This window comes from Scyliorhinus canicula, chromosome 30 (assembly GCF_902713615.1).
Source record: "Scyliorhinus canicula chromosome 30, sScyCan1.1, whole genome shotgun sequence".
In the NCBI taxonomy this organism is placed as follows: domain Eukaryota; kingdom Metazoa; phylum Chordata; class Chondrichthyes; order Carcharhiniformes; family Scyliorhinidae; genus Scyliorhinus; species Scyliorhinus canicula.
The window spans coordinates 15,186,181-15,258,269 of NC_052175.1; the positions used below are offsets into that span (position 1 = coordinate 15,186,181).

General features: G+C 50.8%; 1 protein-coding gene across 1 annotated transcript; it reads right to left on the reverse strand.

The window, feature by feature from the left end:
• Positions 1 to 4,421: 4,421 nt before the first annotated feature.
• LOC119958688 (uncharacterized threonine-rich GPI-anchored glycoprotein PJ4664.02-like) lies at positions 4,422 to 46,281 on the reverse strand. The gene is made up of 7 exons (XM_038787265.1): positions 46,137 to 46,281; positions 30,088 to 32,555; positions 28,549 to 28,622; positions 27,187 to 27,323; positions 24,748 to 24,887; positions 22,886 to 23,041; positions 4,422 to 5,250 (listed from the first exon to the last, which is right to left on the reverse strand). Exons 1-7 carry the CDS (start codon positions 46,186 to 46,188, stop codon positions 5,185 to 5,187), a joined length of 3,093 nt encoding a protein of 1,030 aa, XP_038643193.1. The 5' UTR covers positions 46,189 to 46,281; the 3' UTR covers positions 4,422 to 5,184.
• Positions 46,282 to 72,089: the final 25,808 nt, after the last annotated feature.

The following is a 72,089-nucleotide window of genomic DNA, read 5'->3' on the forward strand; positions in this document are numbered from 1 at the left end:
ACACACCCTCACACACACCCTCACACACACACAGACACTAACACACACACCCTCACACACACACACAGACACTAACACACACACCCTCACACACACACAGACACTAACACACACACCCTCACACACACACACAGACACTAACACACACACAGACACTAACACACACACCCTCACACACAGACACACACTCACACGCACAGACACTAACACACACACCCTCACACACACACTCACACACAGACACTAACACACACACCCTCACACACTCACACACACAGACACTAACACACACACCCTCACACACACACTCACACACAGACACTAACACACACACCCTCACACACACCCTCACACACACACACACAGACACTAACACACACACCCTCACACACAGACACACACTCACACACACAGACACTAACACACACACCCTCACACACAGACACACACTCACACACACAGACACTAACACACACACCCTCACACACAGACACACACACACAGACACACACACGCACACAGACACTAACACACACACCCTCACACACAGACACACACACACAGACACACATACACACAGACACTAACACACACACCCTCACACACACACAGACACACACACACACAGACACTAACACACACACCCTCACACACACACAGACACTAACACACACACCCTCACACACACACACACACAGACACTAACACACACACCCTCACGCACACCCTCACACACAGACACTAACACACACACCCTCACACACTCACACACACAGACACTAACACACACACCCTCACACACTCACACACACAGACACTAACACACCCACCCTCACACACAGACACAGACACACACACACACACACACAGACACTAACACACACACAGACACACACACACACACAGTGGAAGTACAATAAATACGTTTCATATTACAGCACTATGGTTTATTGATTACAATAAAGCAAGGATTTCAAACAAAGATCTTAATTGCAGTTTATATTCCAGGCCTGCAGTCACATTGTTAACACTGCGCCTTTGTGAAAGGGATCGTGACAACATCTCAATTCTCACCGATTCAGCTTTGTTCTTAACCAGCACCTTCATGGCCTGTTTGAGATAAATCTGCCTTGGATTGCTGCAGTGAAATACATCGCACAGCTCCCGAAGCTTTAACATAGAGGCTTGAGGAGTTTAAGAATCAGCCTCTCTTCTGATTCATGCAGGTTTTGTAAATGCGGCTGAGAATTGCGTGAGATAATGGAGAGACTGGTTGAGGGATAAATATTGAGCAAGACATTCACTGGCGATTTATGCGACCCCTGGGTCAACCAGCGAGCAGATGATGGGAAAAGTAATTTGTCCTTTGGCGTAGCTGGGGAGCCTTTCAGCTTGCAGAAGGACTATTTCATCCTCAACTAGCCCTGGAACTGAATCAGACGTTGGTCAATACAGTGGAAAACCAAATCCAAAGATGTGCAGATTAGGTGGGTTGGCCAGGCTAGATCAACCCTTAGCGTGCCCAGGGATGTGTAGGGCCGGTTATGGGGGTTATCGAGCGGCGGAGTGGGGTTTGGGTGGGGTGCTCTTTCAGAGGTGCGGTGCAGACTCGATGGGCCACCTTCCACACTGTAGAGATTCTATAAAATCTCCGAAGCTGATTAACCTAATAGAAACCATGGCACTATTTGAATAAGAGGAATGTTCTCTAATAACCTGCGCAATATAGATCATAGAATTTACAGTGCAGAAGGAGGCCATTCGGCCCATCGAGTCTGCACCGGCTCTTGGAAAGAGCATCCTACCCAAGGTCAGCACCTCCACCCTATCCCCATAACCCAGTAACCCCACCCAACACTAAGGGCAATTTTGGACACTGAGGGCAATTTATCACGGCCAATCCACCCTAACCTGCACATCTTTGGACTGCGGGAGGAAACCGGAGCACCCGGAGGAAACCCACGCGCACACAGGGAGGATGTGCAGACTCCGCACAGACAGTGACCCAAGCCAGGAATCGAACCTGGGACCCTGGAGCTGTGAAGCAGCAGTGCTAACCACTGTGCTACCCTGCCAAGCAGACCAGCCCTAAGCAATTGTAGCTGTACAGAAGCGAGGCTGTGCGATTAATAAACAGGCAGGCCAAAACAAAACCTCATTTAAAAATAATTATTATTCCCTTTATTTGGAGTTGCAGATCACAGTGACATTTCACAACTTCCTGTCTTATCAATTTGGCAATTTCTAAAACCTCTTCCAAAGCAACGTGTGGTAGGGCTGAAATTACCATCAGAAGAATTTTAATACAAAAAAAAACATGCATTTGCTCGATGTATATTCTCCGATCCTCAAACAGGAGTGGAGTTTTATTCTGGTTATAAATATAGTTAGTAGTTAATCAAGTTATTTAAGGTGAGAGCAATGGTGATATTTACACACACATACACGCGCAGCACGCACAGGCACGAACACACACACCCTCACACACACACACACAGACACTAACACACACACCCTCACACACACACACACACAGACACTAACACACACACCCTCACACACACACACACACACACACAGGCACTAACACACACACCCTCACACACAGACACACACACACACACTCTCACACACACACACACACACACACACACACATACACGCAGGCACTAACACACACACCCTCACAGACAGACACACACACACGCAGACACTAACACACACACCCTCACACACAGACACACACACAGGCACTAACACCCTCACACACACACACACACACCCTCACACACACACAGACACAGGCACTAACACACACACCCTCACACACATACACACACCCTCACACACATACACACACTCACACAGACACACACAGGCACTAACACATACACACACCCTCACACACATACACACACTCACACAGACACACACAGGCACTAACACATACACACACCCTCACACACATACACACGCTCACACAGACACACACAGGCACTAACACACACACAGACACACACAGGCACTAACACATACACACACCCTCACACACAGACACACACTCACACATTGCTGGCAGAGAGAGTAGTCGCAGCTCAACCCAGAAATCATCTGATTCCTCAGGACATGATGGCTGCCCTGTCAGAAGGCATAGACTTCAGGTAGAACGAAGCCTAACTTGGCATAATATATATACACAGCTCAGACTGAAAATAACGACAGAAGGTTTAAAAGTTGTGTATAAAAATTGAAGAACAGCCATCCTCTCTCTCACACACACACATAAAACTACAATTCCCTATCAGACAGCGAATGTTCCATCATAAGGCTGGCTTTACAATCCTCGGAAAGGTTGTGGAGAAAAGTCCAGTCGGTCCGGAGCTCAGCAATCCATTCTTGAGGCAGCAACTGAAGTGAAAACATTTTCACATGCACTCAAAGTTTGGCACACGGCAACCAATGTTGGAATTCAAGGACACAATGGACTTGAGGCAGTGAGCGAGTGTGAGGTGGTAGGGTGGCAGTGGAGGGGGGGGGGGGGGCTGATAGACTCTCTCAGATAATAAAGAGGCAGATTCAATGGGATAAAGAGATTCTGTTCCGTGTAAAAGAAATTGTCGCCAATATGCAACTTGACTATAAATATTTGTTTGCCTATTGACAAATGGTGCAAGTTATACGTTAGCCGATATCGGAGATAGAATCAGCAGAACGTGGATTTGTAAAGAATCGTTACTGCACGTTTGGGTAACAGGAGGAATAATCTGCTCAGGGAGATCTGCGTTTGGAGTTGATGCTAATTCGGCAATTAACTCCAAATCAGAATTCAAGAGACTTGAAGGGACTTCCGAGTGCTGGACCGTTTATTCTCACAGCGCAAGGAGCGCATAGATGGAATTTTAGGTTATTCTAACCTTGAGAGGGCACCCAATCGGCTGGGTGATTGTGCACCTTGATCATAATCTATGCCAATGTTTACGTCTGAAAGTAACTCTGTGCATCAGAACTGGTTAAACTGACATTAATGAACAGCCATATCAGCACTAATCTATTTCAATCATAGCATTTACAGTGCAAAAGGAGGCCATTCGGCCCATCGAGTCTGCATTGGCCCTTGGAAAGAGCGCCCTACTTAAGCCCACACCTCCACCCTATCCCCGTAACCTAACCCCTTAGACACGAAGGGGCAATTTAGCGTGACCAATCGACCTAACCTGCATGTCTTTGGACTGTGGGAGGAAACCGGAGCACCCGGAGGAAACCCGCGCAGACACGGGGAGAACGTGCAGACTCCGCACAGTCACCCGAGGCCGGAATTGAATCCGGGACCCTGGAGCTGTGAGGCAGCAGTGCTAACCTCTGTGCGGCCTGGGTCCCTGGCGCTGTGAGGCTGCAGTGCTAACCACTGTGCGGCCTGGGTCCCTGGAGCTGTGAGGCAGCAGTGCTAACCACTGTGCGGCCCTGAGTACCAAGCAGGCAACGTCAGGCTCAGTGGGAAAGGCATTAAACTACTGCGGCCTCTGCTCCCCTCTCCAAACCCATCCCAACCTTCGGCAACGGCCTCATCCCAAAAACACTACCTGTTTTGCAAACTGAAACTTCAGTAAAAACTCAGTGAGGAATTTCGACAATGCTCATGCGATCGGAGGATTAGTGAGGTCGGAAGGGAAGACCACAACGCAGCCCACACTAATCTGCCAATCACGCTGAATCCCAAACGGATCCCAGCAATTCCTGTTCTGTGCAGCAGCCCACGTGGACCCTGGTGATTCCCGTGGGATCCCCCAACCCCTCTCCTCCCCACCCCACCCCCGAAAATTCCTGCACCGCGCTGTGTTCAAGGCTTTGAATATTCTTCCCGCTCAAAGTAAGTCGCCCTCCCGTTTCTCATGTGACCTTGTTATTATCTTAACATCCTAAACATTGGACGTTTAAGTTTGGCTTGTGCGGTAAGGGTCACCGTACGTCCCCGTCACTTTCTTTCATGGCACTTGGCGTCGGTATTGGCAGTGAGGAGATCGAACGTTTATCCTGGGGAGAGAGGGGAGGGAGGGGGGGGGAGAACACATTCCTTTGATAATATTTAAAAACGAAAGAATAGACTTAAAATTAAGTTTCATAGCTGCCCCGCTGCGTGCTTGAATTGGAGGCCGCGTTCCACCTGAAATCTCCCGTCCACCTTGTTCATAAGTTGTCCGACTCCACAGCATGGTTTGTATATGAGTACATGTTTGTGCTGTTCCCGGGCATCTGCAAAAGTAGCCCAACAAATCGCAAATTATTAAGTGCGCAACACATTTCATTTCCACCCATTAGCCTTTATACACAGGCAATCGAAATAGAACAGCAAATTATGTCACACCCCCCCCCCCCAATCTAATTTACTCCATTCTTACACCTATGATGGGGAGGCGTGGTGGCGCAGTGGGCTAGCAAGCCAGGGACCCAGGGGTAATGCTCCAGGGACCTGGGTTCAAATCCCCGGATGGTGAAATTTGAATTCAATAAAAATCTGGATTTGTGATGATGAAATCATTGTCGTTTGTCGTAAAAACCCACCTGGTTCACGAATGTCCTTTCGGGAAGGAAATCTGCCGTCCTTACCTGGTCTGGCCTACGTGTGACTCCAGATCGACGTGGTTGACACTTAACTACCCCCCAAGGGCAATTAGGGATGGGCAGTAATTGCTGGTGTAGCCAGCGACTCACACGTTCCCATGAACTAATAAAAAAAACCCTACTCTCGATGTGTCTCAACCAATAGTTTCTTTTTTCTCTTTTCTATTCATTTAGAGTTCCCAATACTTTTTTTTCCCAATTAAGGGGCAGCTTCACAGCTCCAGGGTCCCGGGTTCGATTCCCGGCTTGGGGTCACTGTCTGTGCGGAGTCTGCACGTTCTCCCCGTGTCTGCGTGGGTTTCCTCCGGGTGCTCCGGTTTCCTCCCACAAGTCCCAAAAGACGTGCTTAGATGAATTGGACATTCTGAATTCTCCCTCTGTGTACCCGAACAGGCGGCGGAGTGTGGCGACTAGGGGCTTTTCACAGTAACTTCATTGTACAGTAGTGTTTTTTTAAAATAAATTTAGAGTACCCAATTCATTTTTACAATTAAGGGGCAATTTAGCGTGGCCAATCCACCTACCCTGCACATCTTTGGGTTGTGGGGGCGAAACCCACGCAGACGCGAGGAGAATGTGCAAACTCCACACTGACAGTGACCCAGAGCCGGGATTGAACCTGGGACCTCAGCACCGTGAGGCAGCAGGGCTAACCACTGCCCTCATTGCAATGTTAAGGTAAGCCTACTTGTGCCAAGAAAGATTATTTTAAAAAATAATAATTTATCGTGGCCAATCCACCTCCCCTGCACATCTTAGTGTTTGAACAAAGAACAAAGAGTATTGCAGAGGAACAGGCCCTTCGGCCCTCCAAGCCTGTGCTGACCATGCTGCCCGTCTAAACTAAAATCTTCCACACTTCCGGGGTCCGTATCCCTCTATTCCCATCCTATTCATGTATTTGTCAAGATGCCCCTTAAACGTCACTATCATCCCTGCTTCCACCACCTCCTCCGGCAGCGAGTTCCAGGCACCCACTACCCTCTGTATAAAAAAACTTGCCTCGTACATCTCCTCTAAACCTTGCCCCTCGCACCTTAAACCTATGCTCCCTAGGAATTGACCCCTCTACCCTGGGGAAAAATCTCTGACTATCCACTCTGTCTATGCCCCTCATAATTCTGTAGACGTGGCTGTGGGGGGTCAAACCCACGCAGACACGGGGAGAATGTGCAAACTTCACACGGACAGTGACCCAGGGCCGGGATCAAACCTGGGACCTCGGCGCTGTGAGGCAGCGGTGCTAACCACTGCGCCACCATGCCGTTCCCCCACCCCCCCCCCACTCTATAAATAGTTTTGATAGAATATTCAGAGACATCAGCTGAAATGAAATGAAAATGAAAATGAAAATCGCTTATTGTCACGAGTAGGCTTCAATGAAGTTACTGTGAAAAGCCCCTAGTCGCCACATTCCGGCGCCTGTCCGGGGAGGCTGGTACGGGAATCGAACCGTGCTGCTTGCCCGCCTTGGTCTGCTTTAAAAGCCAGCGATTTAGCCCAGTGTGCTAAACCAGCCCCATATGAACATAGTCTTGTCCCCAGCCTCTGGACAAACCACCATTTTCAGGAGTCAGGGATAGCAGGAGTGGCTCATTCTTTCCCACCTTTCCAATGTGAAACGCGTTGCAAATTCCCAGTCGTTTCCCCGGACGCGGGATGAAATCACTAACCTCAGCAAAATTCATTTCCCGAAGCCTAACTCTCCCTCTCCCTTTGCTCCAGTGGACTGCAGGGAGAACGCGAATTGTAATAAAGTTGTGAAACAGCCGTGGATGGGGGTAGCGGAGCAGTGAGCCCCCCCAGGGGAGGGGGAGGGAGTGGGGGGGGGGGGGGGGGGGGGGGGGTTCCAGTAATATTCTCCGCTCGTAGCAAAAGCGCCCAGTTTCACTTCCGCCCACGAAAAGTGTTCGATCCAGTCAACCCTGGTGCTGCTCAGAATAATTGGTGGCCCAATCTGGAAGCAAATGCATTTAAACAACACGGGATCGGAGTAGAGCGAGGGACAGATTGCAGTTCGAGAGGAATTAGAATTGGAGATGAGTGTGACGTACGACGTGGGAATTAAGCTTCACTCATTTATAACGTAAACCTCGGCTGGATCCTCCTCGCTAGCTGGGGATGAGCATGTTAGAAGGATGGTTGTGTAAACGACCATCTGATCTTCCGTACGGGCAACGGGACCTTAAATCTTTGGGTTGTGGGGGGCAGCACGGTGGCACAGTGGGTAGCATTGCTGCCTCACGGCGCCGAGGTCCCAGACCCGCGCAGTCACGGGGAGAATGTGCGAACTCTACACGGGACAGTGACCCTGGGCCGGGATCGAACCCGGGTCCTCGGCGTCGTGAGGCTGCAGTGCTAACCACTGCGCCACGAGCCGCCTCAGAATTTTGTACGCTTACATGCGAGACTGCTTTACCATCTTAGGGGCCAGAGATCATCCATCTCCAACTCTCCCGTGTCCAACGCCTCATTCGTATCCCGTGTGTGCGTGGGTTTCCTCCGGGTGCTCCGGTTTCCTCCCACAGTCCAAAGATGTGCGGGTTAGGTGGATTGGCCATGCTAAATTGCCCGTAGTGTAAGGTTAATGGGGGGATTGTTGGGTTATGGGTATACGGGTTACGTGGGTTTAAGTAGGGTGATCATTGTTCGGCACAACATCGAGGGCCGAGGGGCCTGTTCTGTGCTGTACTGTTCTATGTTCTAATCCCCAGAACCTCATCATAATCACCATCATCACCTTTACTAGTGTCACAAGTAGGCTGACATTAGCACTGCAATGAAGTTACTGTGAAAAGCCCCTAGTCGCCACATTCCGGCGCCTGTTCGGGTACACAGAGGGAGAATTCAGAATGTCCAATTCGCCCAACAAACACGTCTTTCGGGACTTGTGGGAGGAAACCGGAGCACCCGGAGGAAACCCACGCAGGCACGGGGAGGACGTGCAGACTCCGCACAGACAGTGACCCAGCCGGGAATCGAACCCGGGACCCTGGCGCGGTGAAGCAACAGTGCTAACCACTGTTAACCCTGCCGCTCCATGCTTTCCCCATTGTCCTCCCACCCTCCAGCCCGCCACTTCTCTCCCACAGCGGCCAGCCCTTCTGTGTGACCGGGACTCCTGATGTGTAATCACACAAAATGTTCTTGAAATGATTATTCACAACGAGCCAAGAATTATTTAACCTCGACATACTGGAGTAAAGCGGCTTGTGTTAATCAGCTGATTTTGAGATAGTACATTCCAGGAAGATCGCTATCGGAGAAGGCGGGAGGGGCTGGATAGAGTTTCAGTCACAGGTGCATGAGGCTGCTCACAGTTTACTGTCCAAATCGGCTGAAATGGGTCAGGCTGAATCTATTCTCATGGCATGGGATACACAGCTGTACGGAAAATCCGGAACATTGAAAATCCTCAAGAATCAGGATTCTTGCATCATAACAGAGTTCAACTGAGAGAAAAACAAAATCATATAAACAATTTGATACTGAAGCATCATGGTGGTGTAGTGGTTAGCTCTGGAGAACGGCGCAGTGGTTAGCATTGCTGCCTCATGGCGCTGAGGTCCCAGGTTCGATCCCCGGCTCTGGGTCACTGTCCGTGTGGAGTTTGCACATTCTCCCCGTGTCTGCGTGGGTTTCACCCCCCACAACCCAAAGATGTGCAGGGTAGGTGGATTGGCCACGCTAAATTGCCCCTTAGTTGGGACAAAAACAGGGCGGCGCAGTGGTTAGCTCCGATGCCTCACGGCGTCGTGGTCCCGGGTTCGATTCTGTGTCACTGTCCGTGTGGAGTTTGCACATTCTCCCCGTGTCTGCGTGGGTCTCACCCCCACAACCCAAAGATGTGCGGGGTAGGTGGATTGGCCACGCTAAATTGCCCCTTCATTGGGAAAAATGAATTGGGCACTCTAAATTTATTAAAACAAAAGATGGGGTTTGGCCAAAAGCTTGATCTGAATTTTAAGTTGGGACATTTTAAGGGGGCAGGGTGTTTGATGGAGAGGCTAACGACCTCCGAAGGGGTACTATCTGATCTGAACAATTGGAAGTGTAGATGTCATTGCCAGGGTTAAGAGAACGGGAGGTGGCATGGACGCTGGGAGGAGGTGGGTCGTGTTACGAATGTTAGATGTGTTCCAGAGGTTATATTGTTAGAAACTAACATTCAAATCCAATAGGATGCCAAGTTGGCCAACAGTCTGGTCCAACTCCAAACTGTGGCCAGAGGAGAGAAAGGAGAAATCTATGGGAAGGTAGCAGAATCTAGCTTTGATCTTTCCAAAACTTAACTGGATCAAACATCAGCTTAGGCCATAGAATTTATAGTGCAGAAGGAGGCCACTCGGCCCTTCGTGTCTACACCAGCCTGTGAAAGTGCACCCCACCCAAGCTCACACCTCTACCTTATCCCCACCACTCAACCTAACGTTTGGACACCGTGGGGCAATTCAGCATGGCCAATCCACCTAACCCGCACATCTTTCGACTGTGGGAGGAAACCGGAGCACCCGGAGGAAACCCACGCACACACGGGGAGAATGTGCAAACTCCACACGGACAGTGACCCAGAGCCGGGATCGAACCCGGATCCTCAGCGCCGCAGTCCCAGTGCTAACCCACTGCGCCACGTGCCGCCCTTTTCTCTTCTTTCACCAGCGCAGACACGATGGCCTCTTTCGCTGCTGGTCTCGCCATCTTCAATCCAAACCTCAGTCGGAGACTTCAGTTTGTAGATGCTGCTGGAATGTGCACACTCAGAAATCCAGGTCACCGCTTCCTCTGAAGCGAATGGGAAAATGGGCCTTTCCACTAAACACTGGGACATATAAAACTAAGGTCCTCTTCCCAGCAACCCCCACAGAAAAATGCCCCTGTCCCTTCAATTCAGATCAACGTCCCAGAAAATGTAGAACGCTTTCCATGTCTTGAAAGCCTTAAGCTCGCTGAATGCAGACTCAAACAAAATTCATCAATGCCGCTAATGTCCACCTCACCTCATCTACTGAGAGACATCGCTGCATGTTCTCCCCGTGTCTGTGTGCGCCTCACCCCCCACAACCCGAAGATGCGGCAGGTAGTTGGATCGGCCACACTAAATTGCCCCATTGATCGGAAAAATTAAATAAAAATAAATGTTAAACTTCTGCAGATGATACAAAGATCTGCAGAGGGACAGGTAGTATTGAGGGAGCCAGGGGGCCGCAGAAGGACTTGGACAAGCTAGGAGAGCGGGCAATGAAGTGGCAGGTCAAATACAATGTGGAAATGTGTGAGGTTATGCACTTTGGAAGGAGAATGGAGGCAGAGGCTATTTTCTAAATGGGGAAATGCTTCAGAAAGCAGAAGCACAAAGGGACTTGGGAGTCCTTGTCACGATTCTTTTAAGGTTAATGTGCAGGTTCAGTCGGCAGTTAGGAAGGCAAATGCAATGTTAGCATTCATGTCGAGAGGGCTAGAATACAAGACCAGGGATTTACTTCTGAGGCTGTATAAGGCTCTGGTCAGACCCCATTTGGAGTATTGTGGGCAGTTTTGGGCCCCGTATCTAAGGAAGGATGTGCTGGGCCTTGGAAAGGGTCCAGAGGAGGTTCACAAGAATGATCCCTGGAATGAAGAACTTGTCGTATGAGGAACGGTTGAGGACTCTGGGTCTGTACTCGTTGGAGTTTAGAAGGATGTGGGGGGATCTTATTGAAACTTTCAGGATACTGCGAGGCCTGGATAGAGAGGACGTGGAGAGGATGCTTCCACTTGTAGGAAAAACTAGAAGCAGAGGACACAATCTCGGACTAAAGGGACGATCCTTTAAAACAGAGATGAGGAGGAATTTCTTCAGCCAGAGGGTGGTGAATCTGTGGAACTCTTTGCCGCAGAAGGCTGTGGAGGCCAAATCACTGAGTGTCTTTAAGACAGAGATAGCGAGGTTCTTGATTAATAAGGGGTTCAGGGGTTATGGGGAGAAGGCAGGAGAATGGGGGATGAGAAAATATCAGCCGTGATTGAATGGCGGAGCAGACTCGATGGGCCGAGTGGCCTAATTCTGCTCCTGTGTCTTATGGTCATATGACAGGCGAACACCCTAAAACTCAACTGAGTCTGAAGCAATAGCCAAGAGTCAGACTGAAGTTTTGGCTGCGATCCAGTGGTGGAAACGGAGAGATAAATGCAGCTACCTCCTGATTGAACAGGGGCAGCAAAACAAATGGAACAATCTCAAAATGCAGGTGCTAAAATGCCCTGGTGACCTCATCAGGAGCTTGTGACTGTAAACAGAAGAGAAGAGCAGCACAAACAACACAGAGTCAGTCCCGCTGGAGGAACCTGTTGTACAAACAGCCCGAGGACCCAAAGCAGCAGCGACTGGCTCTCCGTGAGCACACGGAGCTTTCTCTCTCGTGTCACGTTGGCAAGTGGTCTCGATCGGCTGCCCTGCTGTTCTCCACAGGGGTGATGACACACCGAGAGATGGTGCAAAGTCATTTCGTGGGGAGTGGGAAGAATGAAAAACGCCACAGACCAAGGTGTTCCTTCTCCCTGTCACTTGGGGCATTGCTGTTCATCCATCGATCACAAATTCACCCCCTGACCTGTGTTAAATGAACCAAACTCAGCCCGGGCTCCATCATAAAACACTGCAATTGTCCTCAGTGCCCAGATGGGGAGTTCAGCCAATAGAATTATAGAATTCCTAGAGTGCAAGAGGAGCCCATTCGGCCCATCGTCTCTGCATCAACTCTCTCTGAATGAACACCCTCTACTTAGGCTCGCTCCCCCGCCCTAACCCCACCTAACCATCCTTGGACACTGAGCGGCCATTTTATCATGGCCAATCCGTCTAATCTTGGTGAAGCCTCGCCTGAAGTATTGTGTACAGGCTGGGACTCCTTACCTGAGGAATGGCTGTACTGGCCTTAGAGGGAGTGTAGCATGTGCCTGTGGCCTACTCCTGGGCCTGTGGCCTACTCCTGGGCCTGTGGCCTACTCCTAGACCTGTGGCCTACTCCTGGGTCTGTGGCCTACTCCTGGGCCTGTGGCCTACTCCTGGGTCTGTGGCCTACTCCTGGGTCTGTGGCCTACTCCTGGGTCTGTGGCCTACTCCTGGGCCTGTGGCCTACTCCTGTGCCTCTGGCCTACTCCTGGGCCTGTGGCCTACTGCTGGGTCTGTGGCCTACTCCTGGGCCTGTGGCCTACTTCTGTGCCTGTGGCCTACTCCTGGGCCTGTGGCCTACTCCTGGGTCTGTGGCCTACTCCTGGGTCTGTGGCCTACTCCTGGGCCTGCGGCCTACTCCTGGCCTGTGGCCTACTCCTGTGCCTGTGGCCTACTCCTGGGCCTGTGGCGCACTCCTGTGCCTGTGGCCTACTCCTGGGCCTGTGGCCTACTCCTGGGTCTGTGGCCTACTCCTGGGCCTGTGGCCTACTCCTGGGCCTGTGGCCTACTCCTGGGTCTGTGGCCTACTCCTGGGTCTGTGGCCTATTCCTGGGACTGTGGCCTACTCCTGGGCCTGTGGCCTACTCCTGGGCCTGTGGCCTACTGCTGGGTCTGTGGCCTACTCCTGGGTCTGTGGCCTACTCGTGGGTCTGTGGTCTACTCCTGGGCCTGTGGCCTACTCCTGGGCCTGTGGCCTACTCCTGGGCCTGTGGCCTACTTCTGTGTCTGTGGCCTACTCCTGGGCCTGCGGCCTACTCCTGGCCTGTGGCCTACTCCTGTGCCTGTGGCCTACTCCTGGGCCTGTGGCGCACTCCTGTGCCTGTGGCCTACTCCTGGGCCTGTGGCCTACTCCTGGGTCTGTGGCCTACTCCTGGGCCTGTGGCCTACTCCTGGGCCTGTGGCCTACTCCTGGGTCTGTGGCCTACTCCTGGGCCTGTGGCCTACTCCTGGGCCTGTGGCCTACTGCTGGGTCTGTGGCCTACTCCTGGGTCTGTGGCCTACTCCTGGGTCTGTGGCCTACTCCTGGGTCTGTGGCCTACTCCTGGGCCTGTGGCCTACTCCTGGGCCTGTGGCCTACTCCTGGGCCTGTGGCCTACTTCTGTGTCTGTGGCCTACTCCTGGGTCTGTGGCCTACTCCTGGGCCTGCGGCCTACTCCTGTGCCTGTGGCCTACTCCTGTGCCTGTGGCCTACTCCTGGGCCTGTGTCCTACTTCTGTGCCTATGGCCTACTCCTGGGCCTGTGGCCTACTCCTGGGTCTGTGGCCTACTCCTGGGTCTGTGGCCTACTCCTGGGTCTGTGGCCTACTCCTGTGCCTGTGGCCTACACCTGGGCTATGGCCTCCTCCTGGGCCTATGGCCTACCCCTGGGCTATGGCCTACTCCTGCACCTATGGCCTACTCCTGGGCCTGTGGCCTACTCCTGGGCCTGTGGCCTACTCCTGGGCCTGTGGCCTACTGCTGGGTCTGTGGCCTACTCCTGGGTCTGTGGCCTACTCCTGGGTCTGTGGCCTACTCCTGGGCCTGTGGCCTACTCCTGGGCCTGTGGCCTACTCCTGGGCCTGTGGCCTACTTCTGTGTCTGTGGCCTACTCCTGGGCCTGCGGCCTACTCCTGGCCTGTGGCCTACTCCTGTGCCTGTGGCCTACTCCTGGGCCTGTGGCGCACTCCTGTGCCTGTGGCCTACTCCTGGGCCTGTGGCCTACTCCTGGGTCTGTGGCCTACTCCTGGGCCTGTGGCCTACTCCTGGGCCTGTGGCCTACTCCTGGGTCTGTGGCCTACTCCTGGGTCTGTGGCCTACTCCTGGGCCTGTGGCCTACTCCTGGGCCTGTGGCCTACTGCTGGGTCTGTGGCCTACTCCTGGGTCTGTGGCCTACTCCTGGGTCTGTGGCCTACTCCTGGGCCTGTGGCCTACTCCTGGGCCTGTGGCCTACTCCTGGGCCTGTGGCCTACTTCTGTATCTGTGGCCTACTCCTGGGTCTGTGGCCTACTCCTGGGCCTGCGGCCTACTCCTGTGCCTGTGGCCTACTCCTGTGCCTGTGTCCTACTTCTGTGCCTATGGCCTACTCCTGGGCCTGTGGCCTACTCCTGGGTCTGTGGCCTACTCCTGGGTCTGTGGCCTACTCCTGGGTCTGTGGCCTACTCCTGTGCCTGTGGCCTACACCTGGGCTATGGCCTACTCCTGGGTCTGTGGCCTACTCCTGGGCCTATGGCCTACTCCTGGGCCTGTGGCCTACTCCTGGGTCTGTGGCCTACTCCTGGGTCTGTGGCCTACTCCTGGGTCTGTGGCCTACTCCTGTGCCTGTGGCCTACACCTGGGCTATGGCCTCCTCCTGGGCCTATGGCCTACCCCTGGGCTATGGCCTACTCCTGCACCTATGGCCTACTCCTGGGCCTATGGCCTACTCCTACGCCTATGGCCTACTCCTGGGCCTGTGGCGTACTCCTGCAGCTATGGCCTACCCCTGGGCTATGGCCTACCCCTGCACCTATGGCCTACCCCTGGGCTATGGCCTACTCCTGCAACTATGGCCTACTCCTGGGCCTATGGCCTACCCCTGGGCTATGGCCTACTCCGGGGCCTATGGCCTACTCCTGGGCCTAGGGCCTACTCCTGGGCCTAGGGCCTACTCCTGTGCCTATGGCCTACTCCTGGACCTATGGCCTACTCCTATGCCTATGGCCTACTCCTGGGCCTGTGGCCTACTCCTGGGCCTGTGACCTACTCCTGGGCTGTGGCCTACTCCTGGGCCTGCGGCTTACCCCTGGGCCTATAGCCTACCCCTGGGTCTGTGGCCTACTCCTGAGCCTATGGCCTACTCCTATGCCTATGTCCTACTCCCATGCCTATGGCCTACTGGGCCTGCAGCCTACCCCTGGGCCTATGGCCTACCCCTGGGCCTATGGCCTACCCCTGGGCCTATGGCCTACTCCTGGGCCTGTGGCCTACCCCTGGGCCTATGGCCTACCCCTGGGCCTATGGCCTACCCCTGGGCCTATGGCCTACTCCTGGGCCTATGGCCTATTCCTGGGCCTGTGGCCTACTCCTGGGCCTATGGCCTACTCCTGGGCCTATGGGTTCCTGGGCTTGTGGCCTACTCCTGGGTCTGTGGCCTACTCCTGGGCCTGCGGCCTACTCCTGGCCTGTGGCCTACTCCTGTGCCTGTGGCCTACTCCTGGGCCTGTGGCGCACTCCTGTGCCTGTGGCCTACTCCTGGGCCTGTGGCCTACTCCTGGGTCTGTGGCCTACTCCTGGGCCTGTGGCCTACTCCTGGGCCTGTGGCCTACTCCTGGGTCTGTGGCCTACTCCTGGGTCTGTGGCCTACTCCTGGGTCTGTGGCCTATTCCTGGGACTGTGGCCTACTCCTGGGCCTGTGGCCTACTCCTGGGCCTGTGGCCTACTGCTGGGTCTGTGGCCTACTCCTGGGTCTGTGGCCTACTCGTGGGTCTGTGGTCTACTCCTGGGCCTGTGGCCTACTCCTGGGCCTGTGGCCTACTCCTGGGCCTGTGGCCTACTTCTGTGTCTGTGGCCTACTCCTGGGCCTGCAGCCTACTCCTGGCCTGTGGCCTACTCCTGTGCCTGTGGCCTACTCCTGGGCCTGTGGCGCACTCCTGTGCCTGTGGCCTACTCCTGGGCCTGTGGCCTACTCCTGGGTCTGTGGCCTACTCCTGGGCCTGTGGCCTACTCCTGGGCCTGTGGCCTACTCCTGGGTCTGTGGCCTACTCCTGGGTCTGTGGCCTACTCCTGGGCCTGTGGCCTACTCCTGGGCCTGTGGCCTACTGCTGGGTCTGTGGCCTACTCCTGGGTCTGTGGCCTACTCCTGGGTCTGTGGCCTACTCCTGGGTCTGTGGCCTACTCCTGGGCCTGTGGCCTACTCCTGGGCCTGTGGCCTACTCCTGGGCCTGTGGCCTACTTCTGTGTCTGTGGCCTACTCCTGGGTCTGTGGCCTACTCCTGGGCCTGCGGCCTACTCCTGTGCCTGTGGCCTACTCCTGTGCCTGTGGCCTACTCCTGGGCCTGTGTCCTACTTCTGTGCCTATGGCCTACTCCTGGGCCTGTGGCCTACTCCTGGGTCTGTGGCCTACTCCTGGGTCTGTGGCCTACTCCTGGGTCTGTGGCCTACTCCTGTGCCTGTGGCCTACACCTGGGCTATGGCCTCCTCCTGGGCCTATGGCCTACCCCTGGGCTATGGCCTACTCCTGCACCTATGGCCTACTCCTGGGCCTGTGGCCTACTCCTGGGCCTGTGGCCTACTCCTGGGCCTGTGGCCTACTGCTGGGTCTGTGGCCTACTCCTGGGTCTGTGGCCTACTCCTGGGTCTGTGGCCTACTCCTGGGCCTGTGGCCTACTCCTGGGCCTGTGGCCTACTCCTGGGCCTGTGGCCTACTTCTGTGTCTGTGGCCTACTCCTGGGCCTGCGGCCTACTCCTGGCCTGTGGCCTACTCCTGTGCCTGTGGCCTACTCCTGGGCCTGTGGCGCACTCCTGTGCCTGTGGCCTACTCCTGGGCCTGTGGCCTACTCCTGGGTCTGTGGCCTACTCCTGGGCCTGTGGCCTACTCCTGGGCCTGTGGCCTACTCCTGGGTCTGTGGCCTACTCCTGGGTCTGTGGCCTACTCCTGGGCCTGTGGCCTACTCCTGGGCCTGTGGCCTACTGCTGGGTCTGTGGCCTACTCCTGGGTCTGTGGCCTACTCCTGGGTCTGTGGCCTACTCCTGGGCCTGTGGCCTACTCCTGGGCCTGTGGCCTACTCCTGGGCCTGTGGCCTACTTCTGTATCTGTGGCCTACTCCTGGGTCTGTGGCCTACTCCTGGGCCTGCGGCCTACTCCTGTGCCTGTGGCCTACTCCTGTGCCTGTGGCCTACTCCTGGGCCTGTGTCCTACTTCTGTGCCTATGGCCTACTCCTGGGTCTGTGGCCTACTCCTGGGTCTGTGGCCTACTCCTGGGTCTGTGGCCTACTCCTGTGCCTGTGGCCTACACCTGGGCTATGGCCTACTCCTGGGTCTGTGGCCTACTCCTGGGCCTATGGCCTACTCCTGGGCCTGTGGCCTACTCCTGGGTCTGTGGCCTACTCCTGGGTCTGTGGCCTACTCCTGGGTCTGTGGCCTACTCCTGTGCCTGTGGCCTACACCTGGGCTATGGCCTCCTCCTGGGCCTATGGCCTACCCCTGGGCTATGGCCTACTCCTGCACCTATGGCCTACTCCTGGGCCTATGGCCTACTCCTACGCCTATGGCCTACTCCTGGGCCTGTGGCGTACTCCTGCAGCTATGGCCTACCCCTGGGCTATGGCCTACCCCTGCACCTATGGCCTACCCCTGGGCTATGGCCTACTCCTGCAACTATGGCCTACTCCTGGGCCTATGGCCTACCCCTGGGCTATGGCCTACTCCGGGGCCTATGGCCTACTCCTGGCCTAGGGCCTACTCCTGGGCCTAGGGCCTACTCCTGTGCCTATGGCCTACTCCTGGACCTATGGCCTACTCCTATGCCTATGGCCTACTCCTGGGCCTGTGGCCTACTCCTGGGCCTGTGACCTACTCCTGGGACTGTGGCCTACTCCTGGGCCTGCGGCTTACCCCTGGGCCTATAGCCTACCCCTGGGTCTGTGGCCTACTCCTGAGCCTATGGCCTACTCCTATGCCTATGTCCTACTCCCATGCCTATGGCCTACTGGGCCTGCAGCCTACCCCTGGGCCTATGGCCTACCCCTGGGCCTATGGCCTACCCCTGGGCCTATGGCCTACTCCTGGGCCTGTGGCCTACCCCTGGGCCTATGGCCTACCCCTGGGCCTATGGCCTACCCCTGGGCCTATGGCCTACCCCTGGGCCTATGGCCTACTCCTGGGCCTATGGCCTATTCCTGGGCCTGTGGCCTACTCCTGGGCCTATGGCCTACTCCTGGGCCTATGGGTTCCTGGGCTTGTGGCCTACTCCTGCGCTTATGGCCTACCCCTGGGCCTATGGCCTACCCCTGGGCCTATGGCCTACTCCTGGGCCTATGGCCTATTCCTGGGCCTGTGGCCTACCCCTGGGCCTGTGGCCTACTCCTGGGCCTGTGGCCTACTCCTACGCCTACATGCCTATGTTTTCTTTTGCATGCTGACCCAACAGTTGTGCATTTCCATCACCGCCTTTTTTTAATGTCGCGATTTTTACCATTGCGCCTCCAGGCCACCATATGGACATCTCGGGATGGGCATTCAAGGCCGGCTCTACCAGCACCATCCATATCCCCAGAATTATTCTTTTAAATTCTGCCATTTTGTTTTATCCCGCTCACCTGATTTGTGCTTTTCCCACACTTTACCCTTTCCATATCCTCAGACTTGATCCACACAAGTTAATTACACACTGGCATCCTCCCGTAGCACAGTTACCCACTGACAGGGTCAGTGTATAGGTTTCAGGGTCTAGGCATTTCTAAAAATAAATTTAGAGTACCCAATTCATTTTTTTCCAATTAAGGGGCAATTTAGCGTGGCCAATCCACCTACCCTGCACATCTTTGGGATGTGGGGGCGAAACCCACGCAGACACGGGGAGAATGTGCAAACTCCACACGGACAGTGACCCAGAGCCGGGATCGAACCCGGGTCCTCTGCGCCGTGAGGCAGCAGTGCTAACCACTTGTGCCCCCGTGCTGCCCCTGGGGTCTCGGTATTTAATCCTGTTTCACCTTCAGTTCTCTTGTCGATAGTGTGGGTAGCCACTCCCCACCTAATTTATTAAACTGAGTTCAGCATACTGGCATGTGGCGGGCACATACCTTCACAGTGACTCAGAGCACAACCCCCTCCATCACAGAGCTACACCCTACTGTCTCCTCCTCGTGAAACATTCCACACGCTCGCTCCCACGATGGCTGGGAGCTTTACGGACGGAACAACTGAGTCCTTTGGATCACGAAGTTCACAGGTTGGGATGGCAATGGCGGACCTTTGACAAGGCCTTTTGATAAGAAATTTTGATAAATTGTGGGTTCAGAAAGAGGGGGGGCCGGAACCGGCTTCACCAACACCCAGGGCGTGAAAGGGCAAAATCGCAATTGTAATTGTAAAGGATTTTTCAAATCAACTTTCAATGAAGGTGTTTGTTGAGGAATACATTTCAGCCGCTGTCTGGAACCTGAATCAGGTCACCTCTACTCTGTGGCCAATCACATTCTTTGCTTCTAGGCTAGTTTCCCAGCTTCCAACTGAATCTGAATCAAAATGAAGAGCGATCCTGTCAATGCTTTCCCACTTCAAGGTCGGAATATTTTCTCCCCAGTCGGGAGCAGAGAGCCGGGAAAATTCCTGGCTCCTCTACCAAGCTGACTGTGGAGATAACGCCCTGGTCAGTTAAGAATTTCCTGGGGAGGGGGGGGGGGGGGGGGCTGGGGCAGGAGTTCATAAGAGTCAGGCCTGTTGCACCTGGAATGAGTTTACAGGCAGTCATAGTGGGCCTGCCAGGTATGGAGGTTGATTGTGGGCAGCACGGTAGCATAGTGGTTAGCACTGCTGCCTCACAGCGCCAGGGTCCCGGGTTCGATTCCCGGCTTGGGACACTGTGTGTGCGGAGTCTGCACGTTCTCCCCGTGTCTGCGTGGGTTTCCTCCGGGTGCTCCGGTTTCCTCCCACAGTCTAAAGATGTGCAGGTTAGGTGGATTGGCCGTGATAAATTGTCCCTTAGCGTCCAAAAAAGGTTAGGTGGGGTTACGGGGAGAGGGTGGAGGTGTAGGGATAGGGTGGAGGTATGGGCTTAGGTAGGGTGCTCTTTCCAAGGGCCGGTGTAGACCCGATAGGCTGAATGGCCTCCTTCTGCACTGTAGATTCTATGATTATTCGATAGGTCTCCCTCGGTACTCTGGGACTTTATACCAGCTGCGAGAAAAAAACAATAAAGCAGCACTCACCCCTCCCCCCACTGCACACTCCCCAAGTCCCATCTATACCAACCTGTGCCACATCACGCCTCACCATCTCTCCATGCTAACCCATTCTCCTGTACCCACTCCCATGGCCTTCACAATCCCAATGCCAGCCCATGCGCCTCCACCCTTTGCCCTTATACCCTCAATGCCAGCCTCCACCATGGGCAGACCTCAGGATCCATAGTGCGATGAAATAAAATAAATATCTAAGCGTCTATTGATAACTTTGTCATTTTAAAAACCCATCCGTAAAAACCCATTCAATGAACTTACACACTTTTTCCCCACATTCATATCTTCGAACAATACCGGAGGGCACTTGATTTTTTCCCAAGGAGCACCTGAACCATCCCAAGGGCGCCTAACCTTCATGGCAGGCTGGTGCAAAAAGATTAAATCACATGGATTCAGGGGTGAATAGCTGGATGGATCCAGAACTGGCCTGGCCATAGAAGGCAGAGGGTAGCAGTGGAAGGGTGTTTTTCCGAATGGAGGTCTGTAACTAGTGGTGTTCCGCAGGGATCAGTTCTGAGACCTCTGCTCTTTGCAATGTATATAAATGACTTGGAAAAAAATGTAGCGGATCTGCTTAGCAAGTTTGCGGATGATACTAAGATTGCAGGAGTTGTGGATAGTGATGAAGATTGTCAGAGAATACAGCAGGATATAGATAGGCTACAAAATTGGGCAGAGAAATGGCAGATGGAGTTTAACCCGGACAGATGCGAGGTGATGCATTTTGGGAGATCCAATTCAGGTGGGAGCAAGAAAATAAATGGCAGAACCATCAGGAGCATAGAGACACAGAGAGATCTGGGCGTGCAGGTCCACAGATCCTTAAAAGTGGCATCACAGGTGGAAATGGTGGTAAAGAAAGCATTTGGCATGTTTGCCTTCATAAGACGGGGTATTGAGTATAAAAGCTCGACAATTATGTTACAGTTATATACAACGTTGGTTAGGCCACATTTGGAATACTGTGTCCAATTCTGGTCACCACACTACCAGAAGGACGTGGAGGCTTTGGAGAGAGGACAGAAAAGGTTTACCAGGATGTTGCCTGGTATGGAAGGTATTAGGAGAGATTGAATAAACTGGGATTGTTCTCCCGAGAGAGACGGAGGCTGAGGGGCGACCTGATAGAAGTTTATAATATTATTAGGGGTATAGACAGGGTGAACAGTTGGAGGCTTTTTCCCAGGGTGGAAATGACAATTACAAGGGGTCACAGGTTCAAGGTGAGGGGGGGAATGGTTCAGTGGAGATGTGCGGGAGAGGTTTTTTACACAGAGGGTGGTGGTGGCCTGGACTGTTCTGCCAAGTGAGGTGGGTTGAGGCAGATACGTTAGCGACCGTTAAGACTTATCTGGATAGGCACATGAACAGATCGTGTAGAGAGGGATAAGGCCTAGATAGGACACGTGATTGGTGCAAGCTTGGAGGGCTATATTGTTCTTTCTTCTAAATGTGTCCATGCATCTCTCCAAATACGTCCAACACCTCTCCTGAAACCCACAAATGGCAATTTGGACATCGCTCTGGCAAAGATAGGCGCAATTCTCCGCAACTGCGATGGGTGGGAGAATAGCGGGAGGTCCGCTCCTACCCCCCCCCCCCAAAATGGCGGGTCCGGTTTTGCGACACGCCGCTCGGAGAAACGCGGGCCGCCGATTCTCCGGCCTGGTGGGCCCGAGCGGCCTGCCGTCCCCGACCTGTTCACGATGGAGGAAACCACGCCTGGTCGCTGCATCGTGAACATGGCGCGCCAGGTAAGTGCGGGGCCTGTGGGGGGCGGATCGCGGATCGAGCACCACGACCGTGCTCGGGAGGGGACTGGCCCGCGATCAGTGCCCACCGATCGTCGGGCCGGTGCCTCGAGGGGACGCACTCTTTCCCCTCCGCCGCCCCGCAAGATCAAGCCGCCACGTCTTGCGGGGCGGCTGAGGGGAAAGACGGCAACCGCGCATGCGCGGGTTTGAGCTGTCCAACCTGCGCATGACGTCATTAGGTGCCGCCGCCGCGTCATTCTTGGCCACCGGGCCTTGAAGCCAGGGACATGGCCCGGCGGCCGAGTTTCCCGGTACGGCACGCCTATCCCCCCCGGGGAGGGAGAATAGGGGGCCGGGAGAGGCTTTCGATGGGCCTTGCGGAGAATTCAGCCCTGGATGTATATAACGCTGCTGCAATCTAACATGTGCAGCTGCCTAAGTGGACCACGGATGCGCAAAGTGCTCCCATCACCCCATTCCCTCCGGGCACAAAATGGTGGGTGACGGGTTCGGGGGGGGGGGGGGGGGGGGGGGGGGGAAGCAGGAATCGGTGGCTTGCCGCTTTTAAAAAAATATCCCTCTCCATCTTTACAATGAATTCAGACCCAACTCTCCCCGAGCTCAAGGATTCAATCAGGTTTTCCGCGGATTGCCCTACCTGGTTGTAGGAATTCTGCTTCCCGTTGGGAGATGTGAATCTGCTATGAGTTGTGTACTGCGGGTAATCGTTCCGATCCGCCATTGGATAGTACGATCCTCGGGAACCAAACAATTCCAGCTGCCCCTTGCTCCTGCGACAGCACACGTAGATTATCTAGAGGGGGGGAGGGAGGGAGGGAGGGGGGTGCGGTTGCAAAATGAAAAAAGCGTTAGTTCTACCAAACAAAACAAGGGTGATAATAACCAGGAATAAAGTTGACAAATTCGTATTTATAATTTGCAAAAAAGCACAAAACAAATGTTGAAATGGATAAACATGCGGCTGGATTCCACAAGGTTCTCCCCAGGGATATAGAACACATAAAACCATCTGTTAGCGTCGACTTAACAACCCTACAAAGGCTTCTCTTAAATAAAGCCTGGGGAAGATCTTGCAGGCAAATCGTAGATCGAACGTTTGGATTTCAATTCCTGACCATTCAGCCACACGCCAGTCTTTTTTCAAAATAAATTTAGGAGTACCCAATTCATTATTTCCCAATGAAATAGGGGCAGCACGGTAGCATGGTGGTTAGCATAAATGCTTCACAGCTCCAGGGTCCCAGGTTCGATTCCCGGCTGGGTCACTGTCTGTGTGGAGTCTGCATGTCCTCCCTCTGTGTGCGTGGGTTTCCTCCGGGTGCTCCGGTTTCCTCCCACAGGCCAAAGATGTGCGGGTTAGGTGGATTGGCTATGCTAAATTGCCCGTAGTGTCCTAATAAAAGTAAGGTTAAGGGGGGGTTGTTGGGTTATGGGTATAGGGTGGATACGTGGGTTTGAGTAGGGTGATCATGGCTCGGCACAACATTGAGGGCCGAAGGGCCTGTTCTGTGCTGTACTGTTCTATGTTCTATGTTCTATGAAAGGGCAATTTAGCGTGGCCAATCCACCCACCCTGCACATCTTTGGGTTGTGGGGGGCGAAACCCACGCAGACACGGGGAGAATGAGCAAACTCCACACGGACAGTGACCCAGAGCCGGGATCGAACCTTATAGAGATAGATAGGTTCTTGATCAATAAGGGGGTCAGGGGGTATGGGGAGAAGGCAGGAGAATGGGGGATGAGAAAATATCAGCCATGATTGAATGGCGGGGCAGATTCGATGGGCCGACTGGCCTAATTCTGCTCCTATGTCTTATGGAAGCTGGGACCTCGGGGTCGTGAGGCAGCAGTGCTAAACCACTGTGCCATCTTGCTGCCCTCAATCACCAGTCTTGGGGAGGCATCAAGTTCTCTGTCTAGGGGCCTGACCAACACAGAACATATGTGCATATTCTTGAAATTCAACTTGAGTTGGACTGCCGTATTCACATCCCTTTATAATAATGATCTTTACTAGTGTCCAATTCACCCAACAAGCACTTCTTTCGGGATTTGTGGGAGGAAACCGGAGCACCCGGAGGAAACCCACGCAGACACGGGGAGAACGTGCAGACTCCGCACGGACAGTGGCCCAAGCCGGGGAATCGAACCCGGGTCTCTGGCGCTGTGAGGCAGCAGTGCTAACCACTGTGCTTACCGTGCCGCGTTGCACTGGATTTGTTCGGAGTCCAATTTCCCTCTTACCCCAGAGAGCAAGCTCAAGCGAGAAGAGGGAGAGAGTAAAGTTTGGCTTTTCGGGAGGCCAAGCCATTTCTCCCAATTCCCTCAAAACTGATGATGACGCTGGCTGAACCGAATTTCAAGCTTGTTCAGTGTCCCCATGGAGGAGGTATGTAGGAGGCAGTGGGAGGTCCACCTCGTTAACCAGGACTGTACAATCTGGAAATGGGAGGATTATCAATGGGTACAGTACAGACGCAAACCATTGAGGACTTACAATGAGGAGCACAATGATGATGACGATCAGGAGGATGACGCAGACAAGAACGAGAAGAGCAATGCCCCAGCCGGGGACCAGAGGAGGCCAAGAGGTTGTGGTTGCTGTGGTTGTAGTGGAGTCGGATGATATCTCATTCACTAAACAAACAAGATGGGATAAATAAAGAACTTTCCTCTGAAATTTGACTTTCATTCTATAATGAGAGGAATACACGGATGAGAAATGGTCGCTCAGCCACACCCTGGGCGGGATTGTCTCAGCCCCGGACCGGGCCGGAGAATCGCGGGGCCACGGCGCCCTGAGATTCTCCGCTTGCCGCCGGCCGAGGACCCCTCTACGCATGTCCACGTTGGCACCCGCACCATAGCGCATGTGCGGATCCCGCGTTGCCCAATTCACGCCGGCATCGGTAGCTGGAGAGTCGTGAACCACTCCAGCGCCGTGCTGGCCCCCTGTAGGGGCCAGAGTTACTCCTGGGAGCGGCCCTTTCACACCGTCGTAAAACGCGACGCCATTTACGACGGAATGGACACTCTGCCGCGGGGTGGGAGAATCCCGCCCCCTATTTCAGAGGCCCAAACGGGATTTTCACCATCTTCCTGCCATACACCCAGATTTCCTGCTCAATCAGGACCCTGTTGAATACTTCACATGGATCAATAAAACAGTGAATATATTCAAGAGGCGGCTGGATATCGCACTGGGGGAGAATGGGATCAAAGGCTATGGGGAGAAAGCAGGATTAGGCTATTGAGTTGGATGATCAGCCATGATGGTGATGAATGGCGGAGCGGCTCGAAGGGCCAAAAGGCCTCCTCCTGCTCCTATTTTTTATGTACCTATGTATCTAAGGAGAAGTAGTGGAGTGGGTCAGGATGGAGGAGGAATCTTGTAAGGGGGTATAGTTTGTGGGCTATGGTGACGGCAGCATTGCCAGTGTCTCCGAGCAGGGAGCCCGGTGGTGCAGTCCACAGTGAAGATATGGAATCAGCTGAGGAGGCATTTTAGGGTGGAAGGGATGTCGGTGCTAACGCCGCTGTGCGAGAATCATGGGTTTGAGCCGGGGGGGATGGATAGTGTATACAGGAGGTGGAGGGAAGTGGGGCTGGTCACGGTGAGGGATCTGTATTTGGAGGAAGGGGTCGCCAGTCTGGAGGAGCTAAGGGAGAGGGTAGAGCTGCCGAGGGGTAGTGAGTTCAGGTATCTGGGTTAGTGTCTTTGCGCAAAAGGTCTGGAAGGGGTTCCCTAGATTGCCGGGATACACCCTGCTGGAGCGACTGCTGCTTCCGGATGTGGAAGGGGAGGGAAGAATTGGGGATATATATAAGTGGCTGGGGGAGCAGGGAGGCGAGCGGGTGGTGAAGATCAAGGAGAAATGGGAAGCGGAGTTGGGAATGGAGATTAATTGGGGAGAATGGAGTGAGGCACTGCGAAGGGTAAACGGGACCTCCTCTTGTGCGAGGATAAGCCTGATACAGGTTAAGGTGGTGCACAGGCTGCATATGACTCGGGCGAGAATGAGTGGGTTCTTTCAGGGGGTAGCAGATGAGTGTGAGAGGTGTGGGCGACGGGGCCAGCGAATCACGCGCACATGGTTTGGGGTTGTGAAAAATTGGGAAGATTCTGGGCGGGAGTGTTCATGGTCTTAGCCAGGATAGTGGAGGAGGACCCGGACCCTTTGGTGGCGATATTTGGGGTTTCAGAGAAGGTGGAGCTCAGGGAGAGGAGGAAGGCCGATGTCGTGGCCTTCACCTCTCTGATTGCACGGCGGTGAATTTTGCTGGAGTGGCGTTCTGCATCGCCACCCGGGGGTAGCGGCTCGGCTGGGTGACCTGTACGACTTCCTGCGGTTAGAGAAGATAAAGTAGGAGTTAATGGGCTCAGCAGGGGAGTTCGAGAAAAGGTGGGGGATGATTGTGACCGTGTTTGAGGGGCTGTTCGTCACGAGGGAGGGGGGGGGGGGGGTGATAAAGGGGGAAAATCTGTCCAGACTGTACAGCTGATTGTTGGGGAGTATGTTTCCCGGGGTGTTTGATCGTTGTCACCAGTTTTGATACATGTTTGTAATAAAATACATTTTTAAAAATGTATCTCGTCTCTAGTTGAATCAATTAAAAGCCTGGCTTCCCAAATTTAAATTTTGTCTATCCCCTTTATAAATCCTCCATCCTGCAAACATTATTCCTTATCCAGTGCTTCCCTCCTGAACTAGCCACAGTGCTGTTCTATAAAGGCCGACTGCTCGAGTGCCTTGCCCAACTGATTGGTGTTCATGTGGGAGCCTGAACCATGAAGTTTTGTCACTGGCTGGGGAAGAGTCACAGAACCGCTCATTTCTGCAACTTCACTCCTCAGCCCAGCAGCAATGACCAGCCGGCACCGGTATTGGTCCCACCTCTCGTGCTAGCCTTCGAAAACATCGGCAAATAGCGCTACCTTTTAAATCTTTGACCTTCAGCCTGTTGATTGTATCGTCCTTCAGAGCTTTATTAAACTGGTCCTTAACTTGCTCGGGGCTTGCCTGACTGGCTGCCTTGAAGGTAGATTTCGTTTCAGCGACGACTGACCCTTCACTTAACGAAACAAACAAAAAAAACTCATCACAAACCATCGATTATGAAACTGCTTCAAAGACATTGGACGCATGGGACTAGAAAAGCCCTCCTGTGAACTCTGAACTATGCTGAGTTAGTTGATTTCTGTCAGAGGACATCAACAAACCAATCAGCATCTTTGGAATGACGGTGATCACGAAGCACGGGCCAATGACATCAGCGCGAATCCTCTTTGTAAATAAATGTAGAATGCCCCATTCTTTTTTTTTTCAATGAAACGAAAAATGAAAATCGCTGATTGTCACGAGTAGGCTTCAAATGAAGTTACTGTGAAAAGCCCCTAGTCGCCACATTCCGGCGCCTGTTCGGGGAGGCTGGTGCGGGAATCGAACCGTGCTGCTGGCCTGCTTTCAAAGCCGGCGATTTAGCCCAGTGTGCTAAACCAGCCCCTAATGATGGGCCAATTTAGTGTAGCGCAGGGGCGGAGAATCCAACTTTACGCCCGATTCTCCCGGGCCCGGGAATCGGCGTGTTCGCGGAGTGCTCCGCGCGACTCAGGGACCATTGACGGAGGCCCCGCCCAGCGATCCTCCGCTCCCGGCAGGCCGAGTTCCCAACTGCGTGGAACTAACCGCCTATTGCCGTCCGGGATGCTCGCGTGGCTCTGCGGCCTCAGTCAGCGGCCGGGGGGGTGGGGGGGTTGGGGGGGGGGGGGGGGGTTGGGGGGGGGGGGGGGGGTTGGGGAGCTACATTTGCATCTGCCTCCGCGGTCCGGGTCCGCCCTGCTAGCCCCCTGCAGGTGAGTGAATTGGGTGATCTTTTCTCATCAGAAACTGGGGGAGTGAAACGCTAGCGTTTTTACCCAAGTCCCATTTCGAGAGAATCCAGCCTGTGAACCCCACTCTGCGCAATTATAAAATTTGAAAGGATATTCGCTCCTGTGTGGAGCAAGTGGCCACACCTCTTTAAATTCGAGGTGCCAGCCCCCAATTTCCTGCCCCTCCACCAGGGGAAATCCCAGCGTAAAGCTTTGCTGAGATTTAATTTGTGTGAACTCACTGTTCAATTTAGCTGACCTGACAAAATCGACACTGCCGTCCCTTTGGGGCAATATCCAATGACTTGTTCTCGGTGGAGATTTTGGCAGGACTGCAAAGCTGAAGCCAGTGTTATTTTTGCGCTTTGATGCTGAACCTTGTGACTGTCCCTCATCACAAGCTATCACAGAGAATGAATGGCTCACCTGAATTGTACAACCTCTGAGCCTTCGTATGATGACTGTAGGTCGCATGTAGAACAATTATAAGCTTCGTCCAGCTGCAAAAATACATTTTTTAAATTCATGATTCGATGGAATGGAACTAAAGCCCCAACAATTTCCTATTATAGAACATAGAACAGTACAGCACAGGCCCTTCGGCCCTCGATGTTGTGCCGAGCCATGATCACCCTACTCAAACCCACGTATCCACCCTATACCCGTAACCCAACAACCCCCCCCATAACCTTACTTTTTTTAGGACACTACGGGCAATTTATCATGGCCAATCCACCTAACCCGCACATCTTTGGACTGTGGGAGGAAACCGGAGCACCCGGAGGAAACCCACGCACACACACGGGGAGGAAGTGCAGACTCCGCACAGACAGTGACCCAGCCGGGAATCGAACCCGGGACCCTGGAGCTGTGAAGCATTTATGCTAACCACCATGCCACCGTGCTAACCCCCCCACCCCCCCCACCCCCACCCAGTAACCCCACCTAACCCTTTTTGTTTGGTCACTAAGGGGCAATTTATCACGGTCAATCCACCTAACCCGCACGTCTTTCGGGACTTGTGGGAGGAAACCGGAGCGGCCGGAGGAAACCCACGCAGACACGGGGAGAACGTGCAGACTCCGCACAGACAGTGACCCAAGACGGGAATCGAACCCGGGACCCTGGAGCTGCGAAGCAGCAGTGCTAACCACTGTGCTACCCTGCCGCCCGGACCTGGGAATCCTCGTGTGCTCCAGCTGATTGCACAAAGTTGTGACGTCTTTCAGAGACACCGCTGGATTGAGAGAAGAGGTTGCATGGTGGCCAAATCAATCATTCAATTGAAAACCAAAGTGACGGCTGGCAGCTTTCCCGGAGAATTCTTTCCCTCTCAATTCCACTTCCTGCTGAATGCGGCCACCTCCCTTCTAGCCCAAACAGGCGGTCGGCGAGCTACTTAACCATCACAACAATGGCAGCTGACCCAGACGCCGTGTCCTCACACACAAACACTTTTCAACACAGACTACCAGGATAGCGTTTTCAAATTAGTTTCCAAAATAAAGGACCCGATTCATTTTTTGCCCCAAATTAAGGGGCAATTTAGCCTGGCCAATCCTCCGACCCTGCACATCTCTGGGTTGTGGGGGTGAAACCCGCGCAGACACGGGGAGAATGTGCAAACTCCACACGGACAGTGACCCAGAGCCGGGATCGAACCTGGGACCCCGGCGCCGTGAGGCAGCAACGTGACATACTGCGCCGCCCTTATTACCAGGGATGTAAGTTTCCCAAATTCTCCCTGTCCCGCCCCATGGCTATTGAGGCCCATTTTAGTTCCTCTGCTGCTACACATTTTGGGGATTTTCCTGGCGTATCTGGCTCAGTACTTCCACTCAGGAACAGATATTTTTACCCATTAAGTTGGGGGTTATGGAAGCAGGTTGGGGTGCACGAGAGCTGGAAGATGTAGGGGGTTTTAATCAGCGCATGCATTTTCAATATTAGTACGGTTAGACTTACTGCTTTGATCACTTGATTGCTCAGACTCTTGAATTCTGGAGTGGATTTGTCGGTCAGGGAGCTGCTAAAATTACGGTTGACAATTCTGAAAGTCACATTGAAGTTTAATGCCGGGGCTGGGGGGGTAATCGGCACCTTGGCGGTGGTCTTCATGGTTGGCGGCACAGTGGACCCAGTGGCACTGCTCGAGAGCATGGTGCTGGCGGGCACGTTATGGGCCGTGGTGCCAGATGTTCTAGTCAGACCAGCGCTGGTTGACCGTGATGCAGAGCTCAGGCCGCCGGCGTTGGCGGACGTTTGCGTTGTGACGGTTGCTTCTGAAGCGGCGGAGTTTGTCAAAGGAGTTGGCGTTGACCTGGCAGACGCGGTGTTGGGGGTCACTGTCGTTATCTTGGTGAAAGTTGTACCGGTTGCATTAGAAACAGCTGGAGAAGCCATCGACGAAGAGGTTGTCGGCTGAGCCATCGAACTAAAACTGGTTGCCCCGCTAATCGTGGTCCTTGTGGTGTCTGGCGTCACGGTGCCAGTTGTGGCAGAGGGATTGAGGGGTTGTGTAGCGTTAGAGCTTGTGGCAGAGGCACTGGTCAAGGATCCACTTGATGTTGCAGTTGTATTACCTGTTGGTGGGACGTTCACAGGCGTGGTGAGGTTCCCGGTGGTTGTCACGTTCATTCCAGTTGTGGAGTACGAATGTGCCGTTGAATTCACTTCAGTTGTCACGCCAGCGGCTGTTACTGTCGAGAACAGTGTGGAGCCATTACTTGTTATAGCAGAACCAGTGAATAGTGGGGCGGGCGTACTGCTGTTCCCCATCGGCGAAAATGGGCTGTTGTTCATTGGAGCAGTAGTCGAGGTCCCGTTTGCCAGTGGGGTGGTAGAGTTCCCGTTTGCCAGTGGGGTGGTAGAGGTCACGTTTGCCAGTGGGGTGGTAGAGTTCTCGTTTGCCAGTGGAGTGGTAGAGTTCCCGTTTGCCAGTGGGGTGGTAGAGTTCCCGTTTGGCAGTGGGGTGGTAGAGTTCCCGTTTGCCAGTGGGGTGGTAGAGTTCCCGTTTGCCAGTGGGGTGGTAGAGGTCCCATTTGCCAGTGGGGTGGTAGAGTTCCCGTTTGCCAGTGGGGTGGTAGAGTTCCCGTTTGCCAGTGGGGTGGTAGAGGTCCCGTTTGCCAGTGGGGTGGTAGAGTTCGCGTTTGCCAGTGGGGTGGTAGAGTTCTCGTTTGCCAGTGGGGTGGTAGAGTTCTCGTTTGCCAGTGGGGTGGTAGAGTTCTCGTTTGCCAGTGGGGTGGTAGAGTTCTCGTTTGCCAGTGGGGTGGTAGAGTTCCCGTTTGCCAGTGGGGTGGTAGAGGTCCCATTTGCCAGTGGGGTGGCAGAGGTCCCATTTGCCAGTGGGGTGGTAGAGGTCCCATTTGCCAGTGGGGTGGTAGAGGTTCCATTTGCCAGTGGGGTGGTAGAGGTCCCGTTTGCCAGTGGGGTGGTAGAGTTCTCGTTTGCCAGTGGGGTGGTAGAGCTCCCATTTGCCAGTGGGGTGGTAGAGTTCCCGTTTGCCAGTGGGGTGGTAGAGGTCCCGTTTGCCAGTGGGGTGGTAGAGCTCCCATTTGCCAGTGGGGTGGTAGAGGTCCAATTTGCCAGTGGGGTGGTAGAGGTCACGTTTGCCAGTGGGGTGGTAGAGTTCTCGTTTGCCAGTGGGGTGGTAGAGTTCTCGTTTGCCAGTGGGGTGGTAGAGTTCCCGTTTGCCAGTGGGGTGGTAGAGTTCCCGTTTGCCAGTGGGGTGGTAGAGTTCCCGTTTGCCAGTGGGGTGGTAGAGGTCACGTTTGCCAGTGGGGTGGTAGAGTTCCCGTTTGCCAGTGGGGTGGTAGAGTTCCCGTTTGCCAGTGGGGTGGTAGAGTTCCCGTTTGCCAGTGGGGTGGTAGAGCTCCCGTTTGCCAGTGGGGTGGTAGAGGTCCCGTTTGCCAGTGGGGTGGTAGAGTTCCCGTTTGCCAGTGGGGTGGTAGAGTTCCCGTTTGCCAGTGGGGTGGTAGAGTTCCCGTTTGCCAGTGGGGTGGTAGAGTTCTCGTTTGCCAGTGGGGTGGTAGAGGTCCAATTTGGCAGTGGAGTGGTAGAGTTCCCATTTGCCAGTGGGGTGGTAGAGTTCCCATTTGCCAGTGGGGTGGTAGAGTTCCCATTTGCCAGTGGGGTGGTAGAGGTCCAATTTGCCAGTGGGGTGGTAGAGGTCCCATTTGCCAGTGGGGTGGTAGAGGTCCCATTTGCCAGTGGGGTGGTAGAGGTCCAATTTGGCAGTGGAGTGGTAGAGTTCCCATTTGCCAGTGGGGTGGCAGAGTTCCCGTTTGCCAGTGGAGTGGTAGAGGTCCCGTTTGCCAGTGGAGTGGTAGAGGTCCCGTTTGCCAGTGGGGTGGAGGATGTCTCCCCCCCCGTACTTGTGGAAGGCGATGAAACATCGCCATCCATGTTCACAACTGTCGGACTTGTTCCTTCTACTGAAAAAGACCAAAAACAAAACCCATCATTGTGAGAGTGACAAGCGGGAAGAAGGAGTAAACAACCTTGAACAAAGCAGATCCTGGTTCACATAAATCTTCCACCCCTTTGGCAGAAAGCTGCTCTCGCACACTGGTAAGGAAGCTGATGGGGGTTGCTACACAACCCCTCCCACAATACCTCGTTAATACTGAGCCTACCAACCAACATTGATGCACCAACTCTCTAGCCTCACCTGAGTAAAGTGCTGTTTGGAAGAAGCCCACTTGAGTCTTTACCCAGTGACATGATAGGGAGATGTTAGGAACTTTGGGTCCAAGATGTAGCAGGCAATTTAGGGGTTAAACAGACTGATGGAAATGACTGCTAGCAGCAGTGTGAGAGGGATACGACCACAGCCTGAGTTAATTTGGCCCGTTGAGACTTAACTTTGTTCGCAGGAATACATAGGCTGTCCCGGTTCAGATAAGATAATCCACCCGGGATCCATTGTCATTCGGGACAACTTTGTTTTACCAGCCATCAGCCATCATCATAGGCAGATGACCTATTCATCCATCAATGGAAGGTTAGTTGCAGATGGGAGAGCACGGCAGTACATGGGTTAGCACTGTGGCTTCACAGCTCCAGGGTCCAAGGTTCGATTCCGGCTTGGGGTCACTGTCTGTGCGGAGTCTGCACGTTCTCCCTGTGTCTGTGTGGGTTTCCTCCGGGTGCTCTGGTTTCCTCCCACTAGTCTTGAAAGACGTGCTTGTTGGGTGAATTGGACATTCTGAATTCTCCCTCTGTGTACCCGAACAGGGGCCAGAGTGTGGCGACTAGGGGCTTTTCACAGTAACTTCATTGCAGTGTTAAGGTAAGCCTACTTGTGACAATAAAGATTATTATTATTATAATATGAATGGCATAACTCTGTTCTTTTGTATAAACAGGAGTGAGAAATCAGCCAAGAAAACGAGAATAATAATAACATGCAGACTCCGCAGACAGTGACCCCAAGCCGGGAATGGAACCCGGGACCCTGGAGCTGTGAAGCAACAGTGCTAACCACTGTGCTACCGTGCCGACCAGCCAAGTCCGACCAGCTCAGGGGAGAACCTATGTTTGAAGGAGGATGGGCGGAGCGAGAGAGAGAGAGAGAGAGAGAGAGACAGGGAATGCCTGTTTGGAAGTTACAGAAAGAACGCTATGGAAATCAACCAGGGAGGTCGTGAAAGTTGCCACAGAGTCAGACTTGAAAAAAAGAGTCCGCAGAAATGGCCCCACCAGAAGAAAAGTATTTTGTAAATGTAAGCATTGCTTTAATCTGTCTGTGTAAGTGGAACAAGAGCTGTATTTTCATGTACAGTGTAGTTTAATGGGAACTTGTGTGTTAAGGTTAAGAAACATGCATGTAATCTGTTAGTGTTCAAGTTGAAGTTTAAAACTTTAAATATTCTTTTCTTTTCTTTTGTTTTTACAAAGTTTGTTTATAAAATAACCAAACCCTATTTCTGATATTATCACCCCTGAAATGAATCGATCTTTCCGCACTGCGTTAAAACTTAAAAGCATTATGGCATCTGGTCCGACCTCTTAGCCATTGTGGACCAGGTATCCTTAACACCCACCTTCCGATGTACAAAGTACAGCACAGGAACAGGCCCTTCGGCCCTCCAAGCATGTGCCAACCATGCTGCCCGTCTAAACTAAAATCTTCCACACTTCCGGGGTCCGTATCCCTCTATTCCCATCCTATTCCTGTATTTGTGAAGATGCCCCTTAAATGTCACTATGGTCCCTGCTTCCACCACCTCCTCCGGCAGCGAGTTCCAGGCACCCACTACCCTCTGTGTAAAAAACTTGCCTCGTACATCTCCTCTAAATCTTGCCCCTCGCACCTTAAACCTATGCCCCCTAGTAATTGACTTTCCCACTCTGGCAATTCTGATGTTCATGTCCATGTTATTTGTAGTTTTGTCTGAGTTTACCCCCCCCCTTTTTTTTTCTTTAAAAGAAAATAAATTTAGAGTACGCAATTATTTTTTTCCAATTAAGGGGCAATTTAGCCTGGCCAATCCACCTACCCTGCACATCTTTGGGTTGTGGGGGTGAGACCCACGCAGACACGGGGAGAACGTGTAGACTCCGCACAGACAGTGACCCGAGGCAGGAATTGAACCCGGGACCCTATGGGACAGCATTGCGAACCATCGTGCTGCTCCAATGAGATCCTGAGAAAGTATCATATTAAAGATGTACTTCGGGTGAAACATCAAGCTGGTAAACTTGGCCCAACGCATCACACAAGCTCACCACCCTCACATTGATTCTGTCTACACCTCCCGCTGCCTCAGGAAGGCAGACAGCATTATCAGAGACCCCTCCCACCCAGGCATTGCCTTCTTCCAGACCCTTCCATCAGGCAGAAGGTACAGAAGTCTGAAGACTCGCACATCCAGACATAGGAACAGCTTCTTCCCCCACAGCTACCAGACTCCTCAACGACTCCCCCTCGGACTGATCCATTCCCTGCAAGAACACTATTCACGACGCCCTATGCTGCTTCTGCTCATGTATTGCTTGTTGGGCCGCATGCTCCGCACTGTAACCAATCCCTGTTTGTCGATGTACCATTTGTTAATGTACTCTGTCAATTATTTTTTTGTCTACTATGTACGTATTGTGTACTAATCCTTGGCCGCAGAAAAAATACTTTTCACTGTACTTTGGTAAATGTGAAACTGAGGATCATCTGCAAATTTCATTGTTCCTGGTCTATATTCAAGATTTATATGCATAGGTACGTAGAACCTGAAGGGTCTGTACTGCACTGTAATGTTCTATGATGTGGAGATGCCGGCGTTGGACTGGGGTGAGCACAGTAAGAAGTCTTACACCAGGTTAAACTCCAACAGGTTTGCTTCAAAGCACTAGCTTTCGGAGCACTGCTCCTTCCTCAGGTGAATGAAGAGGTTTGTTCCAGAAATATCTATATAGACAAATTCAAAGATGCCAGACAATGCTTAGAATGCGAGCATTTGCAGGTAATTAAGTCTTTACAGATCCAGAGATTGGGGTAATCCCAGGTTATAGAGGTGTGAATTGTCTCAAGGCAGGACAGTTGGTAGGATTTCCCAAGCCCAGGCCTGATGGTGGGGGGTGGATGTAATGCGACATGAAACCAAGATCCCGGTTGAGGCCGCACTCACGCCTTCATTCAGCCTCTGATCTCCGGGTAAGCGTTCTCCAAGGCGGCCTTCAGGACACGCGACAACGCAGAATCGCTGAGCAGAATCTTATAGCCAAGTTCCGCACACTTGTGCGACCACGAGTGCGACCTCAACCGGGACCTTGGATTCATGTCGCATTACATCCAAATATCAACCATGATTGAATGGCGGAGCAGACTCGATGGGCCGAGTGGTCTAATTCTGCTCCTATGTCTTATAGTCTTATAAGGACCGTTAATATCAAGGCTTGTGTCCTATTGAAAATGATAAAATTAGAACAGATAGAACATAGAACAGTACAGCCCCTTCGGCCCTCAATGTTGTGCCGAGCCATGATCACCCTACTCAAACCCACGTATCCACCCTATACCCGTAACCCAACAACCCCCCCCTTAACCTTACTTTTATTAGGACACTACGGGCAATTTAGCATGGCCAATCCACCTAACCCGCACATCTTTGGACTGTGGGAGGAAACCGGAGCACCCGGAGGAAACCCACGCACACAGGGGGAGGACGTGCAGACTCCACACAGACAGTGACCCAGCTGGGAATCGAACCTGGGACCCTGGAGCTGTGAAGCATTTATGCTAACCACCATGCTACCCTGCTGCCGATGTTTCGAAGACTTTCAGTTCAGCAGTCAGTGTTCATGCTCCTTATCAAAACTTTCCTCATTCAGACTCATTTTCTCTCTTTCAACAATCTCTCAGTAAGATTCTAATCTCTACTTTGCATGGGTGAAACTTGTTGTCATCTGAAAGTCTGCTGTAGGGGAGATCAGATCCTGCATAAGATAATCGCACCCATCATGTCATCTTGTTTACAGATTCAAAATAATCAAAGATGTGGATCATAGAGAATAAATATAAATGACACGCTGAAGCCACATTGTATACAGTCTTTGCACTCCCAGGACTGTTTGTTCCCCCCCCCCCCTCCCCCCCCCCCCCCCCCCCCCCCCCCCCCCCCCCCCCCCCCCCCCCCCCGCCTCCCCCAGCCTTGGCACCATTTAATAGTTATCCCTAAAACTTATTTCTAATTTTTGTACTTTGTCCTGGGTAAGCGATGACAGCAATGAGCCTGAACTCACATTTGGCACATGCAGAATCATCTGGGACACGTGGTAAGGGACAGAGCCGTGAGGGTGACTTCTAACCATTGCCCCTCAGTGTATGGTCACATAGTTGCTGTAATGTCCTTCCCAATAATTCCATCATCTCCCCCTGGCCCCCATCTCACACTGAACCAGAACGTTCGCAACGCTGCCACCATGTCTGACCCAGAACGGCCCATGTCCTAACTTACACCGAGTCCTATTCACCCATCACCCCTGCCTCCACTCACTGACCTTTATTGGCCCCCGGTCCAGCAACGATGCCGTTTAAAATTTCCCATCCCTTTGTTCCAATCCTTTAAAAAAAATAAATTTAGAGTACCCAATTATTTTTTTCCAATTAAGGAGAAATTTAGCGTGGCCAATCCACCTAACCTGCACATCTTTGGGTCGTGGGGGCGAAACCCACGCAGACACGGGGAGAATGTGCAAACTCCACACGGACAGTGACCCAGGGCTGGGATTCGAACCCAGGTCCTCAGCGCCGTAGGCAGCAATGCTAACCACTGTGCCACCGTGCTGCCCCCCCCCCTTTGTTCCAATCCTGACCTCTCTGTAACCTCCTCCAGCCCTTAAAACCTTCCGAGAATGTTGTTTCTCCAACTCTGATGTCTTGCACAACCTCCATTTCCTTCTGGCCAAAATTGGCAGAGGTGCCTTCAACAATCTGGGGCAGGCTTATCCAATGTACAAATGTGCTCCTCCCCTCCCCTCTCCTCCCCATCTGTCCCCCCCCCCCCCATCTCTCCCCCCAGCCCATTCCCCACACCCCACCACGAGTGAAAAGGTTGGTCAAGCCCAATCAAGGACCTAAACTCTGGAATATGTTCTGCAAGCCTCCTCGAAAACCTAACTCTTTGACCCAGCAGTTGTTCCCTCTTCTGCTATCGTACTTGGCGCAGTAGAGATACCTTTGTCCCACTTTCGCGCTTTATCAAAGCAAGTTCCGCGGGTTTACAATTGGAATGGAAGATTGAGGTCAGTTTGAATGATTGAGTTAAGCGAGCTCTCCTCCACATCCTGCCTCCCCCGATTCAATCCCAAAGGGGGATGGCAACTTTGTGCAGTTGACAACGACACTGGGACAAGCCAACCTTTTATTGATCGGTTTAAAAATCTTCAGAGGCGTTAGAAATATTTGACCTAGGGCAGCACGGTGGCCTAGTGGTTAGCACAACCGCCTCACGGCGCTGAGGTCCCAGGTTCGATCCCGGCTCTGGGTCACTGTCCGTGTGGAGTTTGCACATTCTCCCCGTGTCTGCGTGGGTTTCGCCCCCACAACCCAAAGATGTGCAGGGTGGGCGGAATTGGCCACGCTAAATTGCCCCTTAATTGAAAAAATAAATTGGGTACTCTAAATTTCTAAAATAAAAATAAATCAGACCCAGTGCGATTGATCCGTTTTTAAAATTCATTCTGAGGGTATCCTTTGACTTTTGTTTTAATTTAGAGTACCCAATTCTTTTTTTTTCCCAATTCAGAGGCAATGCCCCTACCCGGCACATCTTTGGGTTGTGGGGGTGAAACCCACGCAGACACGGGGAGAATGTGCAAACTCCACACGGACAGTGACCCAGAGCCGGGATCGAACCTGGGACCTCGGCGCCGTGAGGCAGCAGTGCTAACCACTGCGTCGCCGTGCCGCCCATCTTAATCCCAGATTTTCTTTCTTCTGAATTATTAAATGGGGCCACAGAGCAATACCCTGGGCCTCTGGATGAAATAAAAATGAAAATGGCTTATTGTCACGAGTAGGCTTCAATGAAGTTACTGTGAAAAGCCCCTAGTCGCCACATTCCGGCTCCTGTCCGGGGAGGCTGGTACGGGAATCGAACCGTGCTGCTGGCCTGCTTGGTCTGCTTTAAAAGCCAGTGATTTAGCCCAGTGAGCTAAACCAGCTAAACTAGATTACTCATCTAGTGACTATACAATTGTGTCGCTGTAGGCTGTCCCCACACTGACTTGGCGTCTGAACTGTGTCAAGAACCAATAGTTACACTGGAGCAGATCCAAAATAAATCTGAAATAAGACCAGAGCTTGCTGGTAATACTCAGCGAGTTTGGCACTAGATGTACCTTACCTGGAGAACTTTGAGACTTATACATAACTGAGCAGGTATGGTGGAGCGAGAGAAAAACAAGACACTTTCTCCCCTCTAACTGGAGGGTGAGGTGGGGGCGGGGGGTGGGGGGGGGGGGGGGGGGAGAGATGAATTTATTTTGGGCGAAGGGGCATCAGGCCCAATGGGAAGACCCACAGAAGCCCGGCCGCACTGAACTGTAACCCTGCCCGACTGGGGAAAACAATCCTCAACCATCCACGCCGTTAGACAGGCAGTAACTTATTAGTTACTCTGTAACTTCGCCAACAAAAAAAAACACAACATCATTCACGCGGGGCGATACTGGGAGTGCTGGTGGTTGGATTGCAAGCTGCTTAATCAACTGCCAACAACACCCAAAGGACTCCGACACAGAACAAAAAAAAAAGAACACGCCAACTGTTGCCCGAATTTCAGAGTAAAAATATAATAACGTTCACTTCTTCCCAAGACCTGTCATTAAAAAAAAAAATCTTCCGGATGGAAAGTGGCGCAGTGGTTAGCACTGGGACTGCGGCGCTGAGGGCCCGGGTTCGAATCCCGGCCCTGGGTCACTGTCCGTGTGGAGTTTGCACATTCTCCCCGTGTCTGCGTGGGTTTCACCCCCACAACCCAAAGATGTGTGGGGTAGGTGGATTGGCTAAATTGCCCCTTAATTTTGAAAAAATTACTCACAATTTATTTTTTAAAAATCTGCAACGCTACCGAGGTAAAAGAAGAGCTAGCGGTTGTAATTGGATGAGGTACAGTTTGCACTGGGTGTGCGGGGTCCCAGAAAAGGGACGTTTCGAGCGATTGCTGGGGAATCCAGAGGTTGGACCCGATGCTCCCTCGGGCAATCGACCCCCCCCCCCCCCAAAACCCGGCAAGAAACGGGAATGTTTAGAGAGAGCGGCAGCGACTGCAACGCGCCCGGGGCAGGGCGGTGGGGGGTGCCGAGTTGCCCTGGATAATAGCTGACCAGAGTGAAGGGGCTGGGTTAACAAACAAATGTGTTCACAAGGCTGGCCTGTGATCTCACTCAGATCGGCTGACTCAAGGTCACTGCTGAGAGCCCATTAAATCACACGCCACACGATCGTTCCAGTGATTCCTGTAAACCTGGTTTAGTCAGTCATTCCGTGCTGCAGAAATATGGGAGCCTCTCTGGCTGGCAATAAAAGTGGCACTGACTCTTTGCAAACTGATAAGCTTTGAACATACAACATAGAACGTAGAACAGTACAGCACAGTAAAGCCCCTTCAGCCCACCATGTTGTGCCGACCATTTATCCTAATCCCAGATCAACCTAACCTCCACCCCTTCAATTTACTGCTGTCCATGTGCCTGTCTAAGAATCGCTTAAATGTCCCTAATGACTCTGACTCCACCCCCTCTGCTGGCAGTGCATTCCACACACCCACCACTCTCTGTGTAAAGAACCGACCTCTGACATCTCCCCTTCCTCCAATCACCTTAAAATTATGTCCCCTCGTGACAGCCATTTCCACCCTGGGGAAAAGTCTCTGGCTATCCACTCTATCCATGCCTCTCATCACCTTGTACACCTCTATCAAGTCACCTCTCTGCCTTCTTCGCTCCAGTGAGAAAAGCCCTCGCTCCCTCAACCTTTCTTCATAAGACAGGCCCTCCAGCCCAGGCAGCATCCTGGTAAATCTCCTCTGTACCCTCTCCAAAGCATCCACATCCTTCCTATAATGAGGTAACCAGAACTGGACACAATATTCCAAGTGTGGTCTAACCAGGGTTTATAAAGCTGCAGCAAAACCTCACGGCTCTTAAACTCAATCCCCCTGTTAATGAAAGCCAACACACCATCCGCCTTCTCAACAACCCTATCAACCTGGGTGGCAACTTTGAGGGATCTATGTACATGGACCCCAAGATCCCTCTGTCCCTCCACACTTCCAAGAAGCCTACCTTTAACCCTGTGTTCAGCATTCAAATTCGACCTTCCAAAATGAATCACACTTCACATTTATCAAGGTTGAACTCCATCTGCCACTTCTCAGCCCAGCTCTGCATCCTGTCAATGTCCTGCTGTAACCTGCAACAACCCTCAACACTATCTACAACTTCCCCACGCTTCGTGTCATCGGCAAACTTACTAACCCACCCTTCCACTTCCTCATCCAAGTCTTTTATAAAAACCACAAAGAGGAGAGGTCCCAGAAAGATCCTTGCGGGACACCGCTGGTCACCAATGGGAAGGTATTCAATTCCGACATGGAGGTGGGTGGCTGCCTGCAGAAGTAGAGAAACTTCACAAGTTTGAATTAACTGGTTACCTCACTACCAGAAGGACGTGGAGGCTTTGGAGAGAGTACAGAAAAGGTTTAACAGGATGTTGCCTGGTGTGGAGGGTATTGGCTATGAGGAGAGATTGAATAAACTGGGATTGTTCTCCCTAGAGAGGGAGAACAGTAAAATAATTGGGTACCCTAAATTTCTTTTAAAATATTTTTTTTTTTCCCAATTCATATAAATTTACAAAACAAAAAGAAATGCAGAGGCAAGGGACCTCTCAACATCGCTGCCACCAGTGATCCTGTGGGTGGGCTGCTTCTGCATTGTGAAGCAACGTCGGGCTCCCTCTATCAGCTGTGCCCCCTGAGTGTTAGAGGTTGCACTGGAAGAGCCCGCATATAGTGGGGGGGGGGGTTGGAATCTGGCCCCTTCAGAGCAGCAAGATGGCACCGGAACATGGCGACTCTCTGCCAGCTCTCTCACACACACACATCCTCTTATTACATCTAAGAACATAAGAACTAGGAGCAGGAGTCGGCCATCTGGCCCCTCGAGCCTGCTCCGCCATTCAATGAGATCATGGCTGATCTTTTGTGGACTCAGCTCCACTTTCCGGCCCGAACACCATAACCCTTAATCCCTTTATTCTTCAAAAAACTATCTATCTTTACCTTAAAAACATTTAATGAAGGAGCCTCAACTGCTTCACTGGGCAAGGAATTCCATAGATTCACAACCCTTTGGGTGAAGAAGTTCCTCCTGAACTCAGTCCTAAATCTACTTCCCCTTATTTTGAGGCTATGTCCCCTAGTTCTGCTTTCACCCGCCTGTGGAAACAACCTGCCCCGCATCTATCCTATCTATTCCCTTCATAATTTTATATGTTTCTATAAGATCCCCCCTCATCCTTCTAAATTCCAACGAGTACAGTCCCAGTCTACTCAACCTCTCCTCATAATCCAACCCCTTCAGCTCTGGGTTTAACCTAGTGAATCTCCTCTGCACACCCTCCAGCGCCAGTACGTCCTTTCTCAAGTAAGGAGACCAAAACTGAACACAATACTCCAGGTGTGGCCTCACTAACACCTTATACAATTGCAGCATAACCTCCCTAGTCTTAAGCTCCATCCCTCTAGCAATGAAGGACAAACTCCATTTTCCTTCTTAATCCCCTGTTGCACCTGTAAACCAACTTTTTGCGACTCATGCACTAGCACACCCAGGTCTCTGCACAGCGGCATGTTTTAATATTTTATCATTTAAATAATAATCCCGTTTGCTGTTATTCCTACCAAAATGGATCTACCATACTAATCTCAGAAAACTGAATTATCTATTTACATTATGTACCTTGTGTTGCCCTATTACGTATTTTCTTTTCATGTACTAAGTGACCTGTTTGAGTTGCTGGCAGGAAAATACTTTTCACTGTACCTCAGTGCACGTGACAATAAACAAATCCAATCCAATCCAGAACAACATTGGGCTCAGGCTGGTGGATTCCCCTTTCGAGCAGCAAAATAGTTTGCCAGATGTTTTTAAAATAAGTTTAGATTACCCAATTCATTTTTTCCAATTAATGGGGCAATTTAGCGTGGCCAATCCACCTACCCTGCACATCTTTGGGTTGTGGGGGCGATACCCACGCAAACACGGGGAGAATGTGCAAACTCCACACGGACAGTGACCCCAGAGCCGGGATCGAACCTGGGACCTCTGCGCCGTGAGGCAGCAGGGCTAACCCACTGCGCCACCCTGCTGCCCCTCAGTTAGCCAGCTATTGAGTGGCAGCTGAGATTTGCTGAATTGGTGTTTTCCGTAGATTATCATGGATTATCATAGAATTTACAGTGCAGAAGGAGGCCATTCGGCCCATTGAGTCTGCACCGGCTCTTGGAAAGAGCACCCCACCCAAGGTCAACACCTCCACCCTATCCCCATAACCCAGTAACCCCACCCAACACTAAGGGCAATTTTGAACACGAAGGGCAATTTAGCATGGCCAATCCACCTAACCTGCACATCTTTGGACTGTGGGAGGAAACCGGAGCACCCGGAGGAAACCCACGCAGACACGGGGAGGATGTGCAGACTCCGCACAGATGGTGACCCAAGCTGGGAATCGAACCTGGGACCCTGGAGCTGTGAAGCAAAGGAGGCTGAGAGTGGGGGAGGGGGGGGAGGGGATCCAAAATTATGAAGGGCATAGATTTAGCAGTTAGATGATCTCGGGAAACACCGTAGTTCAGAAGATTAGGGCGGCATGGAGCGCAGTGGTTAGCACTGGGACTGCGACGCTGAGGATCCCGGTTCAAATCCCGGCCCTGGGTCACTGTCCGTGTGGAGTTTGCACATTCTCCCCGTGTCTTGGTGGGCCTCACCCCCACAACCCAGAGATGTGCAGGGTAGGTGAATTGGACACGTTAAATTGCCCCTTAATTGGAAAAAAAATAACTGGGTACGCCAAATTTATTTTTAAATAGTTTACAAGATTCGGGCCAAGTGCTGGAAAATGGGATTAGAGGGGATAGGTGCACTCAATGGGCCAAAGGGCCTCTTTCCGTTCCATAACATGGGAATTAAGAGCAGAATTCGGACATTCAGCCCTTCGAATCTGCTCCGCCATTCAATCAGATCATGCCTGATCTCTCCCTGGTCTCAAATCCACCTCCCTACCTGTTGCCCAAATCCCTTCGGAAATATATCCAAAGGGCTCAATGTGTAAATGTTCCGTCTGGGATTGGCACTGAGCTACAATGGCATTACAATGCCCCCAATTCGATATCACGGCCTGCGTCAACCAGCGGACGAGCGCTTGATTTGGGAATGGTGAAGTCCACAAATAACAACGTCGCGTGTTCGCCCAGGTGATGACTTGGCCCGGCCAGTCATAGTATCCGAATAAGAGGTAGCAAATTTCAAACTGAGTTGAGGAGAAACTACTTCCCCCCAAAGGGTGGTGAGTCTGTGGAATTCGCTACCCCCAGAGTGCGGTGCATGCTGGGACAGTGAGTAAATTTAAGGAGGAGTTAGAGAGATTTGGAATTGGCAATGGGGTTGAAGGGTTATGGAGAACGGGCAGGACGGTGGAGTTGGGGCCAGGATGGGATCGGCCATGATCACATTGAGGGTGTTAGGGTCCAGAGGCTAAATCACTGACTCCCGTCTGAGGTTGTGTGTTCTAGGGAGGAGGTGCTCTGGCTGATTTCACAATCCAGATCTTGGTCTTTAACATTTCAGGTAGCAGATGAGGAGCATATCAGCCATTATAGAGTGGCGGAGCAGACTCGATGGGCCGAATGGCCTAATTCTGCTCCTAGATCTTCTGAACAAGTGAAGAAACCGCCGTGGAATTTAGCACCACTGCAGTCAGATCAGCGTTCAATCAGTGCCGTGACACGATTGCTTAAGGCTCAGTTACTAACTTAACTTGCCTTCACAGCATGTAGCTCGTAGATTGGATTCGTAACAGCACAGCATTCCCCCCATCCCCCGTTTGCACCACGCCCTGAGGGAGTGTGGCAAACACCAGGCAAACAAGCCAATGGCCAAAAGAAAAACAACTCATTCCGCAGCAAAATGATTCAGCCTCAAAGTAACACCTACCCGAGAATGAGTTACCGGTCGGAATTTGTTAAGGTTCTGCTCCCCCCCCCCTCCCCTCGCTTTCCCTGCTGCCGATGCCGAGCAGTGCCAATCCTACCACTTCAACCCACAGGATTGCCACAGTCGTCACACAGGCCCTTTGGCCCAGCCCGTCTATTTATGTCTTAAATATAAATTTAGAGCACCCAATTTTTTTTTCCAATGAAGGGGCAGTTTAGCGTGGCCAATCCACCTACCCTGCACATCTTTGGGTTGTGGGGGTGAGACCCACGCAGACACGGGGAGAATGTGCAAACTCCACACGGACAGTGACCCGGGGCCGGGATTGAACCCGGGTCCTCGGCGCCGTAGTCCCAGTGCTCACCACTGCCCCCATCGCGTCTATCTATGCTGCTCGTTTGAAGGCGGCGCAGTGGTTAGCACTGCTGCCTCACGGCGCTGAGGACCCGGGTTAGATCCCGGCCCTGGGTCACTTTCCCGTGTGGAGTTTGCACATTTTTCCCGTGTGGAGTTTGCACATTCTCCCCGTGTCTGCCTGGCTTTCACCCCCCACACAACCCAAAAAGACGTGCGCGGTAGGTGGATTGGCGACGATAGATTGCCCCCTTAATTGGAAAAAGAATTGGGTACTCTAAATTTTAAATAAATCACACAGCAGAAATATACACAACGCCTCCCACAGATGGAGCTGGACTAGTTTTCCCTCAGCAGCCACTCTGGGTGAATTGCAGATTTGCACTGGGCAGGGGAGTGGTTAGACTGGTCTGGTCTGGTGTGGGATGGTGGTGGACAGTGGGAGGAGGGGGTCCAATCGATTTAACCAACCTCAGGGTGAAGGAGTGTTGTCCACAAGGTCTCTGTTCAACACTACAACCCCCTTGTTTGGCTCCCCCCCCCCCAATTTGGGCTGTGATGGAACTCCCAGTCGAACAGTTCCCTGGGGGAGGGGATGCCTGAATTTCGGATCAGACAAAGGGGAAGGGGAGGTTTGCACAGACAGCATGGAGCCAGGAGGGACCCTCCCCAGCTCCCACACAATCACTGCCTGAAAGATTCACAACTGCTGCCCCCCTCCTTTGCCCAGGTGAGCAGCCCCCCCACTCCCAGCCCTCACACCTCTGCTCTGCACCTTTCCACCTGAAGGTGTGATCCTCTGCCCACACCTCCCCCCGGGGGGAAGCACACACCTGCCCCCACACTCTGATACTCTCTCCTGCTCACTCCAGGGGGGGGTTTGAAACTCTCCCTCCTGCTCACTCTGGGGGGAGGGGGGGGGGGGGGTTTGAAACTCTTACCTGCTGTCAGCAAAATCCCCAACAAGAGGAGGGGGTGTAGCCAGCGCTCCATGACACAGCCACACAGAGAGACACAAACACAGAGGGACTGAGAACAATCTGCACAGCAGCTCCTCTTTGGCACGAATCAGAAAGCTCCGCCTGCAACAGGTACCAGAGCACCTGGAGAGCCCGCCCCTACCTGGAGCAAACCTCCCCCCTACCCGGCCTGGGACACACCCCAATCCATCAGGGACACCCCTACCCGCCCGGGACACCCCCCCGGCCCGGGACACCTCCCAGACGGAAATTGACAAGACCCACTGGGAAATAACATCCCTCACACCCCAGACTCCACAACAGAACACACCAGTGGCCGACTGGGTCTAAAAATATTGGTTACCAGGAGACACCCACAACTACAATGCCAACATTTAATTCTCATAACCAATAAATCAAATTTTCAAAAAATACATATGGAAAAAAGGATACAATTAAAATGTTTGTGGGAAAAAATGTGTATTTCTTAGTAATTACAGTGTGCATGTACTGTACATATTACTGGCAGTAGATACCAAATGTAAATACAGAATGTTATAATTGAATTTATTTTTTTAAATTTTAAGTAATTGGTTGATATTTTTAAACAGTTTACTGCACAATTTACACATTAACAGATAGTTCAAAAGCACAATAGAGCATTGCATGCAGTCCACTATATTAAGAGCAACCGTTTGTGTTCGCTACACGATTGTGCGAATCTGCCAATAATTGCTTCTGCATCCAATTCATCTAACAATTCCTTTTCAATGGATAGCAATGGATGGTATGATTCCAAATTCTCCTCAGACAGCGAATTTCTGAGTCTTTGTTTTTATGATCTTTAGCTTTGAAAATGTCCTCTCACATTGGACTTGAGTAACTGATAGTGTGCAGATGACTTTATAAAGTTCATAAAGGTTATCATATGCCTTGTCATGAAGTCTGTTGGATGCCAGAATTTTTAGTACACACGATGGGCAAGTGCTGCAAATTTTACAATTGTTGCAACTGGAATCTATATTCTCACCATCATTAAGCAATAGCTTTAATACATCAAAGTTTGAAGCAAAAGAAAACAATTCCAATATTACTTGATCTTTGCTGATTGTGGAAACAGCTTAATAATACCTTCCAATGCTTCATCTTCCAGGCCCTTCTCTGCAATAGTTTTAAACTTTGCTGGGTCCAAGCAGAACAAATCTTTATACAACTGTTTGTGTTGTACAAAGCGTGATTCTAGTGACTGGACAATGCGATCCATTATTAGGTTAAACACATTTACTCGAAAATCAGCTAGAGAATCTGAGGAATTTCTTTCATCATCAATAAGCTCATCTGCCATTCTTTTCTTCTTCCTCTGCCTCTTAACTGGCAATGCTGTTTCCAACGCATCAATTTCCAATGTTTGATTTTCATCTATATTCACCTGTGAAATCCTGTCATTACATTTATTTACAAATTCCAAAGCCTTGCTGTGAACGTTATCAAATGTTCTTGTCTGTTCCTTCAACTTTGTTGTAGCTGAATCTACCAAACTCCATGCAGTAAACATATCTAAACCACTTGTCTGTAGATAACTTGATAACGGGGTTGTAGTTTCAAATATATACAAGTAAGTAAATGCTGTCAATATGGTTTCAAACTTTAGAAGACTTTGAAGTAAAACATTTGCTTCATGTTTTGTTTTTGCATCAAACTTTTCTGAATCTTGTATCATTGATAAGCATGTCAATAGATTTACGAAAGTACTGGCAGCAGCATCATCAAAACGTCCAAATATAGTTGTTGCTGCATTGGATTTTCCTGACCATCTGGTCTCACCAATTAGCTTTAATCGTTTCATTTTTTCTTGTCCTAGATGTTTTCCAACAACTTCTATCCATACAGCCATTCTCTTGTATGATGCATTCACAAAAGTTGCTATATTCTGGAGCAAATTGAAAAAAGAAACTGCAGGCACACAACATTTTGTTGTTTAGCACACTGGGCTAAATTGCTGGCTTTGAAAGCAGACCAAGGCAGGCCAGCAGCACGGTTCGATTCCCGTAACAGCCTCCCCGAACAGGCGCCGGAATGTGGCGACTAGGGGCTTTTCACAGTAACTTCATTGAAGTCTACTCATGACAATAAGCGATTTTCATTTCATTTCATTTCATTCAGTTATCACCAAATTCAAGACATGGGCATAGCACCATATATGAACATGTTGATCAGCCACATCAGCAATTTTACTTTGTAAACCATTATACTGGCCATGGTAGCTTGCATCGCCATCTGTGCTATCAGATAAACATTTTTGGGGGTCAATTTTAAGATGCTGTAATGTTTCAATCAATAGATCAAAAAGTCCCTATCCTGTACCATCATTACTTGGCACAACTGAAAGTAGTCGCTCACAGATAATACCTTTAAGCACATACCGAATAATAATGCTAAACCGATCGATGGATGAATGATCTTGTGTTGAATCAACCTGAATAGAATCGTATTTTGCTTGAGAAACTTCATGACTAATTCTTTCTTGTATCATATTCTTCATAATTTTGATTAACATGTTTATAGTGGTTTTACTCAGGTATGTAACAAGTCCACCACGGCCTTTACTTTGAGCCTTTCCTTGTTGCTCTAATCGTTTGATTCTTTGTTTAGACTTGTTTTGCACTGCAGAAACGTGAGCTGCCATAATGGGGTCATATTTTGCCATCAACTGCACTGTAGCTAAAAAATTGCCATGATTCAGAACCTCATTATCTAGAGTGTAGGCCGATTCATTTCTGTGACCTCGAAAAGGAAGTGCTTGCTTTTCTAACATCTTTATGATGTCTATAATCCTCATGACAATACTTCTCTGCTTCAATACTTCTTCTTTCCTTTTAATTAGTGATGCTGCAAAAAATGTATCTAAGGTGCCATCATTAACCACACTGATATATTGCTGAGCATTTCTGACATGTGTTGTTGTCGATTCAAGTAAAATCAAGCTCTGGCTAATACGCCTGTAGTCACTAAAGCCACGTACAAAGGGTGATGGATTACAAGTGTTGGGAAACTCAAAGACTAAGCAGTATGAACAATATAAGCATCTATTTTCTTTGTTATATGTTAGCCATTTTCTTGGGACTGAGTCATTCATAATTTTCCTCTCATACAAATGAGCATCAAATGGCAGATCATCAAGTGGCTGAAGTGGATGTTCAGCAAAAAATTGTTTTAGCTTTGCTCGTGATGGATATTGGAAGATTCCAGTAATTGATCTTTCATTTTCTTGCGTAGGTTCATTTACAGGATGTGCTTCAGAAACCAAGTCATTTATGCTTGAAGGAATATCTGATTCCCTGTCACTAGTTGAAGCTATGTGTTCAGATGTTGCAACTACAGGCAGTACAGATACCGAAACAAGGAAGCCAGAAGAAATATTGGGCCTGGGTTGATTAGTAATGGATGCACTTGTATTTGTCTCTACATTCAAAGTAGCTCTTCTCTGTTCTTGTAACTCGCATGTCATTGCATCATCACCATGAGCATTGTTTCTTGCTTCTTGATTATTTGTTGCAGAACTGGATATTGATGTGGATTGTGCTTGTGGTATTATAAACTCTGTAATAGGCCTGCATCGCTTGGCTGATTCCTTCCTTTCTGCTTCTTTTTGTTCTTTGCGTTTTAGTGACCCAGATGTATGCTTTTTCTTTTCCATGCTGGTAGGGGTAATATTCCTGAAATAAAAACTTAATTAAAAATAGCCCACATTGGGAAAAATGAATATTGATGATTGCAAGAATAACTTGAAGGAACGCCAGATAAACCCCTACTTGATAAAAAATATAAAATAACTTACTTACACTTCAATAGGCTATGTTCTTTAGTCAATACTACTGTGGCCTATTCAGCTTCAGAAGAGGAGACAATCCACTGTCCAGTGTTCACACCAGCAAGCAACTGAGACAACTGAGAAACTTAGAAGTTTGGTCCGACTATAGTAAGACATTAAGAATGGTCCCACGACCAAAGTTAACATGTCCAGTTTGATACCAGTGTAGTGTTACAAGTCGCAACCCTTTGAGTTTACCGATCATGGCTTATCACTTCAATATCTTTGACCTCATGATTCACGGTCAAAGGTACCGCTTCTACTTTTCGGTGACCTCACGACCCCATGTACTGCTTGATATCCTTTCAAGTTGCCGACCATCTCAAATCACGAACTGTAACTTTATCTTTAAATTCACACACTCTTGCTGAAAACGTGGATTTCCAACTATGTCCAACCTGGGTGAACCAGCCCCCCCTCCCCCCCCATTCCTTTTCACATCCGTTTAACACTGCTTCGTTCCTTCATACACTGAGGGCGCGATTCTCCGCTGCCCACGACGGGTCGGAGAATAGCGGGAGGGCCTTCCCGACATTTTTCCCGACCTCCCGCTATTCTCCCCCCCCACCCTCCCCGACGGCCGCCCCACGACACGAATCGCTGCTCGCCGTTTTTTACGGCGAACAGCGATTCTCCCCAGGCCGATGGGCCGAGTTCCCAGGCCTTTACGGCCGTTTTCACGAACGCAAACACACCTGCTCTCACCGTGCGTGAAAACGGCCGCAAAGTGCCGTCCCGGACAACCATGGCAACGGCGGCCATGCCAAGGGTGGCATGGGCCCGCGATCAGTGGGCACCGATCGCGGGCAGCGGGTCCGATGCCTGAGCACTCTTTGTTCCTCCACCGCCCCGCAGGATCAGTCTGCGGGGCGGCTGAGGGGCATGACGGCCCGCGCATGCGCAGGTTTGACGCATATGCGTGATGATGCCACCGCGCATGCGCGGGTTTGAGCCGTCCAACCCGTGCATGCGCGGCTGACATCATCGTGCGCGTCAGCCGCCGTGACGCTTGGCGCGCAGACTTAGCGACGGTCGCTAAGCCCGCGATGCCGTGCTTCACAGGGCCGCGCTGCTAGCCCCGCCCAGGGGGGAGAATCGGGTCCCGGGAGGGGGCGCGGAGGCTGCCGTGAAACACGGCCAGTTTCACGGCAGCCTTTACAACTCTCCGCTGTTTGTTTCTTTATTGCATTTTTATTTGGTATTGCTCTTTTTTAAAACAATTATGTTTTATTAAGTTAGAATACAAATCTCAGGAAAGAAGTTGGAGATTTATTTATCTAATTAATTATAATTTTTAAGGGCCCTTCAGAGATTCACGGGCCCCTTCTTGGCTCTCCGGGCCCCGGACCGATGTACCGGCTGAACCAAGACTACTGCTTGATATCCTTTGAAGTTGCCGACCATCTCAAATCACGAATTGTAACTTTATCTTTAAATTCACACACTCTTGCTGAAAACATGGAATTTCCTTAATTATGCCCGACCCGGGCCCCCCTATTCCACATCCTTCCACTACCTCACCTGCTTCGTTCCTTTTCATGCACTGCTTATTTTTGTCCTGTTCTCTTTTTTTCTTATTCCTTTTTATTACTAAAACAGTTGTCTGTGTTTGTTTCTTTATTGCATTTTTATTTGATATAGGGGGCCCACTTCATCAGGGGCCCACTTGCCATCGGGCAAGCTGACACCCTGGCCAATCCGCCACTGGAACACACTGTCCCATATACACTGCCCCATATACACTGTCCCCCAGATACACTGTCCCCCATATACACTGTCCCCCATATACACTGTCCCCCAGATACACTGTCCCCCATATACACTGTCCCCATATACACTGCCCCCATATACACTGTCCCCCATATACACTGTCCCCATATACACTGTCCCCATATACACTGCCCCATATACACTGTCCCCCAGATACACTGTCCCCCATATACACTGTCCCCATATACACTGTCCCCATATACACTCTCCCCATATACACTGTCCCCATATACACTGCCCCCATATACACTATCCCCATATACACTGTCCCCATATACACTGCCCCATATACACTGTCCCCCATATACACTGTCTCCATATACACTGTCCCCCATATACACTGTCTCCATATACACTGTCCCCATATACACTGTCCCCATATACACTGTCCCCATATACACTGTCCCCCAGATACACTGTCCCCCATATACACTGTCCCCCAGATACACTGTCCCCCATATACACTGTCCGCATATACACTGTCCCCATATACACTCTCCCCATATACACTGTCCCCATATACACTGCCCCCATATACACTGCCCCATATACACTGTCCCCCAGATACACTGTCCCCCATATACACTGTCCGCATATACACTGTCCCCATATACACTGTCCCCCATATACACTGTCCCCATATACACTGCCCCATATACACTGCCCCATATACACTGTCCCCCAGATACACTGTCCCCCATATACACTGTCCCCATATACACTGTCCCCATATACACTCTCCCCATATACACTGTCCCCATATACACTGCCCCCATATACACTATCCCCATATACACTGTCCCCATATACACTGTCTCCATATACACTGTCCCCCATATACACTGTCCCCATATACACTGTCCCCATATACACTGTCCCCATACACACTGTCCCCCATATACACTGTCCCCATATACACTGTCTCCATATACACTGTCTCCATATACACTGTCCCCCATATACACTGTCTCCATATACACTGTCCCCATATACACTGTCCCCATATACACTGTCCCCCAGATACACTGTCTCCATATACACTGTCCCCCATATACACTGTCTCCATATACACAGTCCCCATATACACGGTCCCCATATACACTGTCCCCATATACACTGTCTCCATTTACACTGTCCCCGTATACACTCTCCCCGTATACACTGTCCCCGTATACACTGCCCCCATATACACTGTCCCCATATACACTGTCCCCATTTACACTGTCCCCATATACACTGCCCCATATACACTGCCCCCATATACACTGTCCCCCATATACACTGTCCCCCATATACACTGTCCCCATATACACTGTCCCCATATACACTGTCCCCATATACACTGTCCCCATATACACTGTCCCCATATACACTGTCCCCCATATACACGTCCCCATATACACTGTCCCCATATACACTGCCCCATATACACTGTCCCCATATACACTGTCCCCCATATACACTGTCCCCATATACACAGTCCCCATATACACTGTCCCCATATACACTGCCCCCCATATACACTGTCCCCCATATACACTGTCCCCCATATACACTGCCCCCCATATACACTGTCCCCCATATACACTCTCCCCATATACACTGTCCCCATATACACTGCCCCCATATACACTGTCCCCCATATACACTGTCCCCCATATACACTGTCCCCATATACACTGTCCCCAGATACACTGTCCCCATATACACTGTCCCCCATATACACTGTCCCCATATACACTGCCCCCCATATACACTGTCCCCCATATACACTGTCCCCATACACACTGTCCCCATATACACTGTCCCCAGATACACTGTCCCCAGATACACTGTCCCCACATACACTGTCCCCCATATACACTGTCCCCATATACACTGTCCCCCAGATACACTGTCCCCATATACACTGTCCCCATATACACTGTCCCCCATATACACTGTCCCCATATACACTGTCCCCAGATACACTGGCCCATATACACTGTCCCCCATATACACTGTCCCCATATACACTGCCCCCATATACACTGTCCCCCGTATACACTGTCCCCATACACACTGTCCCCATATACACTGTCCCCAGATACACTGTCCCCACATACACTGTCCCCCATATACACTGTCCCCATATACACTGCCCCCCATATACACTGTCCCCCATATACACTGTCCCCCATATACACTGCCCCATATACACTGTCCCCCAGATACACTGTCCCCCATATACACTGTCCCCATATACACTGCCCCCATATACACTGTCCCCATATACACTGTACCCCATATACACTGTCCCCCATATACACTGTCCCCCATATACACTGTCTCCATATACACTGTCCCCATATACACTGTCCCCATATACACTGTCCCCATATACACTGTCTCCATATACACTGTCCCCATATACACTGTCCCCATATACACTATCCCCATATACACTGTCTCCATATACACTATCCCCATATACACTGTCCCCCATATACACTGTCTCCATATACACTGTCCCCATATACACTGTCCCCATATACACTACCCCCATATACACTGTCCCCATATACACTGTCCCCATATACACTGTCCCCCATATACACTGTCCCCATATACACTGTCCCCCATATACACTGTCCCCCATATACACTGTCCCCATATACACTGTCCCCATATACACTGCCCCCATATACACTGTCCCCCAGATACACTGTCCCCAGATACACTGTCCCCCATATACACAGTCCCCATATACGCTGTCCCCATATACACTGCCCCATATGCACTGTCCCCATATACACTGTCCCCCATATACACTGTCCCCATATACACTGTCCCCACATACACTGTCCCCATATACACTGTCCCCATATACACTTTCCCCATATACACTGTTCCATATACACTGTCCCCATATACACTGTCCCCCATATACACTGTCGCCATATACACTGTCCCCCATATACACTGTCCCCATATACACTGTCCCCATACACACTGTCCCCATATACGCTGTCCCCCATATACACTGTCCCCATATACACTGTCTCCATATACACTGTCCCCTTATACACTGTCCCCATGTACACTGTCCCCATATACACTGTCCCCATATACACTGTCCCCATATACACTGTCCCCATATACACTGTCTCCATATACACTGTCCCTATATACACTGTCCCCATATACACTGTCCCCATATACACTGTCCCCCATATACACTGTCCCCATATACACTGTCCCCCAAATACCCTGTCCCCATGTACACTGTCCCCCATATACACTGTCCCCATATACACTGTCCCCCATATACACTGTCCCCATATACACTGTCCCCCAAATACCCTGTCCCCATGTACACTGTCCCCCATATACACTGTCCCCCATATACACTGTCCCCCATATACACTGTCCCCATATACACTGTCCCCCATATACACTGTCACCACATACACTGTCCCCATATACACTGTCCCCCATATACACTGTCCCCATATACACTGTCCCCATATACACTGTCCCCCATATACACTGTCCCCATATGCACTGTCCCCCATATACACTGTCACCACATACACTGTCCCCCATATACACTGTCCCCCATATACACTGTCCCCATATACACTGTCCCCATACACTGTCCCCATATTCGCTGTCCCCATATACACTGTCCCCATATACACTGTCCCCCATATACACTGTCCTCATATACACTGTCCCCCATATACACTGTCCCCATATACATTGTCCCCATATACACTGTCCCCATTTACACTGTCCCCATATACACTGCCCCATATACACTGCCCCCCATATACACTGTCCCCCATATACACTGTCCCCATATACACTGTCCCCCATATACACTGTCGTCATACACGCTGTCCCCATATACACTGTCCCCATATACACTGTCCCATATACACTGTCCCCATATACACTGTCCCCATATACACTGTCCCCCATATACACTGTCCCCATATACACTGTCCCCATGTACACCGTCCCCCATATACACTGTCCCCATGTACACTGTCCCCATATACACTGTTCCCCATATACACTGTCCCCCATATACACTGTCCCCATATACACTGTCCCCCATATACACTGTCCCCATATACACTGTCCCCATATACACTGTCCCCCATATACACTGCCCCATATACACTGTCTCCATATACACTGTCCCCTTATACACTGTCCCCCATATACACTGTCCCCCATATACACTGTCCCCATATACACTGTCCCCCATATACACTGTCCCCATATACACTGTCCCCATATACACTGTCCCCATATACACTGTCCCCATATACACTGTCCCCATATACACTGTCCCCATATACACTGTCCCCATATACACTGTCCCCCATATACACTGCCCCATATACACTGCCCCATATACACTGTCCCCCATATACACTGTCCCCCATATACACTGTCCCCATATACACTGTCCCCATATACACTGTCCCCCATATACACTGCCCCATATACACTGCCCCATATACACTGTCCCCCATATACACTATCCCCATATACACTGTTCCCCATATACACTGTCCCCATATACACTGTCCCCTAATACACTGTCCCCATATACGCTGCCCCATATACACTGTCCCCCATATACACTATCCCCATATACACTGTTCCCCATATACACTGTCCCCCATATACACTGTCTCCATATACACTGCCTCCATATACACTGTCCCCCAGATACACTGTCCCCATAAACACTGTCCCCATATACACTGTCCCCATATACACTGTCCCCATATACACTCTCCCCATATACACTGTCCCCATATACACTGTCCCCATATACACTGTCCTCATATACACTGTCCCCATACACACTGTCCCCATATACACTGTCTCCATATACACTGTCCCCCATATACACTGTCCCCATATACACTGTCCCCCATATACACTGTCCCCATATACACTGTCCCCATATACACTGTCCCCATATACACTGTCCCCATATACACTGTCCCCATATACACTGTCCCCCATATACACTGCCCCATATACACTGCCCCATATACACTGTCCCCCATATACACTGTCCCCCATATACACTGTCCCCATATACACTGTCCCCATATACACTGTCCCCCATATACACTGCCCCATATACACTGCCCCATATACACTGTCCCCCATATACACTATCCCCATATACACTGTTCCCCATATACACTGTCCCCATATACACTGTCCCCTAATACACTGTCCCCATATACGCTGCCCCATATACACTGTCCCCCATATACACTATCCCCATATACACTGTTCCCCATATACACTGTCCCCCATATACACTGTCTCCATATACACTGCCTCCATTTACACTGTCCCCCAGATACACTGTCCCCATAAACACTGTCCCCATATACACTGTCCCCATATACACTGTCCCCATATACACTCTCCCCATATACACTGTCCCCCATATACACTGTCCCCATATACACTGTCCTCATATACACTGTCCCCATACACACTGTCCCCATATACACTGTCTCCATATACACTGTCCCCATATACACTGTCCCCATATACACTGTCCCCATATACACTGTCCCCCATATACACTGTCCCCATATACACTGTCCTCATATACACTGTCCCCATACACACTGTCCCCATATACACTGTCCCCATATACACTGCCCCCCATATACACTGTCCCCATATACACTGTCCCCATATACACTGCCCCCCATATACACTGTCCCCATATACACTGTCCCCATATACACTGCCCCCCATATACACTGTCCCCATATACACTGTCCCCATATACACTGTGTAGACTCCACAGAGGCAGTGACCCAGAGCCGGGAATCGAACCTGGGACCCTGCCGCTGTGAAGCCACAGTACTAATAACTTGTGCTACCGTGCTGTCCATAGGAATGTATGTCAGGAAGAAAGGAGGATAAAATGCAAGCTCAGAGGTGCACTGAGCATGTAGTATGGTACTGATGACCTGGAAGAGGGTGTAGAAGGATGGGTTAGTAAATTTGCAGATGACACGAAGGTCGGTGGAGTTGTGGATAGTGCTGAAGGATGTTATAGGTTACAGAGGGACATCAATAAGCTGCAGAGCTGGGCTGAGAGGTTGCAGATGGAGTTTAATGTGGAAAAGTGTGAGATGCGGGTAGGTTGTTTCCACTGGGGGGTGAAAGCAGAACTAGGGGGCATAGTCTGAAAATAAGGGGAAGTAGATTTAGGACTGAGTTTAGGAGGAACTTCTTCACCCAAAGGGTTGTGAATCTATGGAATTCCTTGCCCAGTGAAGCAGTTGAGGCTCCTTCATTAAATGTTTTCAAGATAAAGAAAGATAGTTTTTTGAAGAATAAAGGGATTAAGGGTTATGGTGTTCGGGCCGGAAAGTGGAGCTGAGTCCACAAAAGATCAGCCATGATCTCGTTGAAGGGCGGAGCAGGCTCGAGGGGACACCTGGACTGATCCAGAACTGCTACACACCTGCACCTGGACTGATCCAGAACTGCCACATACCCGCACCTAGACTGAAAAAATCCCTTGGAGGTTCCCTCCAAGTCACTCACCACCCTGACTTGGAAATATATTGTTGTTCCTTCACTGGGTCAACATCCTGGAACTCCCTCCCTAACAGCACAGTGTGTGTACCTACACCTCAAGGACTGCAGCTGTTCCGGAAGGCAGCTCACCATCACTTTCTGAGGGCAACTAGGGATTGGTAATAAATGCTGACCTAACAAGCGATGCCGACATCCGTTAAATGAATAATAGAAAGAAGCTTGGAGGTGACACTGAACATGAACAGGCACACGAAACAGGCAGTAGTGCTCCACTTGCCGTTTAGGGGTTCCACTCTACATGTCGTTCAATTGTATTCAATAGACCAGAGTGGTATTATGACATGTGGTATTACAGGCAGTAGAAGCATGGTTCACGTCCTTAAGACTTTCAAAATTGAAGGGTTCAACAGATTTATCAACAGATACACCTGTACACATAACCTGTACACATACACCTGTACATATACACCTGTACACATAAATCTGTACACATAACCTGTACACATACACCTGTACATATACACCTGTACACATAACCTGTACACATACACCTGTACACATAACCTGTACACATACACCTGTACATATACACCTGTACACATACACCTGTACACATAACCTGTACACATACACCTGTACACATAACCTGTACACATACACCTGTACATATACACCTGTACACATACACCTGTACACATAACCTGTACACATACACCTGTACATATACACCTGTACACATACACCTGTACACATAACCTGTACACATACACCTGTACATATACACCTGTACACATACACCTGTACACATACACCTGTACATAAACCTGTTCACATACACCTGTACACATACACCTTACACATACACCTGCACGTATACACCTGTAGACATACACCTGTACACATACAACTTACACATACACCTTACATATACACCTGTACACATACACCTGTACACATACAACTTACACATACACCTTACACATACACCTGTACACATACACATGTACACATACACCAGCACATACACCTGTACATATACACCTGTACACATACACCTATACACATATACCTGTACACATACACCTGTACATATACACCTGTACACATACACCTGTACACATACACCTGTACACATACACGTATACACATACACCTGTACACATACACCTGTACACATACACATGTACACATACACCAGCACATACACAGGTGTATGTGACTAGATTACATCATTCTCCACGACTCCAGGGAAGCCTGTGTTGCTGGCTGCTATTATATAATCCTGCAGCTTTCATTGGAGCGGCAGGTTGATGGTACATTTTGTCCATGTTTTGTTTTGTGGTGAATAATTCAAAAACAATTTGTTTCCATTGTTCCGTTCACCCAGAGTGGATGAGCTACAGTCCCAACATCAAAGAGAGGTGTCAACAGATCCAGTTCCCTGACACCGGTGGCTGCTTGCCAGTGTGGAGTCACATTGAGATCGAGAGCTCAGCAAATGTGATTGCAGCTCCCCCAAGTGCTCACCCTAAATCTTACCGCATGTCGTCCTGGGCACGGGACCAGTAATTCGCAGATGAAAATAGAAATTGGCAGAAGGCCAACAGGTCTGGTAGTTTGAGGTCAGTGATCTTTCACGAGACATTTTATTATCGTTCCCGACGTAGATCCGGCTCTTTGGCGCCGTGAGACAGCAGTGCTAACCGTGCCACCAAACTCTTTCTTTAAAATAAATTTAGAGTACTCAATTCCTTTTTTTCCGATTAAGGGGCAATTTAGCGTGGCCAATGCACCTACCCTGCACATCTTTGGGTTGTGGGGGTGAGACCCACACAGACACGGGTAGAATGTACAAACTCCACACGGACAGTGACCCAGAGCCGGGATTCGAACCCGGGTCCTCGGCGCCGTGAGGCAGCAGTGCTAACCCACTATGCCACCATTCTGCCCTACTGGCTCTCATTGTCAATCACTGGCTCTCACTGTCACTCACTGGCTCTCACTGTCAATCACTGGCTCTCACTGTCAATCACTGGCTCTGACTGTCAATCACTGGCTATGACTGTCAATCACTGGCTATCACTGCCACTCACTGGCTCTGACTGTCAATCACTGGCTATCACTGTCAATCACTGGCTCTTACTGTCAATCACTGGCTCTCACTGTCAATCACTGGCTCTGACTGTCAATCACTGGCTCTCACTGTCAGTCACTGGCTCTCGCTGTCAATCACTGGCTCTGACTGTCAATCACTGGCTATCACTGTCAATCACTGGCTCTCACTGTCAATCACTGGCTCTGACTGTCAATCACAGGCTCTCACTGTCAGTCACTGGCTTTCACTGTCAATCACTGGCTCCGACTGTCAATCACTGGCTCTGACTGTCAATCACTGGCTCTGACTGACAATCACTGGCTCACACTGTCAATCACTGGCTCTGACTGTCAATTACTGGCTTTCACTGTCAATCACTGGCTCTGACTGTCAATCACTGGCTCTCACTGTCAATCACTGGCTCTCACTGTCAATCACTGGCTTTCACTGTCAATCACTGGCTCTGACTGTCAATCACTGGCTCTCACTGTCAATCACTGGCTTTCACTGTCAATCACTGGCTCTCACTGTCAATCACTGGCTCTGACTGTCAATCACTGGCTCTCACTGTCAATCACTGGCTCTCACTGTCAATCACTGGCTCTCGCTGTCAATCACTGGCTCTCACTGTTAATCACTGGCACTCACTGTCAATCACTGGCTCTCACTGTCAGTCACTGGCTCTCACTGTCAGTCACTGGCTCTCTCTTTCAATCACTGGCTCAAACCCACAATCACTTGCTCTGACTGTCAATCACTGGCTCTCACTGTCAATCACTGGCTCTTACTGTCAATCATTGGCTCTCACTGTCAATCACTGGCTCTCACTGTCAATCACTGGCTCTCGCTGTCAATCACTAGCTCTGACTGTCAGTCACTGGCTCGCACTGTCAATCACTGGCTCTGACTGGCAATCACTGGCTCTCACTGTCAATCACTGACTCTCACTGTCAATCACTGGCTCTCGCTGTCAATCACTGGTTCTCACTGTCAATCACTGGCTCTCACTGTCAGTCACTGGCTCTCACTGTCAGTCACTGGCTCTGACTGTCAGTCTCTGGCTCTGACTGTCAATCACTGGCTCTGACTGTCAATCACTGGCTCAAACCCACAATCACAGGCTCTTACTGTCAATCACTGGCTCTCGCTATCAATCACTGGCTCTGACTGTCAATCACTGGCTCTGACTGTCAATCACTGGCTCTCACTGTCAATCACTGGCTCTGACTGTCAATCACTGGCTCTCACTGTCAGTCACTGGCTTTCACTGTCAATCACTGGCTCTGACTGTCAATCACTGGCTCTGACTGTCAATCACTGGCTCTGACTGACAATCACTGGCTCACACTGTCAATCACTGGCTCTGACTGTCAATTACTGGCTTTCACTGTCAATCACTGGCCCTGACTGTCAATCACTGGCTCTCACTGTAAATCACTGGCTCTCACTGTCAATTACTGGCTTTCACTGTCAATCACTGGCCCTGACTGTCAATCACTGGCTCTCACTGTAAATCACTGGCTCTCACTGTCAATCACTGGCTTTCACTGTCAATCACTGGCTCTCACTGTCAGTCACTGGCTTTCACTGTCAATCACTGGCTCTGACTGTCAATCACTAGCTTTCACTGTCAATCAATGGCTCTGACTGACAATCACTGGCTCACACTGTCAATCACTGGCTCTGACTGTCAATTACTGGCTTTCACTGTCAATCACTGGCTCTGACTGTCAATCACTGGCTCTCACTGTCAATCACTGGCTCTCACTGTCAATCACTGGCTTTCACTGTCAATCACTGGCTCTGACTGTCAATCACTGGCTCTCACTGTCAATCACTTGCTTTCACTGTCAATCACTGGCTTTCACTGTCAATCACTGGCTCTGACTGTCAATCACTGGCTCTCACTGTCAATCGATGGCTCTGACTGTCAATCACTGGCTCTCGCTGTCAGTCACTGGCTCTCGCTGTCAATCACTGGCTCTCACTGTCAATCGATGGCTCTGACTGTCAATCACTGGCTCTCGCTGTCAGTCACTGGCTCTCGCTGTCAATCACTGGCTCTCACTGTCAATCACTGGCTCTCACTGTCAATCACTGGCTCTCGCTGTCAATCACTGGTTCTCACTGTCAATCACTGGCTCTCACTGTCAGTCACTGGCTTTCACTGTCAATCACTGGCTCTGACTGTCAATCACTGGCTCTGACTGTCAAATCACTGGCTCTGACTGACAATCACTGGCTCTGACTGACAATCACTGGCTCACACTGTCAATCACTGGCTCTGACTGTCAATTACTGGCTTTCACTGTCAATCACTGGCTCTCACTGTCAATCACTGGCTCTGACTGTCAATCACTGGCTCTCACTGTCAGTCACTGGCTTTCACTGTCAATCACTGGCTCTGACTGTCAATCACTGGCTCTGACTGTCAATCACTGGCTCTGACTGACAATCACTGGCTCACACTGTCAATCACTGGCTCTGACTGTCAATTACTGGCGTTCACTGTCAATCACTGGCTCTGACTGTCAATCACTGGCTCTCACTGTCAATCACTGGCTCTCACTGTCAATCACTGGCTTTCACTGTCAATCACTGGCTCTGACTGTCAATCACTGGCTCTCACTGTCAATCACTGGCTTTCACTGTCAATCACTGGCTCTGACTGTCAATCTCTGGCTCTCACTGTCAATCAATGGCTCTCACTGTCAATCACTGGCTCTCACTGTCAATCACTGGCTCTCGCTGTCAATCACTGGTTCTCACTGTCAATCATTGGCTCTCACTTTCAATCACTGGCTTTCACTGTCAATCATTGGCTCTGACTGTCAATCACTGGCTCTCGCTGTCAATCACTGGCTCTCACTGTCAATCACTGGCTCTCACTGTCAATCACTGCCTCTCACTGTCAGTCACTGGCTCTCACTGTCAGTCACTGGCTCTGACTGGCAATCACTGGCTCTGACTGTCAATCACTGGCTCTGACTGTCAATCACTGGCTCTCACTGTCAATCACTGGCTCTTACTGTCAATCATTGGCTCTCACTGTTAATCACTGGCTCTCACTGTCAATCACTGGCTTTCACTGTCAATCACTGGCTCTGACTGTCAATCACTGGCTCTCGCTGTCAATCACAGGCTCTGACTGTCAGTCACTGGCTCGCACTGTCAATCACTGGCTCTGACTGGCAATCACTGGCTCTCACTGTCAATCACTGGCTCTCACTGTCAATCACTGGCTCTCGCTGTCAATCACTGGCTCTGACTGACAATCACTGGCTCACACTGTCGATCACTGGCTCTGACTGTCAATTACTGGCTTTCACTGTCAATCACTGGCTCTGACTGTCAATCACTGGCTCTCACTGTCAATCATTGGCTCTCACTGTCAATCACTGGCTCTCACTGTCAATCACTGGCTCTCGCTGTCAATCACTGGCTCTCACTGTCAATCACTGGCTCTCACTGTGCTCTCAGCTCCACTTTCCGGCCCGAACACCATAACCCTTAATCCCTTTATTCTTCAAAAAACTATCTTTCTTTATCTTGAAAACATTTAATGAAGGAGCCTCAACTGCTTCACTGGGCAAGGAATTCCATAGATTCACAACCCTTTGGGTGAAGAAGTTCCTCCTAAACTCAGTCCTAAATCTACTTCCCCTTATTTTGAGGCTATGTCCCCTAGTTCTGCTGTCACCCGCCAGTGGAAACAACCTACCTGCATCTCACACTTTTCCACATTAAACTCCATCTGTCACCTCTCAGCCCAGCTCTGCAGCTTATTGATGTCCCTCTGTATCCTATAACATCCTTCAGCACTATCCACAACTCCACCGACCTTCGTGTCATCTGCAAATTTACTAACACATCCTTCTACACCTTCTTCCAGGTCATCAGTACCATGCTACATGCTCAGTGCATCTCTGAGCTTGCATTTCTTCCTCCTTTATTCCTGACATACATTCCTATGGACAGCATGGTAGCACAAGTTATTAGTACTGTGGCTTCACAGCGGCAGGGTCCCAGGTTCGATTCCCCGCTGGGTCACTGCCTGTGTGGAGTCTACACGTTCTCCCCATGTCTGCGTGGGTTTCCTCCGGGTGCTCCGGTTTCCTCCCACAGTGCAGGTCAGGTGGATTTTAAAAATTAATTTACAGGATGTGGCATCGCTGGTTAGACCAGCATTTATTACTCATCCATAATTGTCCTTCAGAAGGTGGTGGTGAGCTGTCTTCTTGATCTGCTGCAGTCCCTGAGGTGTAGATACACCCACTGTGCTGTTAGGGAGGGAGTTCCAGGATGTTGTGACAGTGAAGGAACGGGGATATATTTCCCAGTCAGGGTGGTGAGTGACTGGGAGGGGACCCTCCAGGTGGTGGGGGTCCCAGGTATCTGCTGCCCTTGTCCTTCTGGATGGTAGTGGTTGTGGGTTTGGAAGGTGCTGCCTAAGGAACTTTGGTGAGTTACTGCAGTGCATCTTGTAGATGGTACACACGGCTGCCACTGTGTCAGTGGTGGAGGGAGTGAATGTTTCCAGAAGGGGAGCAATCAAGCTTTGTCCTGGATGGTGTTGAGGTTCTTGAGTGATGTTGGAGCTGCGTTCATCCAGGCAAGTGGAGGTTACATCCTCTCTTGTAGGAGATGGTCATTGCCTGGCACTTGTGTGGCGTGAATGTAACTTGCCCCTTGTCAGCCCCGAGCCTGGATATTGTCCAGGTCTTGCTGCATTTGGACACGGACTGCTTCAGTATCTGAGGGAGAATGGTGCTGAACATTGTGCAGTCATCCGCAAACACCCCCACTTCTGACCTTCTGATGGGAGGGATGTCATTGATGAAGCAGCTGAAGATGGTTGGGGCCGAGGACACGACCCTGAGGAACTCCTGCAGTGATGTCCTGGAGCTGAGATGACTGACCTCCAACCACCACAACTATCTTCCTTTGTGCCGGGTATGACTCCAACCAGCGGAGAGTTTTCCCCGATTCCCATTGACTCCAGTTTAGCTCGGGCTCCTTGATGCCAAACTCGGTCAGATGCTGCCTTGATGTCTAAGGGCAGTCACTCTCCCCTCACCTCTGGCATTCAGGTTTGAACAATAAACTTTATTATGGTCGCAAGTAGGCTTACATTAACACTGCAATGAAGTTACTGTGAAAAGCCCCTAGTCACCACATTCCGGCGCCTGTTCGGGTACACAGAGGGAGAATTCAGAATGTCCAATTCATCTAACAGCACGTCTTTGGGAGGAAACCGGAGCACCCGGAGGAAACCCACGCACACACGGGGAGAACGTGCAGACTCCGCACAGACAGTGACCCAAGCGGGAATCGAACCTGGGACCTTGACGCTGTGAAGCAACAGTTCTAACCACTGTGCTACCATGCTGCCCATGGCCACCTAAGGCTGTAAACAGGTCAGGAGCTGAGTGACCCTGGCGGATCCCAAACTGAGTGTCCGTGAGCAGGTTGTTGCTGAATAAGTGCTGCTTGATAGCCCTGTTGATGACTCCTCCCATCACTTTGCTGCTGATGGAGAGTAGACTGATAGGGCGGTAATTGGCCGGGTTGGATTGTCCTGTTTCCTGTGTACAGGACATACCTGGGCAATTTACCCCATTGCTGGGTAGATGCCAGTGTTGTCTCTGTACTGGAACAGCTTGGCTAGGGGTGCGGCACGTTCTGGAGCACAAGTCTTCAGCACTATTGCCAGGATATTGTCAGGGCCCAGAGCCTTTACCGTATCCAGTATCTTCAGCCATTTCCTGATATCGCGTGGAGTGAATCGTATCGGCTGAAGACGGACATCAGTGATGCTGGGGACCTCCGGAGGAGACCCAGATGGATCATCCACTCGACACTTCTGGCTGAAGATTGTTGTGAATTCCTCAGCCATGTCTTTTGCCCAGATGTGCTGGGCTCCTCCACCATGGAGGATGGGGATATGTGTGGAGCCTCCTCCTCCAGTGAGCTGTTTAATTGCCCACCGCCATTCACGGCTGGACGTGGCAGGGTTGCGGAGCTTAGATCTGATGCGTTGGTTGTGGAATCGCTGAGCTTTGTCTGTTACTTGCTGCTTGTGCTGTTTGACAAGTAGTCCTGGGTTGGAGCTTCCCCAGATTAACACCTCATTTTTCTGTACGCCTGATGTTGCTCCTGACACACCCTCCTGCGCTCTTCATTGAACCAGGGTTGATCCCCTGGCTGGGCGGTAATGGTAGAGTGGGGGATATGCCGGGCCATTAGATTACAGATTGTGGTTGAATACAATTCTGCTGCTGCTGATGGCCCACAGCACCTCTTGGATGCTCAGTCTCGAGTTGCTAGATCTGGTTGAAGTCTATCCCATGTAGCGGAGTGATAGTGCCATGATAGAGGATATCCTCAATATGAAGACAGGACTTTGTCTCCATAAGGACTGTGCGGTGATCACTCCTACCGATACAGTCATGGACAGATACATCTGCAGGAGGCAGGTTGGTGAGGGTGGGGTCAAGTATGTTTTTCCCCTCTTGTCGGTTCCCTCACCACCTGCTGCAGTCCCAGCCTCGCAACTATTGTCCTTTAGGGCCCAGCCAGCTCAATCTGTGGTGGTACCGAGCCTCTCTGGGTGATGGACATTGAAGTCCCCCAGCCAGAACCTATTCTGTGCCCTTGCCACCCTCCGTGCTTCCTCCAAGTGGTGTCCAACATGGGGGATTACTGAATCATCAGCTAATGGTGGCTGGTACGTGGTAATCAGCAGGAGGTTTCCGTGCCCATGTTGACCATGATCAATTGCCCCTTAGTGTCCAATGGGTTAGGGGTTAAGGCAGGGGCGTGAGCTTGGGTGGGGTGCTCGTTCTGACATTTGGTGCTGACTCAATGGGCCAAATAGTCTTCTCCTGCACTAGAACATAACAGAACATAGAACACTACAGCGCAGTACGGGCCCTTCGGCCCTCGATGTTGCGCCGACCTGTGAAACCATCTGAAGCCTATCTGACCTACACTATTCCATTTTCATCCATATGTCTATCCAGTGACCACTTAAATGCCCTTAAAGTTGGCGAGTCTACTACTGTTGCAGGCAGGGCGTTCCACACCCCTACTACTCTCTGAGTAAAGAAACTGCCTCTGATATCTGTCCTATATCTACCACCCCTCAATTTAAAGCTATGTCTCCTCGTGTTGGTCATCACCATCCGAGGAAAGAGACTCTCACTGTCCACCCTATCTAACCCTCTGACTATCTCATATGTCTCTATTAAGTCACCTCTCAGCCTTCTCCTCTCTAACGAAAACAACCTCAAATCCCTGAGCCTTTCCTCGTAAGACCTTCCCTCCATACCAGGCAACATCCTAGTAAATCTCCTCTGAACCCTTTCCAAAGCTTCCACATCCTTCCTATAATGTGGTGACCAGAACTGCACGCAGTACTCCAGGAGCGGCCGCACCAGAGTTATGTACAGCTGCAGCATGACCTTGTGGCTCCGAAACTCAATCCCCCCTACTGGTAAAGGCTAGCACACCATATGCCTTCTTAACCTGGGTGGCAACTTTCAGGGATTTATGTACCTGGATGCCGAGATCTCTCTGTTCATCTAGGTTATTTATGTTTAGAATCGAACATAGCTCAATATCACCTGTCTGTTACCGAGGATGGAATGGTGAAATATTAAAAACTGTAGGCAAGTGGCAACAATGTCAAAGGACTATTGCAGTATCAAGGACTCAGTATTATTTCACTCGGTGTTTGACTTGGTGTAATGTCAGTTTGTAGCTCAGATATTTGATCCTCCTTCTCAGTCAGTCCCTTGGGATTGAGGATGATTCCATTCCATTCCAGTTCAGCAGGTTCGGAGATGGCTGAGAGGTTTACTGTGTGATCTGGAGACTCTGCCATACGCAGGGCAGGAGGCGTTGAAGGATCAGGTAGGTGAGTTGCTGAGAGGTTTTTCTTCTCTCCCCGAGGCCTCGCGAGGCCTTCTCCATTTTGGTCAGTCACAAAGCCAGAGACCTCCCTGAGTTGGCAGAGGAGATGTTTGACCTCCGTCTGGGTCACTGTCCGTGTGGACTTCCCACGTTCTCCCTGCGTCTGCGTCTCACCCCCGCAACCCAAAGATGTACAGGGTCGTGGATTGGCCACACCCCTAGAAAAAGAGACATTTGACCTCTTCAGGGCTGCTTTGATGACCTTGCTAAACCCTTTCCACTGTCCCCTTGGACGTGTCCTGCCGTGACCCAGTCCCATGAAGAGCAGTTGCCTCGGGAATCTGGTGGGAGGCATTGAACGTCTTGTCCCACCCTGGTCCTGAGTATAGGAAGGATATTGTTAACCTAGAAAGAGAGCAGAAGAGATTTACGAGGCTGCTACCAGGACTTGATGGTCTGAGTTAGAAGGAGAGGCCGGATAGGCTGGGACTTTTTTCCCTGGAGTGTAGGAGGCTTGGGGGTGATCTTATAGAGGTCTATAAAATAATGAGGAGCATCAATAAGGTAGATCATAGAACAGTACAGCACAGAACAGGCCCTTCGGCTCCTCGATGTTGTGCCGAGCAATGATCACCCTACTCAAACCCACGTATCCACCCTATACCCGTAACCCAACAACCCCCCCCCCTTAACCTTACTTTTTAGGACACTACGGGCAATTTAGCATGGCCAATCCACCTAACCCGCACATCTTTGGACTGTGGGAGGAAACCGGAGCACCCGGAGGAAACCCACGCACACACGGGGAGGACGTGCAGACTCCGCACAGACAGTGACCCAAGCCGGGAATCGAACCTGGGACCCTGGAGCTGTGAAGCATTTATGCTAACCACCATGCTACCGTGCTATAGATAGTCGACATCTTTTCCCAAATAGAGGAGTCTAGAACTAGAGGTTTTAAGGTGAGAGGGGAGAGATACAAAAGAAACCAGAGGGGAGATTTCTTCACACACAGAGGGTGGTGAGGGTCTGGAAGGGGCAGCCAGAGGCAGTGGGAGAGGGGGGTACGATTTAGTCCTTCAAAAAGCAGTTGGCCAAACGCGGACAAGTGGGACTAGGTTAGTGACGGACACACACACTCACGGTTATGAATCACTTCACACACTCACCGTCCCAGATCAGGAACCAGTTTCCAAACCGCCTCTTGTCCATTCCCAGTAGAATGTTGAGGTCAAACTCAAGCAGACTGACCAATCCATACCCTCATCATAGAATGACATGAAGGAGTTAACACTGGCTCATTCATTCAACCAAACAGTGGTGGTTGCCCTGATATCTCACACAATGTGCCTTGTTTTGTCTTTGAATCAGGGCTCTCTCGTCCTAGATCCTTTTAAGAACGGCAACAGTTTCTCCCTGTCCACTCTGTCTAGTCCCCTCATGATTTTGAACATCTGTTATCGTATCTTCTCTCCAAACCTCCTTCTCTCCAAGGAGGACAGTCCTAACCTCTCCAATCTACCCTCATAACTTCGGGCTGGTTTAGCTCAGTGGGCTAGGCAGCTGGTATGTGATGCAGAACAAGGCCAGCAGTTCAATTCCCGTACCGGTCTCCCCGAACAGGCACCGGAATGTGGCGACTAGGGGCTTTTCACAGTAACTTCATACTTGTGACAATAAAAGGTTACTATTATTGTAACTGAAGTTTCTCAACCCTGGAATGAAGAGCTTGTCGTATGAGGAATGTTTGAGGACTTGTTTGATGTTTGATTCCCACCACCCTCTGGGTGAAAAAGGTTTCCTCACATTCCCTCTAAATCTCCTGCCCCTGGTTATTCTCTAAGGGGAAGAGTTTTGGGGCCCCATATCTAAGGAAGGATGTGCTGGGGCCTTGGAAAAGGTCCAGAGGAGGTTCACAAGAATGATCCCTGGAATGAAGAGCTTGTCGTATGAGGAACGGTTGAGGACTCTGGGTCTGTACTCGTTGGAGTTTAGAAGGCTGAGGGGGATCTTATTGAAACTTACAGGATACTGCGAGGCCTGGATAGAGTGGACGTGGAGAGGATGTTTCCACTTGTGGGAAAAACTAGAACCAGAGGACACCATCTCAGACTAAAGGGATGATCCTTTAAAACAGAGATGAGGAGGAATTTCTTCAGCCAGAGGCTGGTGAATCTGTGGAACTCTTTGCCGCAGAAGGCTGTGGAGGCCAAATCACCGAGTGTCTTTAAGACAGAGATGGATAGGTTCTTTATTAATAAGGGGGTCAGGGGGTTATGGGGAGAAGGCGGGAGAATGGGGATGAGAAAATATCAGCCATGATTGAATGGCAGAGCAGACTCGATGGGCCGAGTGGCCTAATTCTGCTCCTATATCTTATGGTCTTATGGAACCATTCTTGTAAACCCTCTCCCGCACCTTCTCCAATACAGTTCACACCCCTCCTATAGCATGGCGCCCAGAACTGTGCACAGACTGCCACTGAGAGAGTGAAGCACAGCTGGCATCGCCCCAGGGAGTGACACCCGTGTAACGATGCGGGAGAGGGTTTACAAGAATGGTTCCATAAGACCATAAGATATAGGAGCAGAATTAGGCCACTCGGCCCATCGAGTCTGCTCCGCCATTCAATCATGGCTGATATTTTCTCATCCCCATTCTCCCCCATAACCCCTGATCCCCTTATTGATATTTGGGTTGATCCTTTTTTTCCCCCCAATTAAGGGGCAATTGAGCGTGGCCAATCCACCTACCCTGCACATCTTTGGATCGTGGGGGGTGAGACCCACACAGACACGGGGAGAATATGCACACGGACAGTGATCCGGGGCTGGGATCGAACCTGGGACCTCGGCGCCCATTGGCAGCAGTGCTAACCCACTGCCCCACCCATTTGGGTCCTTCTCAATGACGGGGAACCTCTCCAGCACCACCCTGGATAGGTGCTCACTGACAGTCATATCCGGGCATCATTGCCCATTGCCCGGAGAAATGATCAACGTCCTGAATTGGAGCAAGTGAGCTGTCACTCCCAAAGGGTCGATCCCCCCCCCGACCCCTCCCCACCCCACCGCAAAGGTGCTGAGGTCCGCTCTTTAACCCGGGCAGTGCCCCTTTAAGTGGCAGGACGTGCCCGAGTGAGCTGGGCCCTATCTTTTGTTGGTGTGAAAGAGAAAAGGGCGGGATTAAGTAAGAGAGACTCATTTAGACCCAAGTGTGATCTGCACAGAGCTGCAAAGTGGTGGTGGGGCAGAGGAGCCAACACCGAGTAAATCCCGAGGGAGGGAGAAGGAAGACCTTTATAAAAAACAGGTTTGTAACTTGAGTGGGAGCGAATCGGATTCGAAACAAATGATTCAATTGCAAAACAACAAAAAAAAAGCTTTGCCAACTGGATTCGAAGTTAAGTTCTACCATTCTGTGTGGGGGTGATTTCCAGGATGGTAGGACTTTGGCCTTGTGAGTAAACTTGACATAAACTTTCCCCCTCCCTTTCTCTGCTCTCCATTTCGCCCTCCCTTCTTTTTCCTCATTTTCTCCTTCCCCCTCTTCTTTCTGGCTCCCTCCCTCCATTGAGCTGGTTTCGCCGTGTTGCTAGGAGACCGTTGCCGGGACAACTCCCAGTGCCGCAGTTATTCATTACCAAACGTTTGTTTTTTGTGCCCTGGGAAGAAAGTCGACCGAGTGGCGAGGTGGGAGGGAA

Coding starts and splice junctions, on each gene's coding strand:
- LOC119958688 (XM_038787265.1), bottom strand. CDS start 46,188: ATGGAGCGCTGGCTACACCCCCTCCTCTTGTTGGGGATTTTGCTGACA. Junction 28,623..30,087: donor GCAATCAAGTGATCAAAGCA/GTAAGTCTAACC, acceptor GTATTTTTGCAG/CTGGACGAAGCTTATAATTG. Junction 24,888..27,186: donor GAAGGTCAAAGATTTAAAAG/GTAGCGCTATTT, acceptor TTGTTTGTTTAG/TGAATGAGATATCATCCGAC.